Source organism: Lycium barbarum, chromosome 2, assembly GCF_019175385.1.
Source record: "Lycium barbarum isolate Lr01 chromosome 2, ASM1917538v2, whole genome shotgun sequence".
NCBI classification, from domain to species: domain Eukaryota; kingdom Viridiplantae; phylum Streptophyta; class Magnoliopsida; order Solanales; family Solanaceae; genus Lycium; species Lycium barbarum.
This window is the reverse complement of record NC_083338.1, coordinates 3353746-3425834: the sequence shown is the minus strand read 5'-3', so window position 1 is coordinate 3425834 and position 72089 is coordinate 3353746. Positions and strand designations below refer to the sequence as shown.

The 72089-nt window shown below is 34.1% G+C and overlaps 5 protein-coding genes and 2 pseudogenes across 5 annotated transcripts; 6 read left to right on the top strand and 1 right to left on the bottom strand.

Annotated features, from left to right (window-relative positions):
• Positions 1-22800: 22800 nt before the first annotated feature.
• On the bottom strand, positions 22801-25366 carry LOC132625888 (short chain aldehyde dehydrogenase 1-like). Its single transcript, XM_060340484.1, has 3 exons — positions 25208-25366; positions 24248-24507; positions 22801-23453 (listed from the first exon to the last, which is right to left on the bottom strand). Exons 1-3 carry the CDS (start codon positions 25246-25248, stop codon positions 22912-22914), a joined length of 843 nt encoding a protein of 280 aa, XP_060196467.1. The 5' UTR covers positions 25249-25366; the 3' UTR covers positions 22801-22911.
• A 4515-nt stretch (positions 25367-29881) lies between these two features.
• LOC132629227 ((+)-borneol dehydrogenase 1-like) lies at positions 29882-31568 on the top strand (annotated as a pseudogene).
• A 1435-nt stretch (positions 31569-33003) lies between these two features.
• Positions 33004-34782, top strand: LOC132629225 (short chain aldehyde dehydrogenase 1-like). The gene is made up of 2 exons (XM_060344939.1): positions 33004-33119; positions 33817-34782. The coding sequence occupies exons 1-2, from the start codon at positions 33100-33102 to the stop codon at positions 34613-34615; spliced, it is 819 nt and encodes a 272-aa protein (XP_060200922.1). The 5' UTR covers positions 33004-33099; the 3' UTR covers positions 34616-34782.
• A 2382-nt stretch (positions 34783-37164) lies between these two features.
• On the top strand, positions 37165-38796 carry LOC132629224 (short chain aldehyde dehydrogenase 1-like). Its single transcript, XM_060344938.1, has 2 exons — positions 37165-37223; positions 37819-38796. Exons 1-2 carry the CDS (start codon positions 37189-37191, stop codon positions 38615-38617), a joined length of 834 nt encoding a protein of 277 aa, XP_060200921.1. The 5' UTR covers positions 37165-37188; the 3' UTR covers positions 38618-38796.
• Positions 38797-41893: 3097 nt separating this feature from the next.
• On the top strand, positions 41894-43584 carry LOC132625886 (short chain aldehyde dehydrogenase 1-like; annotated as a pseudogene).
• Positions 43585-54839: 11255 nt separating this feature from the next.
• Positions 54840-56950, top strand: LOC132625887 (short chain aldehyde dehydrogenase 1-like). The gene is made up of 2 exons (XM_060340483.1): positions 54840-54945; positions 56269-56950. The coding sequence occupies exons 1-2, from the start codon at positions 54908-54910 to the stop codon at positions 56531-56533; spliced, it is 303 nt and encodes a 100-aa protein (XP_060196466.1). The 5' UTR covers positions 54840-54907; the 3' UTR covers positions 56534-56950.
• A 1952-nt stretch (positions 56951-58902) lies between these two features.
• LOC132625885 (IAA-amino acid hydrolase ILR1-like 3) lies at positions 58903-64765 on the top strand. The gene is made up of 5 exons (XM_060340482.1): positions 58903-59287; positions 62327-62452; positions 62874-63188; positions 63306-63434; positions 64285-64765. Exons 1-5 carry the CDS (start codon positions 58925-58927, stop codon positions 64660-64662), a joined length of 1311 nt encoding a protein of 436 aa, XP_060196465.1. The 5' UTR covers positions 58903-58924; the 3' UTR covers positions 64663-64765.
• Positions 64766-72089: the final 7324 nt, after the last annotated feature.

The following is a 72089-nucleotide window of genomic DNA, read 5'->3' as shown; positions in this document are numbered from 1 at the left end:
GGGGGAGAGGGAGTTGGGGGGTGGGGTGGAAGAGATAGTCTTAAATTGGAATTTAATTGAATTGAAGGTGGAACAGTACAATAGATAGTTGTAAATAGAAGGGCAGAAAATGTATTAATTGTTGGAAAAATCCCAAGAAAGTTTGCAGAAAAAGGAAAATTGGAGTAAATATTGCAATTACAACTAATTAGTGCATGCAGTGTAAAGGGGTGTTTGAGTGGGGGGTTTGTGGGGAAGGGGGTGTCTTTCATTCATTGCTTAAGAGAGTCGGTGTGTGAAAGGTGTATATAACCATTACTACTGTGTGTTTGTGTGTGTGAACCAATACATACAATATACATACATGTATATAATATGTATATGTACATGTACAAACATTAAGAAAAAGCCATCATAGCCTTTAAAGCCAAAACTAGATTTTCTAACAAATCCAACTACATCCTTATTAATTTCAATAGCTATCTATAATAAATTCTTGAGTTACGTATGATGGGCTTTTGTAAATATAATTAACGAAATGAATGAGAGCATTACACCACCCTTTTGAGTGATCATATTTTTATTTCTCTCATTATTATGGATTCTTTAGATCGCGGCTAATTTTTCTTTTTATTAAATTGAACGATCCAAACTTTTATAAGTTATTGCAAATGTTAGATGGTAGTATAATGTTTTGTCTGTAAGATTGATCATTATATAATCAAACACCAGACTAGAGTATAACATTGTCCGAATGGTACTTTCTCAAGGGTTATATGTGTATAATTTTTAAGCAGAATACATTAATAGGCCCTCAAACTTGGCCTTAGTTGGCAAGTATGCCTTTCAAATTTGGTATAAACTATATGTTATTATTATTATTATTATTATTATTATTATTATTATTTGGTGGGAGGAGTGTGGAAGGATACTTCTTCTTGGTTTTCATTAAAATTGACAGCTTATTAATATTAATTCATAATCAAAATATAGAACTCAAACATTAGAAGTTCAACAAATATATTAAGCCGCAATAAATAGTATTCAATACTAAACTTGAAAATTAAGTTGGGCCGATATATGTTAAATAATGCTAATAAGTTGCTCATCCTCATAACTTTGGCGGCGACATAAAAGTATTTTCATGAATTTAAAACCGTTATTTAGAAAGCCTCTATTTCTTCTTTCTCTTTCAATTTTTCTTTGCAATTCATGATAAAAAAAAATTGTCCCATTTTTTCTTTACGTAACATTGCTAACTCGTGTATATTAGCTTATTGTAATGTTTATAAAATTGATAACTAAAAATACCTACACACGAAAAGATAAGAAAAACATTGTTGCTTTCTTCTAATTTCTTGTTTAAAAGGGTTGATTTATGCAAATGTCCTTTTTTACACCATCATTCAGATTTTGTTGCTATTTTAAAAATGTCATAATACATAAATAGGCCTTCAAACTTGGTCTCAGCTGGCAAGTATGCCCTCCAATTTTGATTATGCACATGTAGGCACCTCAACTTGTATAAAGTTGAACAAGTAAACACAAATGTTGACGTGGAACTGGCGTGGCAAATAAATTTTGGAGGTGCCACATCAGTGCTACATCAGTGCCACGTGAGCATTCGTGTTTACTTGTTCAACTTTATACAAGTTGAGGTGCCTACTTATGGCTAAGTGATGCATCTCACATGTATTTTTTAATATTAAAGTGAAATAATTGTCTGGTTGGGATGTAAACACGAGGTGCACATCCACATTTTTGTTCCATCTGGTGGTTGCGAATTTCATCCGTATTTGTCTGATCCGCGATCATTAACTCCAATTTTACTTGCCCATTTAAAATATGGATAAACGAATTAGCTCTCTTAACCCGCAATAAAATAGATTGAAAGTTGGTTGAAAAAAAAACGAATCAAAACCTTGTTTCAAATTTCATCCATATTTGTCTGATCCGCCGATCATTAATTCATATTTAACTTGCCCATTTAGAATATCGATAAATGAATTAACTCTTTTTTAACCCGCAATAAAATAGATTGAAAGTTGGTTGAACAAAAACGGATCAAAGCCTTGTTTCAAATTTCACCCGTATTTGTCTAATCCATCGATCATTAACTCCTATTTAACTTGCTCATTTAGAATATGCATAAATGAATTAACTCGTTTTTAACCTGCAATAAAATAGATTGAAAGTTGGTTGAACGAAAGTTGAGCAAAACCTTATTTCAAATTTCACCCGTATTTGTTTGATCCGCCGATCATTAACTCGTATTTAACTTGCCCTTTAGAATATGGATAAATGAATTAACTCGTCTTTAACCCACAATAAATAAGATTGAAAGTTGGTTGAACAAAAAACAGATCAAAAGCTTGTTTCAAATTTCACCCGTATTTGTCTGATCGGCTGATCATTAACTCATATTTAACTTGCCCATTTACAATATGGATAAATGAATTAACTTGTTTTAACCCGCAATAAAATAGATTGAAAGTTGGTTGAACAAAAATGGATCAAAACCTTGTTTCAAATTTCACCCGTATTTGTCTGATCCGTCAATCATTAACTCGTATTTAACTTGCCCATTTAAAATATGGATAAATGAATTAACTCATTTTTAACCCGCAATAAAATAGATTGAAAGTTGGTTGAATAAAAAAGGATCAAAAGCTTGTTTCAAATTTCACCCGTACTTGTCTGATCCGCCGATCATTAACTCATATTTAACTTGCCCATTTAGAATATGGATAAATGAATTAACACGTTTTTAACCCGCAATAAAATAGATAGGAAGTTGGTTGAACAAAAATGGATAAAACTTGTTTCAAATTTCACCCGTATTTGTTTAATCCGCCGATAATAAATGAATTAACTCATTTTTAACCTGCAATAAAATAGATTGAAAGCTAGTTGAACAAAAACGGATCAAAACCTTGTTCCAAATTTCACCCATATTTGTCTGATCCGCTGATCACTAACTCAAATTTAACTTGCTCATTTAGAATATGGATACATGAATTAACTCGTTTTTAACCCGCAATAAAATAGATTGAAAGTTGTTTTTTATAAAAAGCAGATCAAAATCTTGTTTCAAATTTCACCCGTATTTTTCTAATTCGCCGATCATTAACTCGTATTTAACTTGCCCATTTAGAATATGGATAAATGAATTAACTCATTTTTAACCCGCAATAAAATAGATTGAAAGTTGGTTGAACAAAAATCGGATCAAAAGCTTGTTTCAAATTTCATCCGTATTTGTCTGATCTGCCAACCATTAACTCATATTTAACTTGCCCATTTAGAATATGGATAAATCAATTAACTCGTTTTAACCCAAAATAAAATAGATTGAAAGTTGGTTGAACAAAACGGATCAAAACCTTGTTTCAAATTTCACCAGTATTTGTCTGATCCGTCGATCATTAACTCGTATTTAATTTGACCATTTAGAATATGGATAAATGAATTAAATCGTTTTTAACGCGCAATAAAATAGATTGACAGTTGGTTGAATAAAAAGCAGATCATAATCTTGTTTCAAATTTCACCCGTATTTGTCTGAACCGCCGATCATTAACTCGTATTGAACTTGCCATTTGGAATATGGATAAATGAATTAAATAATTTTTATCGCGCAATAAAATAGATTGACAGTTGGTTGAATAAAAAGCAGATCATAATCTTGTTTCAAATTTCACCCGTATTTGTCTGATCCGCCGATCATTAACTCGTATTGAACTTGCCCATTTGGAATATGGATAAATGAATTAACTTGTTTTAACCCGCAATAAAATAGATTGAAAGTTGGTTGAACAAAAAAGGATAAAGTCTTGTTTCAAATTTCACACGTATTTGTCTAATCCGCTGATAATAAATGAATTAACTCGTTTTTAACCGACAATAAAATAGATTAAAGCTACTTGAACAAAAATGGATCAAAACCTTGTTTCAAATTTCACCCATATTTGTCTGATCCGCCGATCATTAACTCGTATTTAACTTGCCTATTTAGAATATGGATAAATGAATTAACTCGTTTTTAACCCGCAATAAAATTGATTGAAAGTTGGTTGAACAAAAATGGATCAAGTTCTTGTTTCAAATTTCACCCGTATTTGTCTGATCCACCGATCATTAACTCGTATTCAACTTGCCCATTTGGAATATGGATAAATGAATTAACTCATTTTTAACCCGTAATAAAATAGATTGCAAGTTGGTTGAACAAAAAACGGATCAAAATCTTGTTTCAAATTTCACCCATATTTGTCTGATCCGTCGATCATTAACTCATATTTAACTTGCCCATTTAGAATATGGATAAATGAATTAATTCGTTTTTAACCTGCAATAAAATAGATTGAAAGTTGGTTGAACAAAAACGGATCAAAACTTTGTTTCAAATTTCACCCATATTTGTCTGATCCGCCGATCATTAACTCGTATTTTACTTGCCCATTTAGATTATGGATAAATGAATTAACTCATTTTTAACGAGCAATAAAATAGAGTAAAGTTGGTTGAACGAAAACAGATCAACCTTGTTTCAAATTTCACCTGTATTTTTCTGATGCGCAGATCATTAACTCATATTTAACTTTCCCATTTAGAATATGAATAATTGAATTAACTCCTTTTTAACCCGCAATAAAATAGATTGAAGGTTGGTTGGAACAAAAACGGATCAAACCTCGTTTTAGAAAAGTAGAGAGTTGTATGTGGTGGGTTGGGGTGTACATGAGCGGATCCAGTGTAATGGATGTGGGTTCCCGGGAACCCACACCCGATAGCCGAACCCTGTATTTATATTGGGAGTCTGTTAATTATATAACAAATTGCTAGTTGGTAATCCATTACTGAAAGAAGTTGTTGGCTCAACGGCAACGAAGGAACCTTGATTCAGCGCTCATGTTCTTGACGTAGGATCAATTCCCCTTGGAGTCTTTTTGTCCGAATTTGCATATTAGTTCATTTTACTAGGAACCCACAAGCTTAAAATCCTGAATCCATTGTTTCATTCATGCACATAGTCAAGTTATAAACTCAAGTATGACTAATATTCAGAAGCTCAATATTCTAAATGAAATTAATGGTCATGACAAAGCATTAAGTTTTTTCCCACCTAAAAATTTATCACCTTCTGTTATATCGTCTAGAAATTTAATTGATGATATACATCGGTTTTCTTATCCAATTTTTTGTTTCTAATTCCTCACCTCATCAAGGTCATATATGTCTTCACAATTTCTGGATTTTTATTAATAAATGTAGGAGAATGCGTCGTTTGTATTAAAGGCTAGTGGAGGTTGGGAGCTAAATTGTGCAATAACCTCTCCATGGGAAATGTATACAAGTAATGTTAAAGCTTACGCAATTGATAGTCAAACAACAAATAAGTTGCATATTTTTCAATTTTTGAAAGAAATCAATGTTGCCTTAACAATGAAGTTGCATAAAAACCCATCAAACAACTTTAGAAATCTAAAATTGTCCTTCATAGAGACGTCGACTAGAAGTATAAGATTGCTGGCCTGAGAGAAAGTGGCCATTCTCGACAAAGATGGCCCAATTTCTCTTCTTTTTTTGTTTTTTGGATTTTGTCTCTCTCTCTCTTTTTATTTTTAGTTCTAGAATGCTAAAGGATGGAGGTGAAGGATGCCGAATCTCTAATTAACTTGGACACACAATTTACAATAAGCAGTTCAAATCATTTTATCAATATGAGTATCCTACATATAAAATTGTTGATTCATTTGATGTTTTGATGATTAACAAATAAAGTGTAGTTATTAATGATTCAAATGATTTATTGAGTGTATTATTAGTTGAATTAAATAATGAGATAAAGTTCAAAAATACACTCTAACTATCACTTTCTTTTGAGTTTCATACTTAAACTATCAAAAGGTTGAGAAAACTACCTAAACTATCACTATCTAGTTTGCAAAACACACCTGAATTAAATGTGTGAACTCACTTTCCAAAAGGCAAGTGAAGCTAAAATTTTCTCAAAAAAATTGTCCACATGGCATACGTAATGCTATGGTGGCACCTACATGGAAATTAAGAAATAATATTTTTTTATAAAAAAAAAACTGCATTATTTTTTTAAAAAAATCAGCATTTTTTTTTTAAAAAAAATAGCATTTTAATAAATATCAAAAAAATTAGAAAATCAGAAGAAAAAAAATGATTAAAAAAATGGAAAAGTTGTTTTTTAAAAAAAATGTGAAAACTAAATAATCAATTTTCTTTTCTTTTTTTTTAAAATAACTTTTCCATTTTAAACTATTTTTTATTATTTTCTATAATATTTGATATTTTTTTACAAATATTATTTTTCAATTTGTTTTTTAAAACAAATAGTTTTTTTTTTAAAATTTCCATATAGGAGCCATTGTGACATTATTTATCCACGTGGACAACACTTGACAACATTTTTATATAAAATGGAGAGTGTAGATCACATGCTATTCAAAAATAATTCTAGGTGCGTTTTGCAAACTAGATAGTGATAGTTTAGGTAGTTTTCTCAACCTTTTGATAGTTTATGTATGAAATTAAAAAAAAAATGATAGTTGAGGTGTGTTTTTGACCCTTATCTCTTAAATAATTTGTGTTGTTGGCTTAATGTGTATCATGTGTTGAACCAAGTTTGTAAGACGGTTCTTATTTCATTTGGAACTGGAATAGCGTGAACTAACTCCTAGTCTAACTAGAAAATTAAAAAGGAGTGTCTACGTAGCTGAATTTTATGAAAAAGTTACTTAGAAAATAATGCTATAGAAATACAAACGCGATTGGAGATAAAAATTTTAATATATTCTTACTTGTTGATCGAGAAATATTAATTTTGATTAGAACTTGTAGCGATATACCCAGTCATATGGTATAGACTATCATAAAACATTTTCACCTGTAGCAAAGTTGAATGCTACTAGATTATTTTTGTCTATTGCTTCGAATTTTACTTGAATTGGCCACTACATCAATTCGATGTAAAGACTGTTTTTTCATGAGAACCTTTTAGAAGAAGCATGAATGAATATCCATAGTGCTTTACTACCTCATAAAGTGGAGTTGTATGCAAATTGAAGAAGACACTATATAGACTGAAACAATTAGCAAGAGCATTGTTTGAACGATTTAGCTTAGCTATGAGGAGGTATGGCTTAAAAGTTAAAACAAAGCAATTCAGATCATATTTATTCCTAAATCATCAAAAAGGGATTATAACTGCTTTAATTATTTTTGTTGATGAGATGATAATCACAGGTAGGGGTGTACAAAGCAAACTGACAAACCGCACCAAACTGATAATCCGAATCAAACCGAGAAAAAAACCCGATTAGTGGTTTGATTTGACTTGGTTTGGTTTTAAAAAGAAAAACCCGAACACTATGGTTTGGTTTGGTTTTAACTAAAAAAAGTCAACCCGAATCAAACCAATCCGACATTACATTTATAAAATTTCAAACATATTTTATACATAAAAATATTTATTTATAATGTAATTTACAAATTTTTTATCTTTTAACATATTATTTCAAGCTTGGAATTAGAATTTTGAATGGTCCAATAAATTTTATAGCCAATGATATTAGTAACTCAAATAAAGCTCAATAAAAATCAAATCAATAATAATGCTAACAAAAGTAATTCATATCTAACACCGGAATGACAATAATTTTGATATCTATTCTTTAGTTTTATATTAGTTTAGAAAGTGAAAATACATAACTTAATTTTATTTTTTTCTTTAATATTTAGTCATTTAATTAATACTTATTAGTCGTATTCATTTTAGCATGACTTAGTACTTTTAGACTATGATCATTTCTACATGCCTTATAAACTAGCCGTATTAATTGTAACATGACTTAGTACTTTTAGATTTTGATCATTTTATTTTATGCAATTTCATTAGTTTTTTTCGTTGAATATTTTAGTACAATTTCATCTCTCATCTCACGTTTTGTGTTATTTTCTTAATAAATATCTTAATTAGATAGTCATATCTTACTAAGACTAAAGAAATATTTTAAGTACAAGTTATATGTTTTGTATGAAAACTTTACCGGAAAAACCCCGAAAAAATCGAGAAAACCCGAGGTTGAAAAACCCAACTTTTGTTGGTTTGGTTTGGTCTTTAAAAAATTCGAATCAACCCGGTCCATGTACACCCCTAATTATAGGAAACGACGAGGATATCTCTAATATTGTGAAAAAACATATGCAATAGAACTCGAGGACTAAAATATTTTTTTGGGAATTAAATTAGCTTGATCAAGTCAAGACATTTTTCTTTCACAACGAAAATATATGCTCTAGCATCCAAATTGTCAACCTCCCTCTAGGCTGATATGCTTAGAAAAACTAAAAAATTAGCAACTAAGAGAAACACAAATAGGAAAAGCGTTTAGAAAATTAATTAGATTAATTACCTCGCAACCAAAGGCGCAAAGTTCATACGAGCTTTATATTAACGATTATTTATACAAGGCTGTTGCAACTTGCAATATACCATTTTTTTTTTTTTAGTTTATGAACCAAATTGTAGCGGAGAAAGGTTACTAATATCAGAACCTTTGATTTGTTATTATCTATATACTATATATATAGTGAAAAGTGGTCTAAATTACTTAAGGGTGCGCATTTAGCCCAAACACCATGATCATAATAAAGTGGTCTAAATTCCTTATTACTCTATTATTCTTGGAGATTCTTACATAACAGATTTCATGGCATATGGACAACTGAGGAAGTTCATATATCATTGTTTCAACATAAACTTTTGTGACGTGGTAATATTAAAAAAGAAACTTACAACTTTATGCTACATCATGTGCCAGAATTTATCACATTTTTCATGATTTGATTCAATTTTTGTTGATGCTATATGTGTACTTACAAGTTCATTGACTTGACACACAATTCTCTTAATAATTTAAACGGGATACTACATGTAAATGCACGTATATAGAAACTCGTTTGCATCAAACTATATTAACATATTATGATAAGTAATTTAATGCGAAAAAAAATTATTAATCAATCATGATTAAGTGTAAGAAGTGTAAGTACAAACATGTATCACAAATATATTAATTTGAAATAAACACACAAAGCAGACAAATTTCTAGATTGATTTTCTTCAATATTATTTAGTGGTCCTAATATAAACTGGCTGAGATTATTTTTCTGAGAAATTAAGTTATAAAGCCCGTTTGGCTTAACTGAAAATAGCTGATAAGCATGAAGTGTTGAAATTCCATATATTAATCAAACTACCAACTCAGAAATTGCGAAGGGTTGCTATAATGGTCACACACAGTTTCTGTTTATGGAAACTATCAATCAATGTGGCAAACAATAGTTGACCGTGGCATTAATGGTAATATTAATGCATTCTATTTACAGAAAGAAAGCTTATTAATTTAACTACACATGATTCAAGAAATTAGAAAGAAGTTACAATTTCTAATTCTCATTATTTATAGGAGTATCTATTTTTGACTTTTAAATATTGCTTCTTAAAAGGAAAAATAATTTCCCCCCGTTAATTTTGTAAAAAAGCTCAAATAACCCCCTCAACATTGAATAATGAATATTGCTACTCTCCTATCTCAATATCTCTGCTATTAAAAAAGTGAATCGAGAAAAAAATCAACTTAATTGGTTTGGTTTAGTATATTTGAAATCGACTTAATTAATTTGATTTTTTAAGTAAAAATCGACTCAAATCAAACCGTGTTTGTACAGTAAAAGTATAATGTCTTACTTGGTAGCGTCAAGTTCCATCCATCCTTGAACTAACATAAATTTAATATATATATTAAAAATCAATTAAGTATCTTACACAAAGTCTTCACTTTAGTATGAAATTAGAATTTTTGTAAGAAAATTAAGACAAGAAGTTAGTACAGTAGTAAATTTCAATTTATAAATTGAATTATTAATTATATTTTTTATAAGTCCTAATTTAGGCTTAGAAGTGTAAAATGAATTTAAAATAGTAAAAGAAAAACATTTGCAGTCTAAAACTGAGTAAATTGTTTTATTTTTTTATATGAAGTTGAAGGGAATATAATCTTCACTGAAATTTTAGAATACAGATTTTCCTATAAATTTAATTAGATGGAATTTCTCAAAAAAGGGTTCCCAAAAACTATAGCAAAATAAAGTCCAAGAGCCACCTATTAATAATCGTAATTCATGGCGTTTTTTCTTCTTTGATTGTCCATTTTCCCTTTTCCTAGTCATAGTCAACAATAATTATTATGATCAATTTTGATTTGATTAGTAAAATATCCTTATAAGTGTTTCACGTTGAATCACAGTAAAACTTTATTCTCATTATTCAAAAAAACCAATTATGATACATGTTCATATGTCAAACATTGTTGCTCGAGATGCAATGTTCGTAACCATAATTATAAGCTTTTAATATGTTTTACTATTAATAGTTTTCACAAGAATAAAATGCTACTCTACCTAAACTATGGGTTTAATAAAGAGGACGGGCAAGTTGGAGCACGTTAAGGCTGGTTCTTAATTTAGTGGCAAAATATTTAATTCTGGACCAAAAAAATATTTAATTCCAGATAGAAAGAAAAAGAAAAAAAAAGGACAATGTTACACATATTTTCTTAAAATATTTAAAATTTTCATTTCTCACGAAGGAAGCACTTGAAAGAAATGATCGTTGACCTTTTAAATAATTTATTTTTTATATTTAATTATTTAATATTATTTCGCATTAGTACTAAGGCTGCATTTGTCCTATTGCCCAAAAATATTAAAGTCCCACTTTCCGAATTTGATCTAGATCTAAAATTTTATAATATTAACTAAAATTGGAAATTGCGGGTCAAAGTTATGTTATTCAATTTGGTTTCCATAGATGGAGGAGAAAAGTTGTATAATACATTCTTCATTTCCACGAAATGAGTATGTCGCTTTGACATTGAGCAATAAATGTTGACAAAAAATAAAACAATATATATAGCTTTTAAATTTAAACATCTAAAAAAAAATATATCCCTATTTTGTGTTGGTCTTTAATTTTTGTTCCTCGTAATAAATAATTTTTCACTGGATGTGAGTTTATATTGTCGCATCATAATATGCCACAAGTTATTCCCCTAATGACGAAAAAACTAGGGTAAATTACGTATATATACATATTAAGGAGAAATATTTACGAAATGTGACGATAGTTTTCTATTTACAAAACATAACATTACAAACCCTATAACAAACATACTATAAAAAAAAAAAAATTAAAATATATTTTTATTTTTTCGCTCCAAAATTTATGTATGAACGTTGTATGAAATGTGTATATCTCGCTCAAGGCTTAAAAAGTTCGCTCAAAATTTAGTGTATGAAAACGGCATGAAAACTGTATGATGTGTATATCTCGCTCAAGGCTTAAAAAGTTCGCTCAAAATTTAGTGTATGAAAACGGTATGAAAACTGTATGAAATGTGTATATCTCGTTCAAGGCTTTGAAAAATCACCTCAAAATTGTATGTATGAAAACGGTATCAAATTTGTATCTCGCTCAAGGCTTAGAATTTCGCTCACATTTTTGTGTGTAAAGTTCATGTTAAATTTCTCTAAAATTAATACAACTACAACAACATTGTATACAACTTTGATACAACATTCAAGACTTAAAATAGTCACTTAAATTTTTGTTTATGAAATGTGTATATCTTGCTCAAGGCTTAAAAAATTCGCTCAAATTTTGTGTATGAAAAACGTATGAAATGTGTATATCTCGATCAAGGTTTAAACATTATGCTCAAAATTTTATGTATGAGAATGGTATGAAATGTGTATATTTCGCTCAAGACTTAGAATTTTATTCACATTTTGTGTATGAAAAACTATATTAAAAATTTCGCTTACACATACACATTTCATACATTTTTCATACAGCTTCCATACACAAAAATTTGAGGTAATTTTTTAAGCCTTTGAGCCAAAAAATATATATATATTTTAAAAATAAAATTTTAAAAAAATTTTTTTTTTTTAAGTTTAAAATATTTTTTTTTAAATAAAATTTTTTTTAAAAAAAAAATTATTTTCTGAAATAAAATTAAAAAACGAAAAATATATGAAAATCCGTCATATTTCGTAAAATATCGTTATATTTTGTAAATAAGGAAAACTATCGTCACGTTTCGTAAATATTTCTCCTTAACATGTATATATATACATAGTTTTCCCAAAAAACTATAGGTCGATTGCTAAAGGACGAAAACTAAAGACCATCCATTTGAAGGACAAAAATTAAAGACCATCCATTTGAAGGACAAAAATTAAAGACCAGCCTATTTGAAGGGAAATTTGTGCAATTTTTTCTTTTGAAGCACCCATAAGATCTGAGAGTGGCCCAAAATTCTGTTATACTAACATTTTGGGGAAATTCACATATAAACGATTTTGTGATCATCATTTAAGCCATGGTCTAAGTTCATAATTTATTTATTTTTTGGTAAATATAGCTACTTCATAAACAACTTTAAACATACAGGAATGAAATTACGAAAATTCGCATCCAAATATATAAATTGTCTAAAATTTGAAATATTGTTGTGTAAGCAAATTCCGACACGTGTCTGAAGTTTAGCTTGCCAAAGCTAAACTTCAGACGCATACTTTTGACATATGTGTCTGAAGTTTGTCCTACCAAAGCCAAACTTCAACCATACAAATATATCTAAAGTTTGTCTTGACAAAGTCATACTTCATACATACAATTAGGGGTGTACATGAATCGGGTTGATTCAAATTTTTTAAATACTAAATCAAACCAATTTTGTCAGGTTTTTAAATTTATACACCAAACCAAACAAATAAAATTCGGGTTTTCTCAGGTTTTTCGGGTTTTTTCCCGGAGAAGTCTTCATACAAAACATATAACTTTTACTTCAAATATTTCTTTAGTCCTAGTAAGATACAAATATATAATTAAGGTGTTTCTTAAGAAATTAACACAAAATGTGAGATGAGTGATGACATTGTATTAAAATATTCAACAAAAAAGATAATAAAATCGGTTAAAATAAACATTGCTAATTAATAAGCCATAAAAAAATGACCATAATCTAAAAATATTAAGTCATGCTAAAATAAGTACGGCTAATAAGTATTAATTACATGACAAAGAAAATAAATTAAGTTATGTATTTTCACTCTCTAGACCAATTATGCAAAACTAAAGACAAAATATCCAACATTATTGTCATTCCTAGTCGTAGAATTGAATTTCTTTTGTTAGCATTAGTGTTGAGTTAGTTTTGGTTTGGACTTTCTTTGAATTACTAACATCCATGGGATATAAAACTTATTGACATTCAAAATTCTAAGTTCAAGCTTGAAATAATATGATAATATACAAAAAACTACGAAAAAATTTAAGAAATTTTTATAAATTACATTACAAATAAATACTTTTATGTATAAAATATTTTAAAAATTGAATAAATGTAATGTCGGATTGGTTTTATTCGGTTTTACTTTGTTTAGTTAAAACCAAACCAAACCAATTATGGTCGGTTTTTTTTTTCAACATCAAACCAAGTCAAACAAAACCACTAGTTGAGTTTTTTTTTTTCGGTTTATCGGTTTGGTGCGATTTGTCGGTTTACTTTGTACGCCCCTACATACAACTCCCTTTGCTTTACGATAATGCCCACTATTTTTCAATATTTTGCGTTGTGTACATCTGCATTTTTAATTGAATATTCTGTTCATGCAGATTAATAAAGGTTCTAACAGTTGAGATCATCGATTTGGTTTACCATTAACCTTTATTTCTTGGCCCATATTTGCCCTTAAATAAACAGCCCAAGCATAATCTAAAATTCAGATGACATGGCACTCCCCTGTTGGTCCTTATGTAATTCATATATATAAATTAAAATACTTATCCATTTAAGCCCATTTGATCCACCTATACCGACCCGAAAATCTGCAAACAAAAACCCCTTTTCTTTTATTCCTTGTTCTTTCTTGATCCTCAACTCAAATTGATTAATCCATTTAAAATCAACTCAACCGGCCTGTTTGACATTTTAGGTACACTAATTAATTGAACACTTTTACAACATGAATTTCGAAACTTCTATAACGCTTTAACTTTAATTACTTTTATATTTCAGCTCAACTTGATAAAACTATTACATCACTAAATAAATGAATATTTTCTTCTTTCTTCCTCTTTTCTTTTTTTTTTTTTCTTTTTTTTCTTTTGGGTTGGGGGGGGGGGGGGGTTGAATGATAATGCGTTCACGTGACAGAATCTCATGGCATGTGATGTAGTGGATCCATTTGCTCTATGCCTGATCTTAGTAATAAAGTAGTATTAATGAAAAAAATAAAATATAAAAACCATTAGTACAGCTTGTAAGTTTTTATTAATGGTGAGGCATTGAAGGACCGCATAGGAAAATGCAACCCAGACTTAATTACAGATGGGCTTGCCTTAAATTTCACATTTAATTAAAATATCACAAAAGATTTCCCGTACAATTTTAACAATCTTTTTAATGCATAAACATAAATAAACTTTGGGGGAGTAGTAGTACTCTTGAATGTTCAATTCATTGAATTCTTGCTGGGGTAATTGGTGGGCACATTTTTTAAACAGAGATGGATTCAGGATTTGAAGTCTATGGATCTTACAACGATCTAAAGTTAATATTAAAATAACTGGGTTCACAATCAGTATTAAAAAAAATGAGAATTCCGGATAGACGTTTCCGACGGAATCTATCAAAATACATAAGATATCCGTCTGCCAAATTCTACAGTTTCCAACCTGATGTCCATCAGAAATTTTCAGTTTTTAGTGAGTCAATATTTATAGAGAATAAAATTCTTAAAACATTTATAAGTCTGAGCAAAAATTTCTATATTCACGTAAACTCATAAGTTACACTGTAGATCCATCTCTAGTGGTTTTAAATGGGATCAGAAGTACATATTTCATTAATTGAAGTTATACGTGTTTAGTCAGATATTACAAGCACTAAAATCATACTTTATCAATAACTGAAGAATCAAAAGTGCTATTAACCCTAAATATTTAATAAATTTTTAATACACACATAAAATTTAAGCAAAAGCTTCTAAATTCACGAAAATCCATAAATTACGCTGTAGATCCGTCCCTGATTTTAAATGGTCTCTCTTGAATGCATCTCTCTGTTGTTGTGATGTGAATTGAATTGTAAAGAGTAGTCATTTCTCCATATATTAAGAACTCTAATCTGGAGCTATATCAGTTAATGCTTTTGAATGCAATATTGAATGAGCTGGTGGGTTGAATTCAATTAATTCTTCTTTCATCAAATGAGATCGCTATAAATTCAGTAGTTGAATTCATTTTCTGTAAATTTTAAAGCAGATGAAATTGATATGTATAAAAATTAATGCAAATCCTATAACTATATATTGTTTCAGTGTGTGAAATTTGTTTTCATAGTAGGACTAGCCATATACGGTTAACACAAACATATATCAAGAATGTAATACTACTTCACTTAAAAAATAAGAATTAACGATGGACAATTTATGTCGCTAATCAACAAAAATTGTTGCAAATTTTATTTAACGATGAATCAGTGATGAATTATCAAAAACTCGTGTAAGCTAACGAGCTATTTAGCGATAGTTGACAAGTTTGACCACGTTCCTAGCTAACTTTTTAAAAAAATAAAAAAAATAATAAACTCTCAATAATTGTATTGTCTGCTCTTTTGATTGATTAATTACACAGCGTTATCTAAAAGGTGAGAAAACTGATCATGACAAATCACTCATCAGTACTCACTAGATATAGTCAATCTTTACTCTTGGACATGATATAATAAGACTATTAAAGGACGGATATATAGAAGGTTACAAAATATATATTAACGTCATTTCTTCTTCACTATGTCTCATGTAATATACGTAATGAAAATAAACTTGCATTAGTATATCATCCTCATATAGATTTTAGTGGTACATTGTACGGCAAGTACTAGCGGAGCCACCATTTTTCGTAAAGGATCGATTGATATTTGTTCATTGGAAAGTTACGTTGTATAGACTGTAGATAGGTGTAGATGATTTTTTATTTTATTTTTTATACTTATATAGTAGGAGGATATATTTTGGCTTTGTGTTTAGTTCTTAATTTATTTCTTGATCATTTCCTTTAGTAAAATTGAAATAACATGACTCCGCACTGATCACGGGTGTTAGCTTAATTTAACAAGTCACATAAAAAACATTCAATAAATTGACTTAATACAGAGTATATGAGTTGTTCAATATCATCCCACAACAATTTGATGAAATTTTGACCGACTTTTAACCAACTTTATAAATCCTGAAGTTTTTTGTTAATAGCTTAAATGAAATTCTAAAATTTATAAGGATCGATGAATCTTATTATCTGAAGTTTTATGTAGCAGTTGATACATTTGAAAATTGGGGCAGAAATTTTACTTTTTCTGGGGGAGTTACGCATTTGGCCGCTCGGTTATTTTTTTGGACGAACAACTATTCAAGTTAATTTCATTTTTTTCTTCAAAATCCACCTAATGTTAAAAACACCCTGTTCCCCTCAAATCAGACAAAACATGATGTACCCATTGACAAATTTTAAACTTGGACTGGAAAAATGATTTTCACTCTCAATTTCTCTAAGAATATTAATTACTACTACTTTTCTGTCTTTATTTTCTTAAAACTTTTAAGTTTTATCTAACATACATGGTGTAACTTTCTGTTGTTTTCTTTTCATGGTGAAATTACAAGATCTGATACATAACTGAAAATTAAGAAACTAATTGGTTAATTATAATAAATTGATAAGAGGGGCTAATTTATCATTATAAAGCTAACTTTTTCATTCAAAATGGGAAAAAGTGAAGGGATAAAAGAAACTTTATCCTGTAAATTGTATCGTAGCTTCTTGTGTGTTGGCTTTAATGTTTTATATATATTTCTTTTTAATTTACTATTTGGCTGTACTAAACAAATGGAATTAATTTTCAACCAAGGCAAAGTGAGTTGTCATATTCAACAGTTATTCGATCCGTGATAACATTAATACGAAGTCAGTCATATACACTAGTATTTAGCAGATTTAATAAGTACTGTAGTAAATTTAACTCATACATTACAAGACTGTAGTAAATTTAGTGAATAGTTAAAATACAAGTACAATCATTTGAAAACAAATAAATATACAAGTACATTGATATAAATTCAGTCATCTGAGAAAGTCAAGAATAAATTAAAGTGAAGAAAGTGAGCAAGGTGAGCTTAATATGTCATCTCAACAACCATATAAAGCTGATGGAAGAGTGGCTTGGAGGGAAGGTGCGGAATTATTTGAAGTACATAGTTGAAAACTACCCATCTTCTGGGTCTCCTGAGAAAGTCAAGAATGAATTTGGTGTGCTGCATAATATGGAATCACATGGATACAGACAATGCGAAGCAGCCACTGACCTTAAGTCTGGACGTGTTCGAAGATGGGTAGGCTAATTTAGATGTCCAATTTAAGTCTGGACGTGTTCAAAGATTATGGGTCAAATTGAACAATTCAATAAAATTGCCAATAACCAAGAGCTCAGAAGTTTTAATGGATGAATTTAAAAGAGTTAAATTTGACCTGTTAGTTTGAGGAGTAAGTTTGAGCCAAAAACAAACCTTAAGGGTATTTTTAGACCTAAAAGGTGGATGAAAAGGTATTTTTAGACCCAAAGGTGAAAGAAGGATATTTATGAGTCTTTTTCAATAGGTTAGGGGTATTTATGAGTATTTAACAAATGTTGGGGTCCCAGTTTTCAGTTTCTTATTCTAAAAAGGAAAAAGACTCAAATATGTCATCGAACTATCGGAAATGACTCATTTATGTCACTCATCAATAGTTTGACTCATTTATGCAATCGAACTATCGTTTATGGTTATTTATGTCACTCATCAATAGTTTGACTCATTTATGCCATCGCCCGTTACCAAAATGACTCATCCATGCCATGTTCATTAACGCTGGTTTTATCATACTAGATATGACACGTGGTCTCTTCCGGTAAATACAATCCATAAGCATAAGTCCATTTCAAGACTCTCCTACATTCAACAATTTGTTGCCAAGCTTCTACAATGAATTTCAATTTAAACTCACTTAAATGGTGAAATTCACTTAGTAGATTCTTCAATCCTTTATCTCTCATCTCATTTAAATCCTCCAAGGACTTTTGTTTTGACTTCTCATTTGACATCCATCTCTCATAATAATTTGTATACCTTAGAACATTTTCCTTGGCTTCCTTTATCTCTTTTGTTTCCGCGTAACAATTACATCTACCATTACAAGTGCCCCATTTTTCTAAACAAAGCCAACAAAATTCGTACGAACACCTACAAGTCATATGCATACATCCGTTATTTTTCTCAATAGCATTCTTACACTTAGGACACTTCTTAGTGAAAGCCAAAATCCAATTCGTATTCTCATCTTCCGCGAAATTCCTAACTCTCCACTTAGATATAGTGTCTCAATCAATCGGGCGATGATTCTCATCCAAGCACTTCCAGCCCAAACCATTAGAACAATCACAAATCACATCGTAATTTCCGCTCCTTATAATATCAAGTTCAACAACACGATCACATCCTAGAGCAGGCACCACTTGATCTTCCAATTTTTTTCAACATAGGATCGAAGCAAATAATTGTAATACTTCAGTCGATCTTTCTCGGATGATAACATAATAATCATACTTTCACCTACTATAACTTTACAACATGGTTTGGGACAACGCAAATCGATACATTTAGGACCATCATTGATTGACGTGCTAATGTAACATTCCCAACATGCCTTACAAAAAGGATGTTTACAAGGCGCAAAAGTAACCTTATCAGGAGAATATTCCTCAAAACATATCCCACAATTCACTTTTCTCAAAGGGTTCTCGTTTTCTTTCTGTTCTGAGACCGAGACAGAGTTATTATTTTCTGATAACATACCTATAGACTCACGAACTTTGAGTTCGTTAGCGAACCATTCTTCATGGGCTCTTTGGATATCCCAATTATAGTGGCAAAGAAGTGATAAAGAAACGTCTCGTGGGACCAAAATAATCGTTGTAAGTTTTCGAGATATCTTCTTTCATGAGTTGACGAATATCTATATCCGTCAAGATTCTATAATTTTTCTATTCGTGAGAGTCCTCTATGAGTTCATCAATGGAGTAGCCAACACTGCAAACTTTCTCCTCTTCATCTGATTCCGTATCATAAATATCATGATCACAATCCATTAGGGGAAATTGATTGTGAAACTAGAAATTAAGAGGAAGAGATAATAATCGTAAAATAATAATAAACCCTAGATACGCCCTACTACACTACTTTTATAAGAGGCAAAACAGAAAACCTAAGCCTACCAGAATTAGTAGAAGTTTCTTTTTCGCAAAACAGAGAACCTAAACCTAGCAGAAGTAGAAGCTCTTTTAATAATAATAATAATAATAATATTATTTATGTAATATTTAGTTTGTTATTTTTAAAATTGAATAAAGTGAGTTGGAGCCTGGAGGTTCTTGAGTCAAACCTTTCTATATATAGCAGTCTCATACTCTCATTTGCCCAAATCTTTTTTGCCAGTTATATATCAATTGGTTGTTGTACACAAATCTACGTGGTGGTTTCATGTCGGTTACACTGAGGCTCTCCCAACTTAAAATGTTTTACTCATGTTGTTTATATACTCATGTTCATGTTCAGCCTACAAATACAATTTCAGTTTCAGTTTTATTACTCCATGTGTCATGCTTATTTCATTCAGTTGTTTTACATACCAGTACAATTCGAATGTACTAACGTCCCCTTTATTATCTCGGGGGCCTGCATTTCACGATGCAGATTTACAAGACGACGAATCAGCATGCTATGAGTCAGCACGTATCAGCTTTTGGTGAGCCTCATTCTATTCGGGGTGTTATCTTTATTTACATTATTTCAGTTGTGCTTTAAAGGTATGTCGGGGGCCTTGTCCCGGTAAATAGTTTAGTTTTCAGACTTATGTCAGAGGATTCATAGACTAGTTAGTTATGCCATGTCAGATGTTCAGAGTCGTATAGCCTTTTTGGCTCAGTATTTATCATGTTTATTCAGACTATTTCACATTATGACATTATGATATTTTTAGACTTATAACTTATGGTCCCACGCTTTACTTAACTTATACATGTACATAGTTTATTCCGCATCAGTTCATGCCCATGTTGATTCAGCAAGCCATGTGGTTCGCTTGGCCACATGCAGTCAGGCACCGAGTGTCGTGTTACGCCCAGACCATGGTTCAGGGCGTGACATAAGGCTCCTGGCTTGGAATCTCCGGCTACTCCTACGCAGGGGAACATACTCAGCCCTCTTGATCCAACACCCACCACTAAATAATATCAACACTAGTAATAGAGTTTCGAAAAAAAAATTGGCGATGCTAATAGAGTTCCGAAAAGCAGTTTAAGTTTTTAACTTTTTAGAATGCAATACAAAGGTTGATTTTTTTGTTTATAGTACTAAATTAAGGATAAGTGGTAAAACATGCAAAATGTATATAGTTTGTTTCTGGAATGTTATGCCACTAGTTCTATTAAAATGTTCCTTGGTAGGTTCAAGGAGAAGAGTAGAATACCAGATTGCCAACCAAAGTTTCCAGGGAAAACAGATTCTGTTAAATTTAAAAGAAATAAATTTGTTCATTACCTCAAAGTATCTTTTGTTTTGGTCGGATTGCTCTTCATGAAGCATGTCTTCTTACACATGATAATATTAGAAGAAGATTGTTTAGCTATGTAATCTGTGTTATTTGTGTAAAGAACAATTGAAAGTTATTACCACTCATTACTACATTGTTCAGGAAGAAATGACTTGTGGACCATACTTTTATAATCTGCTTTCTGCAGCTGCCCTAAAGCCAAAAAAGACATCAAGAAAATTTGGAATACCTTTTCCTGTTGCATTTGTGGTAACTTGTGGTTAGATAGGAATCATAGGAACTTTGAAGGAGTTTTCAATTCTCAAATTTAAATGGTTAATGTATTCCACTTTTCTGTGGATGGAACTCTACATGGTTAGTGTCATGAATTTTCTGTCCTACATTCATTTTAAGCCATCATGGTTGTATTTTACACAAGATGCTATTGTTTTTTCTAATTATATATATGCCTTAGAAATTTGGAAATTATAATAAAAATCTCTCAATTCCCTCCCACTGTCATCATTCTCGCAGACTTGTATTAAAACAATATCTAGAGGTTGGCGATGGGAAAGAGACTGTCCTTTTACTGGCCATTGTTAGCAAGTATAAATAGTTATACTTTATGTAACATATATAGTTATATACATTATAAATTATGCCTATAAAACAACTCGGGCATAGCCACTAGTTTTCAGCGTTCTGTGCATCTTCTCTCGTTTCTCTTATTTTCTGACTTGTTATCGGAGCTAAGAGAAGTCCTTAGTTCGAATCTGTTCGCCATTAAATACAGTTTTTTCATCTGGTTAGTCCAAGAAAAGTAATCAGGCATGCATCAGCGAAGGCGCATTTTTAATGTGACTAAGTACGCATTGTTAATATGACTAAGTAAAAGTGTCCTATAATAATGCTTTAAATTAATTTGTTTTGGGCCAACCCCACTTTGTTTTTCTTTGTCATAATGTTTTTCTTTGTTTGACAGGGGATAAGAGGTCTACTGATTCCGATGTTGGTGCGAAAGCTACGCAGTGAACTTGCCATCTCTTTGAGCTATTCTCAGTCTTCTACTGTGGTGGCTCTTGTTAAGACCAGTGTTATTATATGTGTTTTAGTAAGACAAGTGAAAACGTGCTGTGACGCGGTCTTTTAATCTCGTACTTATTATGAGAAATGTAACGTTATTTGTGTTACTACTAACACTGGAAATAGTATTCTGATGTTATTATTCTTGTTATGTTTGATGATGAATGCTTTATTAAGAGTAACTTATTGTTGAGAAAACCTTAGGAGCTGGTGGGTTCACTTTAATCTACATAGTGCAGTATTTGGTTTAATTTTTATTCTAATTGGTGTTCAAGATTCAACATTCTCTTGTTCATGATGGTCCTCAAGTACATTTTGCATTTTGCATCCACTTGGAACATGACATCGATGTTAGGGCAGGTTTTCCCCTGTAAGAAGCAGTGTTGTTAAAGAGGCGTGCTTTAAGAGCGCTTAAGCCCTGAAGCGAGATGCAAAACATGTTGAGCGCTCGCTTCACTTAGTGGGTGCTTCAGTGAGTCATTAAGGCTCCAAGGTATACTTTTCCTTGCCAATGAGCGTAATCTTGAAGAGGCGGCACATAATTGGTATTTTACTTTATCTAGATTATACATACATATTTGAACTTTTTCCTTCATTTGCGCCTTTCTTCATTAAAGCGTTTTATTTGCGCTTAAAGCCTCAATGGACCTTCAAAAACTAGTAAAAAGAACTTGATGTTAGTAAATGAAAGACTAGGAATTAAATACGTACTTAATGGAGATTTTTATGATTATGGATGAAGCTCGTGATCAAATTTGGTGGCAATTGCATGAATGATCGTTTGAATTTTGGTGGGATAAATTGGTCCAAATTGGGACAATTAGCAAAATGATGAGTCATAGTTTATGACTATATGCTCATCTAATAGGGTAAGGTGGCAGATCTCTTAAAATGGAACCTTGATAAACTCAATAACAGATTGCAAGTTGATGATACTTGAAAAAGAAAAGTACATAAATCAATAACTCAATTTTTTTTTATTTGACAAGGAGACAGTGTTCAAGTTAAAAAATGCAAATCCTCAACATATTATTAGAGACAACAGAGTCTCAAAATTCTTCTTAAAAGCCACTGAGAATATCTCTAATGCACATAGCAAAAAGTGGATTAGTTTTGCTATAACCTCCATCAATCATTAAGTTCAATCCACTCACATACTTAGACTCATCACTTGCCAAATAAACAGCAGCTGCAGCAACATCCTCAGTCTCTAATTTTGCTTCCTTCAAATTAGCTGATTTCATAAGTGCTTCATCCACTTTACTCTGATCAATTCCACCAACAAAATTAGTTAACATTGGTGTAGCCACAACAGATGGTGTAATGCAATTCACTCTTATCCCATATTGTCCCAATTCCACAGACAAGTTGTTCATTAGCCCCATAACGGCGTGCTTGGACGAAGCATAAGTGTGAGGTGACATCCCGGCTACCACGGCTGTCACGCTCGCGGTGAATAGGATGACACCTTTTTTAACCGGGATCATCACGCGGGCCGCGTGCTTGGCGCCCAGGAAGGCGCCAAACACGTTGATGTCGAATACTCTTTTCAAGTTTTCTAACTCTATGGTGGTAATTCCTGGGGCCATGCTTCCTGTGATGCCTGCATTTAGGGGTGACAAAATTAGCTCATGAAAATATGATATGCCTAATCCGCACTCATTTATCAATTCAATTCATCTGAAAGGTAAAATTCACAAATAGCCACTTTTCAGTCCTAGAAATTGAAAAAATAGCCATCCTAAAGTTTCACCTAGATTGGGAACTCCATGAGAATGACTATTTTAACAAAGCAGGGCTGAAAATTGGATAGTGTGTGCTATTTCATCCATCTTAACCCACCAAAATTCAACTCAATTTAAAATTGGGTTGATTTGGGTTACTATGTAGTTAAGTTTTCCAATAAAAAATCTTGTCAAAATATTTAACTGTTAAATGCTCTCTTTCTAATAGTTAAATATTGCTCCAGTAAATAAGAAACAAAAGTTTTGTTAGTTTTGTTTGGTAATTCAACAAATTATAAGAAAACAAACAAAGAATTAAAACTTGGTTAAAGTTAGATAGAAATAGCAATCACTAGCCACTTTTCGGCCCTGTCTTTGAAGAAAGCCATTTCATGAAGTTTTTCGTTTTACTCGTAAATTTCATGACAATGTCCTAGAGCTTTACACGTGAAATTTAAAACTCCATGATAGTGGATATTGGAGGGGGGGGGGGGGGGGGGGGGGTGTTGAAAGTGATTATTTGTAAATTTATTCAAATGTAGGTGGGTTGGCAACAACCAATTGTTTACATATTAGCCTAACTAAGTGAAAGTTCGATAATGATTCATTTATTGATTTAGCTCATTTTAAGCCGTCTAAATTTAACTCGAACCACCCATTTAATGACCCTTACCTGCATTGTTGTACATAATGTCGATCTTCCCATGCTTTGACACTGCAACGTCAATAGCCTCCTCAACTTGTTTTTCGTTGGTGACATCGCAATGGACGTACGAGATGTGTTCTGTGCCGATTTCATTGCAGAGTGAAAGGCCAACATCATCTTGAACATCAAGAATTACAACTTTAGCCCCATTCTTGACAAAGAATTTTGCAGTGGTAGCACCAATTCCACTTGCACCTCCAGTGATGACTGCTACTTTACCATCTAGCCTAAAAGTTTAAAAAGTAGCAAAATCAATTAAGAAAAAAAAAACTGAGGATTTCTGGAAAAGAAATTGAATTATATTAAATCACTTAGTTGTTTTAAATTTTTCCCTCCATTCTAGTTTGTTAAACACTATTTTTTTATTAGTTTGTTTTACAAAAAAAAAAAAAAAAAAAGAAGATGCTGCATACTATATTTCCGTGATCAAAAGCTTTTGTAGTTACATAAATGTTATCATATATTTAACACCACAGTTTTAAAAGTGTTTGGCAGGTGTTTGGACATGTATTGGTGGATATTTTAAAAAATATAGCATTTGAAGTTAAGTTAAAAAAGGTATTTAGAAGTTAAAATAGTGTTTGGACATGAAAACACAACTGTTATGAAAACTTGAGAAACTCCTAAAACCCATTTTTAAATTTCAAATTCTAAGTTTCAAGTTTAAAATTGAAATAACAACCAATTTATTAAACAAACACTTATTTAACATAACCTTCAAATTGTATTTCAAATTTTTTTATATAAGTAAAATGGGGCCTACTCCAACCTTACAGATCTTTCGTTCTTTCTTAAATTTCGTAACGAGTTAAATTATGCCAAACAAATTGAAACAGAGGAATATGTGTTCTTTTTTCTTCACAAAAAAAGGACTTAAAGAAGAATAATTTGAAGAAATGATTAGAGTTCTAAGTGATCATTAAATACCTTTTAGCTGATGAAGAGACTGAACTGCTGTTGCTGGCCATCTTTAATCACAAGATTTAAGAATTAATGACTTCACAAAATATTTCTCTGAATCTTTGGTATGTGTTGAGTTTGTTGTCTTAGTTCCCAGCTTGGTTAAGCTTTATATACAGTGTGAGAGAGCACCTTTTTGAGAATGAAGAAAAAATTTCTAATTACTAAATTCTAAAAAAATTAGAAAAATTGGTTAGATTAGAGAGTATAGGAGTTATTATTTGACTACTGACTATGAGCTGAAAGTCCATTTGGTCTTTCTTGGCTGCTATATTTTTCTTTTCTTTCTCAAGCAGCATTTCTCCTCTTTCTTTTATTTAAAATTAATGGCACATCACATATAAGGTCAACATAGGCAGCCATTTGACAATTACTATTATTATGACTAGTATTATCTTATTGGTTTTTCACCTGGTGTCCTCGATTTCTATTGGGATTCCGATTAAGTTAATTTGCATAGTAAGGTCCATTAATGGAAAATATGATCCTTACTATGATTTCTTTATACTCAAGATTCCAATTTGGGACTTCTTTTTTACTAATTGATGGAAAGATCATAACTATCTCACCACATTTTTTGATGGTCGCTGCTGATAGTTTTTACTTTAGGGCTTGAACTAATTTTCAGTTTGAAAATAATAAGTACACGTACCTGTGGCTTTTGGTTGACTACTTGACTTAGACTAACAGTCGGTTTAATTTGGAAAATTGGGTTCTACTTCTAATGATATTCTTTTGTTTTTGCCTTTGTCTAGGTATTTTAAGTAAAATAGCTTTTAGGCACCTTTTTTTTGTGTTTGGGTAAGATAAAATTATTTTTCAGCACTTGTTTTTAAGTCAAAAGTTATAAGTTAAAATTCCTAACTTATGACTTTTCACAAACATGCTCTAAAACATCTCGTTTTCTTTGAATAAAATAATGCACAATAACAATGATTTGTAAGATTTTCCAGAAGTGAATTCAAAATTTAGAGTCCGTGAGCTCATAATAAGTGTGATATCATTATATGTATTAAAAATTATTATTCTTTTATATGTTTATATAATTTGAGTTGAAAGCAATATATTAAGTATTCTGCAGAGCACCTTTCTATTGAACTTATATTATCTGGATTACCAGAGGACCATGTTGACAATAAATAAAGTTTGAATATCCATCATATCCTTCTTTGATGAATAGGGTAAATACGTGGGAAACCTTTCTTAAAATAATTTTAGACATTTTCTTTTCTTAATTGATAGACTTACTTTGATTTCCTTGATTACTTCTAAAATAAAAGGTTTAGAGAATCTAATTGTTGTAAATTATCAATAGGAGTAAAAAGAATCATGAATTGAACTTAAGATAGCTAAACATAATGTTATTATATTAAGAATTCTTTTTTATTAATGGTAATTAAGGATCGGAGAGCATTGAGATTCGACGGATAAAGCCACTCAAAGAGCGCGGGTAATAACTAAGCAGCCACTCTAAATAACCTATGCAATTATAAATAGTATTCACAAAAGAAAATTATAGTTTAAAAAACATATCTGCCATGAAATGCACGTGTTAACGATAATCCACCCTATTCTAACCATAAATTTCAAATTTGAATCAGCCTCTGTCTGTCCAATTATTTTTACAAACTAGCCATAAGTCCAATTTTGTTAGCTACTCTATGTATTTGATCTGTAAATGATGACCTATATCAAATGATATGGCACGTCAAGTAAAACAAAATGAGTCCATTCGATCATACCACATGCTAAATGATGTGGTATGCAACTAGTCAAATCAAAAGGCCAATAAAAATGCATCACGTTTACAAGTGATATATCCTGACCAATCAAGTGTTACTATAAAAAAAAATGGGGTAATTTGTGGAGGTTGAAAGTTGTAATTCAAGGAGGTTTTAGCCTCTTCTAGCAACTAGCGGAGGCTAAAACCTTCGCGAAATGCAACTTTCAACCTGGACAAATTACCCCCCCACCCCCCCCCCCCCCCCCCTTTTTTTTTTGTTTTTTGTGTGTGACCTTGTTATCTAATCTGATCTGTGGTTCAAGTCAATCAGTCAAATCAAAGCAAAGAAGTTTATCTTCATCACAGCTCCCTTTCTCCACAACTATAAATAGGGTCCTCATAACCTAGTAGAGGAGCTAGAATTCACACCAAAAAGTAAGAGAGAGCTCTGATCAATTACTGCAGATTTCTCTACAAGCGATAAACATTTCAAGGAATCAAGTTCAAGTTCAAATTCAAGATCAAACATTCAAGTTCACGCTCAAGATTTAAGGAGATCATTTGTTCGTGCTAGTTGAATTTAAGATTATCGTTTGTGGAAATAATATAAACTCAAGATAAAGATAATATAAACTCAAGATAAAGATGTTCAAGCCCTTGACCTAAACTCAAGAATATAAATCAAGATTAAGCTTAAAGCCCTTGAATTCAAATACAAATTAATGTTAAATCCATCAAATTCAATATCAAAATAAGAAAACCCTAATTAAATTTATTTCAAAAGAGAAAAAGCAATGGAATTAATTTTAAAACGCGACAAATGCTTTGTTGCTTCTCCTCCTCGTCGTCGTTCTTCTTAGTTATTGTGTAACAAACTTTCACCATAAATAACTTGCATCCAATGTTCAACCGTCAGTGGCAGTTTCCTTACTAGCAAGTAAATCTTCCCATACTCCACTCTTGCTTTTTCAAATCATCTCAAAAGGATTCAAATGGATTTAGGAGAAATTGTATGACGGAAGCTCCACAAATAATGGAATAAATAGAGAAAAACTTTAGTAGGATTACTTAGAAGGGGTTTTAGTTTATCGATTAAACTAACTTCAGACTTGGGCTAAGCCGATTTCAGATATTTGGATTTGAAGTTAAGCTTGGCGGTCTCTAACTTTAGATTCAGATGCTGAAGTTTGGAATTTCAGACCCCTGATTTTCAACTTTAATCTCATATATTTGAATTTAATTCTGAAGCGACAAGACGTTAATTACTTTATAATTTTTAAGTATATCTTGTATATCGATCCTCGAAGCAACTATATGTGCATGTGCCCCCGTCCCTGAAATGAAATCATGCGTGCAAAAACATGAGGAGAGATCCAGGAAAAGCAGGACAATTTAGTTAGGTTAGCCTAGCAACTATTTCAGTTCTATAAATTACCCGCACATACCCACATTACTTTTGTACCCCCAGAAAAAATTAAAAATATTTACCCGAGATATCCTCCAATTATGATACCAACATGGTATATAAATCTACTGAGATGGTATCATAGAAGATGCTTCAGTCCTTGTCTTAGTCCTCCATGATACCATCATGGTATATAGATATACCGAGACGGTATTATGAATGATCTATGTTCATTTATTAAAAATGACACACTTTTCTCGAAAAAAAAAAACCTCTATGATACCATCGTCTTATATACATATACCGTGATGGTCCTTCAATGGGACACTCCTTAGGACCATGGTACCTTCATAGTATATAAATATATTGAGATGCTATCATGGAGGACTGTTTCAGTTCTTCTCTTAGTCCTCCATGATACCGTCATGATATATAAATATATTGTGATGGTATCACGGAGAGGAAGGGGTTTGGCCGAGGGATATGTCGGGTAAATATTTCCAGCCGGTGGGGTAGAAGTGAAAATAGTTTGGGAGGGGGCATGAGCGGGTAAATATTTTGTATTTTGGGGGCAATAAGTGATGTTTTCCCTAAATTTTATCACATGGTCCACTATAAACATTGGGTGCGAAAACTATTTATCATACCATATATAGCTCCGACTTTATTCTTTACCCTTTTTTTTTTATTTGATTCATCATCAATCAAATTCCAGTCCATCTTACAGCTTTTCCCATCACCATAGCCATCATAAGTTTCTTTAGTTGCTTTTCTTTACTTGAATGATTTAATACGGCTTAAGTTTTATTCATTGACAGTATAAACTTTCAAATTGTTTAAAGGCTGACCGCATATAACTGTGTATATGTGACGGTAACTTAACTGGAGAATAATATAAATAATTTACTACAACTAGTTAACTACACTGAATACGGTGAATTTTTTACAACTTATCTTGTAATAAATAAGGCATAATACAGAAATATGCCCTCAAACTTGGCCTCAGCTGGCAAGTATGCCCTTCAACTTTGGGTGTGCACAAGTAGACACCTCAACTTGTATAAAGTTAAACACGTAAACACAAGTGCTAATGTGACACATGAATTTTGGAGGTGTCTAGATGATCATTTTTTAATTTGGAGTGTTCAACTGACAAAGTGGAGGCCAGTTGAGATGCTTACTTGTGCACACCCAAAATTGGAGGGCATACGTGCCAGATGAGGTCAAGTTTGAGGGCTTGTTTAATTTATACCATAAATAAAATAGAGGAAGTGTCAAACAAAAGATTTAAATTGACTCAAATCTAAAACGTTCAAAAGTATTTGTCCAATTTGTCTTTAATTCATCACATGGAGGTATACTTCAAGAACGTAACTAGCTAGCTAGCAGATTCAATTACGCCTCCTTCTACACTATAAGGTCTAAAATAGCTACGTCATATTGTGTAAAGGAAAGTTTGGCAGCAAATAAATAAACGGTGCTTAACTTATTTCCCATTATTGCCTTATAAATACTCGATACCAGAAGTTATTATATCATCACAAGGATACAAAGGCATCTAAAAGACTAAAAGCAAAATGGATGAGAGTTCATGTGTATCTGCTCCAAAGAGAAGGTTAAAAAATGTTTCTTTCATCCCTTTTTTTTTGGTGTTAAAATAGTCTAGTATTTTTGTTACTATCATTTACTCTAGCTTCGTTTTTGTTCTCTTTTTTCACATTAACATTCTTGGTAGTCCTTTTTATGCTATCTCTAAATTCATTTTTTCTTTGTTGTTTTTCTTGTTATTATCAGTTCTTTTGTTATTCTCTTATTAGTTTGAAGTCTTTGCAGTTTGTCGTATCAAGAATATGATGGACGTGCAAGTATTTCATCTTTGAGTTAAACTAGGCTTGGCGTGTGAACATACCTTTCCTAGAATCTTCGTGTTGAGGACTAATTGAGTAATTAAAATGTGCTAGCTCTTTCCAACCGTTTAATAATTTTTAGATGAGATGAGATGATCATATACTTCAAAATGATATCAGTGCAGATAAAGATCGGGCTCAAATCACAAAATAATGCTTTATTGGAACTTCTTTTGTGTAAAGGTTCATATAATTAAAGGTAACAACTATGATAATAAGTGAAACCAGTGCTCTGAAAAAATAGGCAAGTAACCTTGATCTAAACCACTGTTAAGTCTAGTCATGTAAAAATACATGTGCACTATTTGTGTCAATGCATGTAAGTTAAATCTCAAAAGCCGTTTTTTTAGGTTGGAAGGCAAGGTGGCTATTATCACCGGTGGTGCAAGTGGTATTGGAGCAACTACGGTCCGTGTCTTCGTTGAGAATGGTGCAAAAGTCGTCATTGCGGATATTCAAGATCCACAGGGTGAAGAAATTGCAACCAAGCTAGGTGAAAACGCCCATTACATTCATTGTGATATCTCCATGGAAAATGACGTGAAAAATTTGATCAACGCTACAATTTCAAAATTCGGTCATCTTGACATAATGTATAACAATGCTGGCATCTACTCACCTCATAAAAAGCATTTTGGACACGGAAACCGTTGAGCTAGAGCGTAAAATTGCAGTGAATTTAATCGGATCGTTTTTGGGAGCCAAATACGCAGCCCAAGTAATGGTACCACGTAAAAAAGGGTGCATTTTGTTCACAACAAGTTGTTCCACAGAAGTGGCTGGACTTGCATCACACACTTATGTTGCATCAAAATATGGAGTTGTGGGAATGTGCAAGAATTTGGCTGCTGAATTAGGTTTACATGGGATAAGAGTGAATTGCATTTCACCTTTTGCTATATTGTCAAGTAATAAAGTTGATAATGAAATTGAAGCAAGATATGAAGCAATGATAGGTGCTATAGGGAATTTAAAAGGAATTCCCCATAACAAAGAAGATGTTGCAAATGCTGCTGTTTTTCTTGCTAGTGATGAAGGGAAGTACTTTAAGTGGGCATAATCTTGTTATTGATGGAGGATTTAGTGTTGTAAACCCTAGCTTTCTCAAGATTACAGGACAATATCAATGAGTCATGTCGGAAATGTGATAATTAAGAAATAAAGCAAAATTAAAAGGCTTGAGGCGTGATATTATTCATTTTCTCAAGCAATTGCTTATTTTATTTAGGTATCAGATGATGCTCTTTTGGGGTACCTCTTGCAATCATTTGCATTTCAATATTTCAAACTATATAATAATGAGAACGCTTTGTAAAGGGATATCAACAACTTTGACTTAAACTATATTCATTAATTCTTTATGTTACTACTCCTTATCTTAGTATAAGTATTATTTCCATTTTTTGTTATACTACTTATGATAATTACACTCTTAGCAAACATGGGTGTCAAATGGGTCGGGTCAGCCCAAATTAGGGGTTGGGCTGGACACAATTTTTGGCCCGGAAGACTGGGATAATACTGCCCCTGTTAGTGGCCCAGCCCAATTTTTAGTTAAATTTTTAAGAAAATGACAAATCAAAATTTAAAGCGGTAAGTATGTCAGTAATCATTTCTGAATCATAGACATAAAAGTAATCTGGTAATTGGAAAAGACTAGTAGTAAGTGATTGAAACACTGAACGACTATAACTGACAATTTATGCGACTTCTTACTTCTTCTTCTTCTTCTTCTTCTTTTTTTTTTTTTTTTTTTTTTTTTTTTGAGAAATTTTAACAAGGGGCTTTGTCTGAATCAATTTCGAGAAAAATCAAATTTTTTCCCCCAAAATTGGTATAAAAAAAAAGATTAGTTCATTTTTATAAAATTTCAGATTGAAAAAATAAAGTTCAAGATCGAAATATCTATCATATTGCTGATGTAATACCAATTTCAGTATGTGAAAAAAAAAAAAAAAAAAAGGTGGTCCAGTCTACCTTAGTCTGAGTTTTTTTTTTGGGCCTCCAAATTTTTCTCCCAAAGACCCGCTCTAACCTGGCTGATCAATTTATGTGATGTACTTTGATTCGGCATGAAGTTTAAAAAATAATAAATTATTTTTGAAACTTGTGATCTAAAACAAGTTATAAATTTTGTATAACTATAAATTATCTCATTAAGAATAAAATGAAATGTTTAAAATTATATTATTCCTAGATATATATATCATTACTTTTTGGGATAAAACTAAAAAAGTTTTTCACACAGTATATCTCTATTACGTGCTTTTCCTGCATCTCTATTTAAGGGCCCGTTTGGCCATAAGAATTATTCACTTTTTTTCAGAATTTTTTTTCACTTTTTTTTGGAATCAACGTTTGGCTATAAAAATTCCAAATACAACTTGAAGTTATATTCCGGAATTTCAAAAACAAGAAAAGTTATTTTTCAAGAAAATTCACTTTTTTCACAACCAAAATAACTACTTTCAACCAAAAACTATAATTTCAAAAACTATAGCCAAACACAACTCTAACTTCAATTCCAAATTCAAAAAAAGAGTTTTTTTTTTTTTTTTTTGGTTTCTATGGCCAAACGCCTACTAAATGTTAGGAAAGGTATCTACGTACATACCCATGCATGATGCACGTTAGTCTAATATTTTAAAGGATTTAATTACATACCACTTATTTGCTAATTAAAAAGTGAACTTCCAACCGGACGTTCACAATTTAATAGTGGCACAAATAATTATATAAGGACCATTGACCAGTACTAGTACAGTGGTACCTTTCACTAACAAATAATCGTCCTCATTTTCAAGCACTGAAAAGCCCAATTTTCATGGCCTCCAATGCTAAAAGGTACGTTTTATTTCCCAATCTTTCTCCACTTTCTTTTCTCTAACTTTTTTCTTTGATTTGTGATTTGTTGATGTGGGTCTTCTTTAATTTCTTGAAAAATTATTATTTTGGTACAAGATCTCATTTTTTCCTTACTTTTCTTGATATTGTTTTTTTTAGTTTGCTTAATTAGTTTAGTAGAATTGGTACTGAAATATTTCCTGCTAGAATACCCTAACATTCAGAGTAAATCCCACTTGGTCATATCAGATTTAGGATATGAAGTCTTCCACTTGAAATTCGATAAAATAACAATCAAAACCATAGTCTATCTTAAAGACCGTTGTGCACCCATCTCCTTGGTATCCTAGATCCATTAGTGCCACTCGGCAGAAACGGAGATAAGATTTGAAACTTATGAGCGGGATTTTAATTCTTTGAAGTAACTGAGTTCTAAACTAATAATTTGACACATTCAATATATTCTTAAGACAAATATAGTGTATAAATCAAAACTACTAGGTTCGGCCCTTCTGCTGGGTACCTACTACCTATCATGAGTACACGTATGGGATAACTCTCTCGATCAAGACTTAACATATGGAAAGAGATCACCTAGTATTTTTATTATTTTTTTACAGAGAGTTGACCCTTATTGTTGCTCTAATGATCAACTTAAGCAACATGTTATGAAATCACATATGTTCAAATGTATCAGGCTAGAAGGAAAAGTTGCCATCATAACAGGTGGTGCTAGCGGAATTGGCGAAGCAACGGCAAGACTATTCATCAAACATGGTGCAAAAGTAGTGATTGCAGACATTCAAGACGATCTTGGCCTATCCATCATTAAAGAAATAGGCGAAGATGATGCTGTCTCCTACGTGCATTGCGATGTCAAAGTGGAAAAAGACGTCGAAAATGCAGTGGACACGGCAGTTTCCAAGTATGGTAAACTCGACATAATGTTCAGCAATGCTGGAGTTCCAGAGGAACTCGATTCCACCATCCTGAAAGTCGACTACGAAATTCTTAAAAGCATATTCGACGTGAACGTCTTTGGGGCATTAATGTGTGCCAAACACGCGGCTCGTGTAATGATTCCAGCCAAGAAAGGAAGCATTATTTTCACTTCGAGTGTCGCCTCTGTCACGTGTGGTGGTGGTGTGCACACGTATTTGGCATCGAAGCACGCCGTAGTGGGGCTCTCCAAGAATTTGGGTGTTGAATTGGGACAACATGGAATTAGAGTGAATTGTGTTTCACCATTTTGTGTGCCAACTCCAATGCTAAGGAATGGTCTTGGAATTAAGGAGAAGGAAAAGGTTGAGGAATTTGTGTGTGAAACTGCAAACCTAAAAGGGACAATCTTGGAAGCTGAGGATGTTGCAGAAGCAGCATTGCATCTTGCTAGTGATGAATCCAAATATATAAGTGGAATGAATCTTGTGATTGATGGTGGATATAGTACTACTAATGTTGCTCTCAAAGAAGGCGTTAAGACGTTGAGTTCTTAGCTAATATTTGTTTTGATTGTTATTGAAATTTTATTGTATTTTTAAATCCATAGAGTAAGCAAAGATAATTGCAGGAATTAGATCTTTGGTAGCTAAATTGTTGGGTGTACTATGAAGTTGTACTTGAATTCTTGATCAATTTGGATAAATAAGAAAGAAATGTTACTCTCAAAGAAGGCATTAGGACATTGAGAACAATGTTTGTTTTGATTGTTATTGAAATTTTATTATATTGTTAAATCCATATAGTAAGCAAAGATAAGTGGAGGAATTAACTCTTTGATAACTAAATTATTGGTTGTACTATGAACTTATGAAGTTATACTTGAATTCTTGGTCAATTGAATAAATAAGAAAGAAATGGGTGAACATAATCTTTTACAATTTAAATTAAAAACTGACCTTGCAAATATTTTTTATACAACAAAATAAAGATCGCTCGTAAAAAATTAAAAATAAATTTAAAAATATCTACGAAACCAAATGCCCCATTAATAAGAGGCATATGCCATAACTGAAGTCAATATCCTTCATAAATAAAAACAAGGGTTGTGGTGGAGTGACAAGTGCTCCTTCATTTTTAACCATAGGTCTTGGTTCGAGACCCCTCATATACGGAGTCTCCGTTAATAAGAAACATCCTCCCCCCCAAATACTGGATTTCCCAACGCGAATCCAGATTTTATCGGGCCCAATATGGATACCGGACACTGAGTGAGAAAAAAAATCCTTCATAATAAGTGGAGTTCTTTTGCCTTTCAATTCCTTTGTATCCTTGCAATTTGCTAATTTTTTGCATGTAAAAAAAATCCTTCATAATAACTTTGTAGATTTCCGTCGCTTCCCCGATGCAAATATAACTAAGTGGCGTTTGACTCTCAAGATACAATGAACCACTCAGGACCTTCTAAGAAGTTCCGGAGAATCTTTTTAATCTCTTGACTGTTTTTGTAGGAACTCAAGATAAGAAATAAAACGGACTCTTGAAGAGAATGAAATGATAAAAAGCCTAAACATTTAGATTTGCTAATAATTATTTTCTGCAATGGGATAGGTATTTATAGAAAGTGAAACACACTTTTTCAAGAATGAATGTACCCAAAGATTGAGTGACACTTTTTCACAATGAATAAGTGTGTCTTTTAAAGAATGAATTATACCTTTTCACAATATATTGTGTCTTTTAAATAACCTGTTTTAAATTTTGAATCACTCTTAAAATAATTTCAATAAGTACTGGACAGAAACTTAATTACCGGAGGGAATCTAATTGTGAAGAACAAGGAAATGTATATGTATATCTGTTGGACGGTGCACGTAGTCTAATATTTTAATGAATTTAATTACACTTTTTTCTAATTTTAAAATTCAGCATCCAACTGGACGTTAACAATTTAATAGTGGCACAGGTAATTAATAAGACCCATTGACCCGTATTAAAAGTTAGGGGTGGACGTTCGGTTTTTCGGTTCGGTTTTATCAAACTTCGATTTGGCTATTTCGGGTTCAGTTTTTTGAAGGTGGACACCGAACACCGAACCAAACTAGTTCGGTTCGGTTCTTTCGGTTTCGGTTTTTTAAAGTTTGGTTCGGTTCTTTCGGTTTCGGTTTTTTAAAGTTCGGCTCGGTTCGGTTTTTTCAATTCGGTTTTTTTATATGATATTAGAAGTGATTCTCTTGACACTAATTCATATTCTCAAAAGCAATAAAACATAAAACTAATAAATTGAAATCAAAATCAAACAAACAGGATATACAAGAATAGAAAACTATAGCCATGATATAGGATTACTAGGTGTTATATACATACCGTAAGAATAATTAAGAAAATACATAAAGGATATACATTAATCCTAAAGATACATCCTCGTTGCCTTCCTTAATAACATATTTGATTTTCTCAACTGAAGTAGAAAATTAGGGATACAAATGCAAAAGAGGGCTTGTTACAATTGGGTTTTTTTGGCTTTAAACTTAATGGGCCTGGACTATTTTAATTTTTTTGGTTAATGTATTAAATTTCGATGTGTTTCGGTTTTTCGGTTCGGTTTTATCAAACTTTGGTTCGGCTATTTCGGTTTTGGTTTTTTGAAGGTGAACACCAAACACCGAACCAAACTAGTTCGGTTCAGTTCGATTTTTCGGTTTTCGGTATTTATGCCCAACCCTACTAAAAGTACCATTCACTAACAAATACTCTATCCGATTCAAAATAAGTGTCCACTTAACCTTTTCATTTTGGCTCAAAATAATTATCCATTTATAAAATCAAGAAGAAATTAACTTTATTTTTCATATTTGTCCCTATTTACTCAAGGCAAATAAGCAAGAGTCTTATCAATTAAGAATAATTTAGTCAAAATACCTATTATCTTTTGGGCGTAGTTGCAGTCGTAACGGGCGGAGCTAGTAGAATTGACGAAGCATTAATTAGTTAAAAGTCAACTTCATTCAAGTGGACGTTAACAATTTGATAGTGACACAAATAATTAGGCCTATATATATATACTAAAAACAATTCACTAATTAACAAAAGTTTCTTCCTCATTTTCAAGCACTTGAAGCTGAATTCCATGGCCTCCATCTCCTCCATTGCTAAAAGCCAAAGGTACCTTTATTTTGTTTATGTTTTCTTTAATGTTGGGCTTCTCTTTATTCTCCAATATGAATCTCCCATTGTAATTGTATACCTCTGAGGATATAGCAAGCGAATTCAAGATCTAAAGTCAATGAGCTTAGGATGATACGATCTTATTATATAACAACAAAAACATACCCAGTGTAATTTTACAAGTGGAGTCTGGAGAGGGTAGGATACATCCTTACCCCTACCTTTATGAGGCCTTATTATATGTATACATTTAAATCTTTTTTTACATATGTATACTCTCATCGTTCAATTTATGTGGTGGTGTTTTACTAGACACGAAATTTAAGGGGCAAAAAAAAAAAAACTTTTGGAACTTATGTCTTAAAATAAAATATAGATATTTGTGTGGCTAGAACTCATCTCATTAAAAATAAAATAGAAAGTGTAGAGTTATATTTCTAAATCATGATGTTTTGTTTGGATAACTAAAAAAATACGTGACACAAATTGGGAGGAAGGGAGTACATGGTTCAGGTTGAAAGCAATGAGTTCAATATGATCCACTCTAAATAACCTCTAAAGTTCACCTGTATTTTTTCTTTAATTGTATCAGGCTCGAAGGAAAAGTAGCCATCATAACAGGGGGCGCTAGTGGAATTGGTGAAGCTGCGACAAGACTTTTCATCAAACATGGTGCAAAAGTAGTGATTGCGGACGTCCAAGACGATCTTGGCCAATCCATCATTGAAGAAATAGGCGAAAATGGAGTTGCTTCCTACACACACTGCGATGTGAAAGTTGAAAAAGATGTCGAAAATGCAGTGAACATGGCAGTTTCCAACTACGGCAAACTTGACATTATGTTCAGTAATGCTGGAATTCCAGGGAAATTAGTTTCCACCATCCTGAAATCCGACTACGAGGATTTCAAAAGCGTATTCGACGTGAACGTCTTCGGGGCATTAATGTGTGCCAAACACGCGGCTCGTGTGATGATTCCAGCCAAAAAAGGCAGCATAATTTTCACTTCTAGCGTCGCCTCGGTCACCTATGGCGATGTGTCGCACACGTATTCGGCATCGAAGCACGCGATAGTGGGGCTAGCCAAGAATTTGGGTGTTGAATTGGGACAACATGGAATTAGAGTGAATTGTGTTTCACCATTTGGTGTGGGAACTCCTACGTTGAGGAGTTGTCTAGGAATTAAGGAGAAGGAAAAGGTTGAGGAATTTGTGTCTGAAATTGCAAACCTTAAAGGGACAATCTTGGAGGCTGAGGATGTTGCAGAAGCAGCATTGTACCTTGCTAGTGATGAATCCAAATATATAAGTGGGATGAATCTTGTGATTGATGGTGGATATAGTACTACTAATATTGCTCTCAAAGAAGGCATTATGAGGTTGCGTTCTTGAATGAATAAAATTTCGTTTAGACCAAAAGTTTGGGACTTTTAGTCTTTACACATCTTGTTTGGATGGTTTTTAGTTGTTACTTGTTCCCCATTGTATTGTATTGTCACTTTAGGTGGTTGTTACTTGTTAATGCCACTTGTGGCCTTCAGTTATATATTAAGCGTATTAATTTTGCACTGACCTGAAATGTGTATTTTGATTCCTCTGTTTGTGAATAGTCACAAATATCATGAGTATTAACCGTTCTATCATTTAATTACTCATATGTCATGTTACGTTGGTATTGCTACTCCATATTTGAGGGTAATATACTTCTAAAAATCTATATCTATATTTATATCTATATTATATTAAAAGCATGAACTCCCTAACTTGAAAGTTAAATTACCTAAATACCCCTCCTATTAATCTAAATAACTAATTTAATATTTTAATTAAAATAAAAAAGGAAAACCTAAATGTTTCTTCGAAAAGTTGCCACCGTTTGTTTCATTAATGTAAAGTTATTTGTTGGAGGGTCTCCCTTGATTAGTTGCACATTTAATTGTGAAAGTGTACTAATGAAGCACGGACATATGCACTTGGATTAATTTTTTGTATTATTATTTTGCTTGATAATACATTCGTTTTGTGAAAGGTTTCTGTTGGAATATCACATGCTTAGTTGTGTTGGCGCTTTGATATATTCATCATATGTATATAAGTGGAGGTTAGACCTATACACGAATAAATGACAGAAGAGGAAACCAGGAGGTCTGATGCATCGGAGCGAAATGATATTTGAACTTCAAGGTTAGTCACCATACAATCTAATTCTGTATTTTATGCATTATCTTGCATCTCACATATTTTTTTCCGACGCTTGGAATACTTTTTCGTCCCGTAGTCTTTTACCTGTCTATTTTATTCTGAGGAGATTACAAAAGTTAGTTTGCATCAATTTTACATTTGGTACTTAGTTGAAAATCTTACAAACGAGAAATGCGAACTACAACCAAAGCAAGAGACAGGGAAATAGATGAAGTAGGTATTAGTCTTAAGATAACATTTTAAAACTATATATAATATGTATGTGTATAATTGCCAAAATATACGCGTTTGGTAGATGAACTCAAAATCGCTTAATATCATGAGAAGAACACCAATTATATTTATATAGGTAGATACGATTTATGAGTACATTACTTTTAATATTACGATGTATAACTAAGAAATTAATTGAAAAGAGTATCAACCTTATGGTTCTTCATATAAAATATAACTGACATAGCATTCAAAACTTGATTTTTATTCTTATCTTCATCATTTTGATGAATAATATTATTCAATTAAAAAGACATCAACACAATCTAGAGGCAAGCCTTGATTTAACACATAGGAGTTCATGATTCTAGCCCTTTTAAATTATTGGGTTGTAAATTAATAATTTCATCATATTAAATAAATTTTTAAGGCAAATAAAGTGTTTGAATCAGGGTTATTGTCTCTAGCTCTGCCCTTGATTGCAATTCATAATATGGGTATGAGTCAATTTTATGTTATTATCTGTTTAAACAACGAGTGGAATAGTCTAGGTTGTGAACCTCGCGCAGGCACTATTTTATAATAAAAAACAATAGTTACAAGTTTTTAAGAATAAAAGAATTTAAATAGTTGAAATAAATGACGTGCTATTCGAATTTGTGGAAAAGATAACCATTTTTCCTTTAACAACCAAAATCAATCTATTAATTATGCTTCAATTCTATACTAATTGAAATTGACTACATAAAATAACATAACCTTCATATCTGCTCATTTTAGAGGTCATTATAATTTGGCTATTTTTAGATTGACAATTAACTTACCTAACCTTCCATTTTTGCAGGTTTGACCCGCGTACGTTTTTAAAACACACTTAGGCGAGCTGACTTTGAAAAACAAGCTTTTTGGATGTTGTTTGGAAGTTAAAGTTCCTTTGTCGGTTTATGAGTATGCCTCTAAAGGGAACTCTTCACGAGCGCATTCACAATCAATATAGAGGAGCGTCTTGCTTATCTTGTGGTTTGAGAAACACAATAATAATCCACATCACAAAAACTTGTAATTTATTGTCATGTACAATTATTTACATAAATATTTATTTTAATAATATTAATATTATGTTATAATATCGTATATTACAAAATTCGGTATACACGTGCGACACACATGTAGAGAAACTAATAGCTTAAATGTGGCAATTTCCTACATAGAAGAAACAAAGAACACACATTTTAACTATTGAAGCTTACATATGTTGAGTCATATATCACAAGTCAATCTGGCGAGGGTGGAATCCTGAAATGTCCATAACCAAATGTTGGATCAATTTTGGGTAAATTTATTCTAAAATCTTTAAAACCTTTGGAGATTCAACTCTTCTCCATTTCTTTTTTTTCCCTCAAGTTTCTACTTTGATTGGCGCTCGTTCAGAGAAGACCATATTAAGAAAGAGTAACAAGCTAAACATATTTTTCTGTTCTATTTACTTATCACTTTTGTTAAAGATAGTTATTTCAATTTACATGCGGCTTTAAAAATTCCAGAAAATATTAATTAATTAATTATAATATTGAGATACGAAAGAATAAATAAGGACAATTTACTCACTTTATTATTAATGTTTTAAAAAATATGCAATAGATTAAATTGACAAGTAAATAGGATCAAATAGAGTATCTTAGCATCAGTGCAGACAGAGGAGAAGTTGACCTAAACATGTAATTTCTTTAAAATATAATTTATTTGTTCGATATAATCATTTTCTTTTCTCATCCCAGTGTCATGTATTTATTCTGGGGCCACGATTAATCTAGATTCACACTGCGTAAAATTTATTAAAAGGGAAAATGCTTTCTGTAAGGATTTTTTTCATTCTCGGAGCTCGAATCCAAAACCTATAATTTAGATGAATATGAATATCAATGGTCTAAACTAATTTATTTAATTTATATTGGACGACCTTGACTCTTTTATAATTACTCAAATATTATTGCGAATAACAAGCAAATGTTAGGAAAGGTACCTACAATCTTCATAGCTGTGCGCGATGCATCATGCATACAAATCTAATGTATTAAAGTATTTAAACTATTGGCCAAAAAATAAAAAAAATTAATTAACTTCTTTACTACTCCAACTAATCCTGTCAACTTTCAAGTGGACGTTAAAAATTCAACAGTGTGGCACAAAGAGTAAGACCCCCAAATACAATTCACTAACAAAAATATTTTCCTCATTATCAAACACTTGAAGATGAACTCCATGGCCTCCATCTCCTCCATTGCCAAAAGGTACCTTTATTTTCTTAGATTTTCCTTAATGTTGGGCTCCTTTCCTATATGATTGTGCCATGATTGTTCAATTGTATACCTTTGAGTACTAGAGAGTTCATCGTAAATGAATCCAAGATCCAGAATTAATGAACTTAAGATGAGTGTGATCTTATTGTACATACACATTTACATGTCTTTTTATATATGTATATATTTTACCTTAGTCTCAATTTAGGTGTTGGTGTTTTATTGTGCAAACACATTAAGATAGAAAAACAAACTTTTAATAGTTTTGGTCTTAAAACAAGTCATACACATTTGTATGGTTATAAATTAACTCATGAAGAGTGAAATAAGAAGTTTAAATTTAAATTATTTCGAAATAAGGAAGTACGATGTTCTTTTTTGAACTAAATAAAAAGGAAAGTATACCACATAAAATAGGATGAAGGGAGTTCATAGCTCTAATCAAAAGTAATGAGTTCAATTGAACCTACGTAACTTGCCTTAGATTTGCCTCTAAAGTTCACTCTTATTATTGCTTTGATTGTTCAATTGTATCAGGCTTGAAGGAAAAGTAGCCGTCATAACGGGTGGTGCTAGTGGAATTGGTGAAGCTGCTGCAAGACTTTTCATCAAACATGGTGCAAAAGTAGTGATTGTGGACATCCAGGATGATCTTGGCCAATCCATCATTGAAGAAATAGGCAAAAAGGGAGTTGCTTCCTACATACCCTCCGATGTGAAAGTGGAAAAAAGACGTCGAAAATGCAGTAGACATGGTAGTTTCCAAGTACATTATGTTCAGTAATGCTGGAATTCTAGGGAAATTCGATTCCACCAGCCTGAAATCCGAATATGAAAATTTCAAAAGCGTATTTGACGTGAACGTCTTTGGGGCATTAATGTGTGCCAAACACGCGACCCGTGTGATGATTCCAGCCAAGAAAGGTAGCATTATCTTCACTTCTAGTGTCGCCTCGGTCACCTATGGCGATGCCACGCACACGTATTTGGCATCGAAGCACGCGATCGTGGGGCTAGCCAAGAATTTAGGTGTTGAATTGGGACAACATGGAATTAGAGTGAATTGTGTTTCACCATTTGGTGTGGGGACTCCAATGTTAAGGACTTGTTCGGGAATTAAGGAAAAGGAAAAGATTGAGGAATTTGTGTCTGAAATTGGAAACATGAAAGGGACAATCTTGGAGGCTGAGGATGTTGCAGAAGCAGCATTATACCTTCCCAGTGATGAATCAAAGTACATGAGTGGGACTAACCTTGTGATTGATGGTGGATATATTGCTGCTAATATTGCTGTCAAACAAGGTATTAGGAAGATAGCAGTCTTAGATGAGTGATTTTCCTTTTTAGATTAGTTTTTTTTTTTTTTCATTCTGTGTAAATTTTATCCTTTGAGTAATCGTTTCTCCATTTATCTATACAATTGTAATTTAGAATATATTACTCTTTGATCTTATCTTGGACTGGCACCCCTTTTTGATTCGTCAAGTTTATCTCATTTAAAAGTTGAGCTAATATGTAGTTCAAATTGACTCATGAGAAATCATGTCAAAACCTAAAAATATTTGTGAATAAACTTTGAGTATATTAGGGAGTTATCATAAGCGAATTCAAGATCTAGAATTAATAAGTTTAGGATGAGTGTGATCTTAATATATACACATATTTAAGTCTCTTTTAACATATGTATACTTTCTTAGTCTCAATTTATGTGATGATATTTGACTCGGCAATGAGTTTAAAAAAAAAAAAACTTTTGAAAGTTATGATCTAAAACAAGTCATAGACATATGTGTGGCTATAAATCATCTCGTTAAGCGTAAAATAAGAAGTTTAAAATTAAATTAACTCCAACTAAGAATTCATGACGACATTTTTGTTGGAGCAAGCTAAAAAGGAAAGTGTGGTAATTAGATAAATTGGGACGCGAAGAGTATATAGTTCAAGTCAAAAGCAATAAGTTCAATTGATCCTACAGAACCTGCCCTAAATCTGCCTCTCAAGTTCACCCTTATTATTTCTTTTATTGCACAATTATCCGGCTAGAGAGAAAAGTTGCAATCATAACGGGTGGCGCTAGTGGAATTGGTGAAACAACGACAAAACTTTTCATCAAACATGGTGCAAAAATAGTGATTGCGATCGTCCAAGACGATCACGACCAATCCCTCATTGAAGAAATAGGCAAAGAGGAACATATTTGCTATATACACTACGACATGAAAGAGGAAAAATATGTCGAAAATGTTGTGGACATGGCAGTTTGCCTCTGCTCCCACTCATTCGGGATAGCCAGAAATAACATACGCTCCTTTTGGAATCGGATAACGAATTCTCTAAGCAATTCATCATCACCTTGAGAAATCTTAAATATATCCGCCTTCCTTGCAGACACCTTCTTCGCCCTGACGTGAGCTTTAATAAAGGCATCAGCAAGCATTACGAAAGAATGAATTGAATGTTCTGGAAGCAACAAATACCAAGTCATTGCCCTTTTTGACAAGGTTTCACCAAACTTCTTGAGCAGAATAGACTCAATTTCATCCGGTTGCATATCGTTTCCTTTAATAGCACATGTGTATGAGGTCACGTGCTCTTGAGGATCAGTAGTCCAATTGTATTTGGGCAGCTCCGATATCTTAAACCTCTTTGGAAAGAGTTTAGGTGTTGCGCTTGGCGGTTATGGCAGTTGTACATATCTTTTCGAATTTGGACCTTTTAACACTGGCGGGGTTCTCGGAATCTGATTTATCCGGGAATTGAATGCCTTGAAATCTTTTTCACTCCGATCCAGCCGTTTGTTCAATTCTTTCTCATTTCATTTTTCTCCAACCGGTTAGAAAGAGCCTCCAAGTACTGCATAACCTCAGGTGCCGCAACATTACCTCAGGCTTCACCACTGCTTTCTCCATGTGTTGCCTCCACATTAGGCGGGTCAACATTGTTTTTCCCTGCTTGCAAGTCTGCAATGGCTTTTTGCTGTTTTTCCAGCAACTCCAATATTTTTGCTATTCCCGGATCTGCTTTTCCAACCACTTCTTCTTTATGATAGTCGCTGTTGACACCCAATTTTGTCCCTCTTTTATTTAATTTACTCGGGTTTCTAAATTTTCTGACGAGCTAAATACTTTATTTTTCACAATATTTTATTGCCACTACTATTAATATCACTACTTTTATTTTCAACATTACGAGCATTACTTTACCACAAATTTTAAATGATTCGTCATCATTTCATTTTTTCGGGTTTGAACTCGTTAAATTAATTACAGAACAACACTTTGTTAAATCCTTATCTTTCACATATTAATTATTAATTGTCTTCATATAGTATATATTGTACTAGTTGTTAAATTAGAAGCCTAAGAATAATTAAAATAGAGGATGAAGGGTCAACAATTTCAGCCAAATAAATGGCCCAAATTATCAGCCCATACTCTAATTAATTCAACCAACCCACATTATTCCCTACCCAAAACAATTCAGCCCACATTATTTCCCTACCCAGCCCATTACCTAATTCTACCCGGCGGCCCACTACAATTAAAACCCCTAATCTCTCTTCCTCTTTCATTTCCCTTTTCCTTCTCTTCTACACCTAACCCTAGCCGCCCCCCTCTCTTTCTCTTTCTTTTCCCTCTTCTTTGTCATCTTCTCCATCTCTCTACCCTACCCTCTCTCTCCCGCTCCTCTCACGCTCTCTTCCACTTACCCTTGTCCCCCACGCCTATCTCTTCCATATTCCCTGTCGTCTCCACTCTCCCCTGTCCCCCGCACCTCTCTCTCATACGCTCCTCCCTCTCTTTTCTTAAACCAAACGAAGCCCTATAAATCTGTGGCGAATTGAATCTTGAAAGGGGGGCTCGACACGTTCATATCTTTTTTTCACTACTCTAAATCTGGACTTTGTTCGAATTCTGTTCTGTTTCAATTCTTTGGCAGCCACTTTAACCATTCCTAATTATTTTACATTTTTTCAATCACTATACTTGGGAACGCCCATTTGAAAATTAAGTCGTTTTACTCTTTCGGCTTGTTACTTTAAGATCGAGTGTAGATCGGAGACCTCGACGCCCTGTTCACTGCACACGAGAAAGGTCGGTGCAACCCTCCCCTTTTCCATTTTTTAGCTTCGATTTAATTCTGATTTGTATTTATGATCCCTTGTTTGCGTATGTGATTTTTTTCTGTGTTTAATTCAGTTACCTAATGTCCCTTACTTGATTTTCTTGCTCAAGCGTTTAATATTTTCCTACTGTTTTCCTTATAAATCACGTGGTTATGTTTATTTTCAGTATTGTTTGTTCCTTAAAGTGGGTTTTTGGGCAACTGTGTGTTAAAGTTTAGGATAATTAAATTTAGTTTTCCCTTAACGCTAGGAAGATTAGCTGAAATGTAGTCCTCTGTCTTAGCATTACTGTATGTGTTTGTGATTCTGAATTTCGTTTGAAATTAGGTCTGGTTGGTTTAGATTCAATAAAAGAATCTGTTCTTTTTTTTGTTAAAATATCCATGACTCGCATCCTTGCATGTCTACACCTGGTCATTCCTGTCTATACGCAAAATCATGAAAACAGATTATGTGATACAATTTCCATGTGAAGAATATGCATTTATGGGTCCAAATATTTCCTTAGAGGTCAAGAGCTGAATATGAACTTATGGATGCTCTTTGATTCTTTAGAACAGTTTCTTTGATAACACATAGTTTGTTTAGATCATGTGAATTAGGCTGCTGAATGCTGGCCTATTTGTCTGCAGCCTTCAACTTCTTCACTTGTAAAATAAAAATGAGTGTTTAGACAGTTATTCTTCGTTTCATTGTTGTAGTAAAGAACGTAACGAATTTGTGTCTTGAGTTTTCTTTATTCCTTACAATAAGAGTGTTTATGAATCTTGCAAAAGGTACATGTTTCTAGTGTGGTCTAATATGTGTGTGGGGCTGTTTTATAGGAAATTAAGTTTGTTTTCTGTGTGATCATCAGGTTAGATCAAAATAAATAAAGTCATGTGATGTTCCCTAAAATTCAAAAAAAAACAAACAAAGATAAATGACTATTCTGGTTTTAGCATTTATGCAAGTAGGATATATCCTGTGTTCCATACTCGCTTATTCTGTTTGTCTGACTTTCAGCTGCTTCACTGGTATTTATGATTTCAATTTACAGACTACTTTGCTATTTTATTCCTAGTTATTTTCTTTATGACTATTTTGATGTTGATTTCATCTCTTGTCCCTGTTATCAACAGTTTTCTGATCTTGTCTTCTCTGTTGAACCCAAAACTCTTGTCAATGTGCTGCTAGATTTATAATGCTGCCTGATGTGTTTGTTTGATATAAAAAAATACTGTAGTGGGAAGTGTAGTACATCTTGTGTTTTTTTTTTTCAGCAGAAAAACATTAATTTTGCATTTAAAGAACCAAGATAAGTTGTACTTCTCTTTGATGCATCGCATGATTTTGGTTTGGCTATGTTATTACTAATTTTCTTGTTGGGTTCTCCATAGGCAGTTAGAAAGGATAGACTAGTTATATCTGTTGCATTATATAATGGCTACTTGCTAGGGTATCTCATGGTTGCGAAACTTTGTTTGAACACCGCTGGACTTTCTGCAAACTACGTTGCTGGTGTACTTTAGCCATTTTTTTCGCTTTACTTATGGTCATGAATTGCTATAGTTTTAGCTACCTTGTTGCTGCATTTGAGTCTCCCTCGTTGCTACCCTTTTAGTTGAATTAATTTGCTACTGTTTTGAGCATTTTTATGGGTTATCTGCGGCACTTTAAGGCTGCCAGTGGCTGCACGTTTCAGCCAAAGCATTGCTGTGTCTTGTGGCTGCAAGATGTGGCACTTTTGAGACAATATCAAGAGCAAAATACTTGCTGCTATGGCTACTACACTCTAGGCAGATTAGGACCAAGTAACTGCTGTATTCAGGCAGATTTTATGTTGCATTTTTGACCAAACAGTCGCTGCATATTTAGGAACATTATCTACTGCATTTGAGGCCAAACATTGTTATGGTCTGGGCTAAAATTTGCTGCGACTTTCTTTATGTCTACTATCAATATGTGTATTTGGAAGTTTTAACATCATATATGTTTTTGCTTTATTTAACAGTTACGTACGACTCTAATCCTTATTATATTTTCCTTTTACATGTACACATTGGAGCAAACGGAGTCTTAATTCGGAACTCACTCAAAACGGAGTTTCAAATTGAGACTCGACATTAATACATTATCCGTGCATGGAGTCAACACGCTCTTTATTCCTCAATTTCATCCACAGCAAGAAAACAATGAAATTCGCTTGAGGCTCGCCTACGGCAATTCCCTTTTCCTTTTTTTTCCGCTTATTATTTTGTCTGAATATGTGTTTCTAATGATTTCTTTGGGTGTGTGTTTGATGCTCTTAGTACATGATATAATGGCTTAATATTAGCGTGCAATTAACTTTAAAGGTATAATTAAACTAATCGATGCATGAGTGAAGAAAGAGCAGCATAAGCCATTTTCTCTGATCTTAGATTTCAGTCCTAGTTTTGTTTCACGAGGCGAAATTTGACTGATCCAAATTAGTGTTACCATTTGCATTAATGTATTTTTAGAATTAAGGCAGTAGTGCTGTGCACGCACTAATACTTTTTTCTTAAATAAACTTTATCAAGTAGTGGTTGACATTTGAACTAATAAAGAACGAAACTGTCATTTTCATGATGATCGTGTTTCCATCACAGGTTGGCTAATCCTTAGTTATGTCATTAACAAATTTTTTTAGTAGCTATTCCAACTGGGCAGCCCCACAGATCGTTGAATATGTGAACTACAGTTTGACTAAGGATGGAATAACATCCACCCGTTTGATTAATCCTTATAAAAATAGTTTCAACATTTTACCTAATGACAGGTCTAATTAATTGAATGAGTTGTATTTACTTTCAAACCAGGTCCTCGAAAGAACCTATCTAGCTCAACAAGAGTCTGATAATCTGCTTGAGATTACAGATGTGGTGGACTACTTCATTCTTCAACTTCTCTAAATTTCCTTTCGGCTTCTAATTTCCTTCAACTTTTCTAAATTTCCCCTTTTTAGTTCACTTACAACTAAATACTGTTATGCAAATTATTATTTTTCTTCTACAAAGTCCTATTTTAAACAACATTTTTATATATCTATCTATAACTTTAGCAATACTTACAAAGCTATTTTCTTCTCTATAATATTATACTTACACTTAGCCTAATTAAATTTGAGTCCGGTCGGATTAACCATTATTAATGGAATTTAGAGGATGCCTAATACCTTCCCTCTAGGTTAGTTTGAACCCTTACCTCGAATCTTTCGGTTTCGTAGACTTTAAAATAAATCAACTTTAGATAATTACTTCAATAACTTTAGGTGCCCTAATTCACCTTAAATAATTAGGTGGCGACTCCTTAAAACAAAAAAACAGGAATCACCAATATGTTGTACTTCTAATTTAACCCGGTTAAAATGGGGTATGACAGCTTGGCGACTCCGCTGGGGACTCTAATATGTTGATATAATCGTTTACATTTGTTGGACAACTTGTTTGACTTTATTCGATGAATTATTTGATACATGACTTACTTGACTTTACGTGATCATGACTTACCTAGACATATGTTAATGAGACTAACATCATTTGCACTTTATGTTTCTTTCATTTTTATTCCCAAGAGAGTTGATTCGTGTTGACACTCGATGGCCGACCATCCTTACCTCACAAGGTCAAAGACGTCATCGTTACCTGAACGTAGTTGGGTTGTTCAAGAAAATGAAATTACTATGTCTGATCCGGCTGCATCTATTTCAACTGGTGTGGAAAACATCGTGATCCCTAGTGATCCCCCCGAGACTTCTGAACATAGCACTACCATTCAACATGATGAACATATCGCCCGCCTGACTCAAGAGATTGAGGATCTACGTGGAGAGCTAAATCGGGTTAGAAACATGACCAACTTATCTGTTACACTCCAAAGTCCACCTCCTGGACCTAGGAACGTCGCACCAAACCCGCCTCATTTTCCATCACTTGAATCTCCAGTTCTTGAACATTTTCCTCCCCGAAATAATGCACCTACCAACAACAACTTACTTCCAATCACCCTCGCAAATCCACCAAATCCATCATCCGTCTATACCCCTCCACAAAGTCAACCACCCACCTACACTACCTATGCTACTCCTAATCCATTACCCGTTAACCCAACAAATCAATCGCTAGATCACACTCCTTATATTCCTTTATCCACCAACACTAATCCACCACCTACAACTACTCTAAACCCACCAAACCAAGCCATTACATACTTTAACCATCCACAACAGCCTTTCTACCCTTACCACTATGCTGAGCTCTACCAAGCTCCATTAACTCCTTACCCTGTCTACAACGCCCAAGCAAATTACTACTAAGCCCGAGCACCTCCACATCAAAACCCACGTCCATACCAATCTGTTCAAGCTCCCACTTACCAAAATCGACCACATACCACACATAAAGCCCGTCCAAACCCTGTCACCAAAAACACTCGTAATTACACTCGGTTCATTGAACCATTGGCTCAATTGTTTGAAAGAATGAAAGCAGCAGGCGTAATACAACCGATTGAAGGAAAAATTCCCGATCTTATCCCAAAATGGTTTGATGGTTTCAAGCGTTGTGCATACCATTCTGGAGTTGCTGGGCACGCCACTGAAGATTGCTATGGGCTCAAAAACAAAATCGAAGCTTTGATTAAGGAAGGAGTAGTCCAGCTCGCTGAAGCTAAACCCAATGTGGTCAATAATCCTTTACCCGCTCACGAAGATGCCAAGATTTGAAAGAATCCAGTGTGTCAATTGGAAGGGTGGAAAGGGACATGTCATCAACTTTTGTCGCTCCCATGGGAACAATCCAAACACAGACACACATGAAGATTACTGCTACAACTACTCACAACACCAAGGCACTGACAATACGGGGTGCCGGACCAGGAGAGACTCTGAAGAATTGGACTTATACTCCGTCTTTGATGCGCCGGTAGTCTTGGTAGACTGAACATGTAGTGAACTTTTATTTTTAAAGGCTTGAATCATGCTCAAAACTTTTGTTGCTTTGCTTCATCTTTTGGATTGCAAATCTATGAATGCATTTCTGATTTTCCTTAATCATCTACTATTATTATTTTCTACTATAATTATCAAATCCGTCAATTCTACGATTGTGACATGAAATGAACGAATAGACAACATACATCTCGAGAGAGTAACAAATAAAAACAAGAGGACGAGAAAAATATATTTTTTTCGGTTCTATTTACTTACAACTTTTGTTAAAAATAGTTAATCGAAATTTCACGCGGCTTTAAAAACTCAAGAAAGAATTAATTAATTAAAATTTTATCGTACTACTTTAATGAATTAGTGTTCTAGATATAGTAAGAAGATTTGAGATGCGAAAGAATAAATAAGAATAAAAAAATATGCAATAGATTAAATTGACAAAGTAAATAGGATCAGAAAGAAGAAGAAACTAGGCATCGGCTAACTAGTTGAGAACAAATGAAGAATTTGATAGGTGCTAAGGAAGATGAGATTTGCTGAAGGATTTACAGATATGATTTGGAGACTGATAGCTAATAATTGATATTCCATACTAATTAATGGTCAGGTTCATGGATTTTTCCAACAAAGGAGAAGTTGACTTAAGCAACATTTAATAATCCCTTTAAAAGATTAGGTTCCACTGCATTCGTGCACACTTACGTAGAATTTTTTTTAATTATCATTTAACTTGTTCTTCATATAATCATTTCCTATCTTGTGTCATGTATTTGTTTTGGAGTCACGACTATGTAAAATTCATTAAAAGAGAAAGTGTTCTTTATAAGAATTTCTTTCATTCGCAAGACTCGAATTTGAAGTCTTCTTAAAATAAATTTAAATAGAAATGGTAAGTGTTTAGGAATTTAAGATCAAAGTTAGCAAGTGTTTCCAATTATGCTCTTAACATTAAAGAAGTAGTCCTCTATAATACTAATGATCAATTCTAAAAAAAAAAACCTAATAAATAGGAGTAAATTAGCAAACTATACCTTGTATTTATTGATTTCCTTAATGAGCGTGAAAAAAGCTAAAACAACACTTATTTTGAGACTGAGGAAGTAATAATTACTCAACCATTTATTGGTGATCATGATTGATAGCGGATACCTAATTGTGAAGAACAAGCAAATGTTATGAAATGTATCTAAAATTCTACTCCTCCGTCCATATTACTTGGCCATATTACTAAAATATATGTCCCAAATTACTTGTTCATACCAAGATAGAATTAATTAAATATTTACCATATTACCCTTATATTGAAAATAGTCAATATTGATTAAAATGTATTTATTGGAGAGAGATAGGGGTAAAGTAGTAAAATACATCTTTTATTTATAATTTCTTAAGTGGCGTACAAAAAGAAAAATGGCCAAATAATATGGGATGGAGGGAGTACATGGCTGTGCACGATGCACGCAATGTAATATATTGAAGTGAACTTGCAAGTGGTCGTTAATTAACAATTTGATAGTGTGGCGCAAAGAATAAGAACCACAAATACAACACTTCACTTCACTATCAAAAATATCGTTTCCTCATTTTCAGACACTTGAAGATGAATTCCATGGCCTCCATAAGCTCCTCCATTGCTAAAAGCTACCTTGATGTTGGCCTCATATTGTCCCATTGTAATTGTTCAATTGTATACTTTTGAGTATATTCGGGAGTTATCATAAGTGAATTCAAGATCTAGAATTAATAAGTTTAGGATGAATGTGATCTAGAACAAGAACAAGGATACGTGACTGTTTTAGGGCTTAAAAAAAGCCACGTTTATAATTGTACATTGAAAGCCACATTTCATATGGAATTGTGCAATGATGAAATTGCCCTTAAATCTGAATTTTATGCCATTTATTGGTACTCATGATTGACAGCCGAAATTACTCAACCATTTATTGGTACTCATGATTGACAGCCGAGACCTTAATGTGAAGAAGAAGCAAATGTTAGGAAACATTTCTAAAATTCTACATGGCTGTGCACGATGAACGCAATGAATATATTGAAGGATTTAGAGTCCGTTTGGCTTAGCTTATAAGTTAGCTTTTTTGAGTGTTTGGCTGGACAACTTATAAGCCATTTTGTGTTTAAAATAAGCTAAAAAAATAAGTTGACCCGTTTGACTTAGCTTAAAAAAAACTTTTTTTTTTGCGCGGATTGCCCTTTATTTGGGGTGGGCTTTAATTTTTGCCCTTTCAATTGGTGGTCTTTAAATTTTACCCCTCGCCTAACACACCAAGGTTGTGGGTTCGAACACGACCTCAGTTAAAAATAAAAATCGCAAGGCAGATTTTTGCAAATCTGCCCAGCGAAGAATTTGTGTGGCAGAATTTCTGCCTTAAGGCTGAATTTACATGGGCAGAAATTCTACCTTAAGGGCAGAATTTAAAGACCACCATTTGAGGGGTAAATATTAAAGACCACCCCCAGCGAAGGGCAATCCTGCAAATTAGCTTACAAGCTGTTTTTTTAAGCCCATCCAAACAGGCTTTAATAACATATTTACTAGGGAAAAAAACGTAACTATACAAAAATATAAAAATATTTACAAAATGTTAGCAGAATTATTTAGTTAACATTTAGTAGCAGTTGGAATTATATACCATATCAAATTACTCTCCATTAAAAGTATTCGTCTACACGAGCACTAACAAACCAACTGATTTCTTCCTATTTTCTTGCTCAAAAGATATCTCCTGATCTCACGACACCTTCCTCTCCATTCTGGTAAACCAACTTTTGCTAATTATATGTGGTATGCTTCAGATATAAAAAACTTATATGATACATATACTATAAATAAATATTTTATTTAATTAAACAGAATCACAAAAAGTGCTCTCGATATAACAAATTTATCCCATGAATGTACAATTGTAACCTTTATATCCATAAATTTCTACTAGAAATCTAACAATAATTTGAATTTGTCATATACTATATTTATATCATAAAATACGTGGTATATTTTAGGTATAAAAAATTTATACCATCAAAATATATGGTATATTTTAGATATAAAAGTTTTAAACCATGTATACATTACATATATAAATTTATATATAACAAAAAAAAAAAAACTACTTTCGATATAACAAATTTATACCATGAATATATTCCAATAAATCTATAAAAGAAATATAACAATAATTCGACTTTGCCATGCTTTAACATCTTTCCAAGACTTTATTAGTACCACATAAATATATCCTTAAGAAGAGAGAGAATTAAAAATGATGGGGTGATAAAGATAAATAATATGAGAATAAATGTAGTCCCTCATTTAGTGGATAGATTTTAATGTGAACCCTTAGTTTAGTGGGATAAGTGATTGCACGTAAATATACCATTAAAGTAATAAGATGTGCTATATTTGAAGAGTTTTAAAAGTTATGCTAATTATGCTTGTGAGTTTAGAAGTGTGACAAATGATGTTATTTTCTCTATTTACTACTCCCTCTGTTCACTTTTACTTGTCCTTTATTTCAAAAATAGATTTTCATTTTTGCTCGTCAATTTTTGCATATCAAGATAAAACAACTTTTTTCTTCCTGATTTACCTATAGTATTAAATACTCACTTCAAATCATTTTTTCAAATCTAATAAAAATATGCACCAATTAATATGGGTAAATTGGTAAATTATGCGCTTCATTTAATTATTTTTTTAAACAGTGTGAAAAGTCTAAAGTGGATAAGTAAAAGTGACGGAGTGAGTATAATTAAAATCAACTTCCATGTGGACGTTAATTAACAATTTGATAGTGACACAAAGAATAATAAGAACCATAAATAAAATACTTCACTATCAAAAGTATATCATCCTCATTTTCAAACGCTTGAAGATGAACTCCATGGCCTCCATCTCCTCCATTGCTAGAAGGTACGTTTATATTTTGCTGAATGTTGTGCTCCGTTCAAATACGATTGTCCCTTTGTGATTGTTCAAATGTATACCTTTGAGTATATTAGGGAGTTATCATAAGTGAATTCAAGATCTAGAATCGATAAGTTTAGGATGAGTGTGATCTTACTATGTACACATACTTAAGAGCCCATTTGGATTGGCTTATAAGTTGCCGATAAGCTGTTTTCAGCTTTTTTGAGTGCTTGACTGGCCAGCTTAAAGTCATTTTGTGCTTAAAATAAGCCCAAAAAATTAAGTTGCCCCGTTTGTCTTAGCTTATCTAAAGCAGCTTATAAGCTGAAAACAGCTTATAATAAGCCAAAAAAAAAATAAGTTGGACTACCCCAACTTATTTTTTTTTGGCTTATAAGTTGTTTCCAGCTTATAAGCTGTTTTTTTTTTTAAGCCCATCCAAACAGGCTCTAAATCTCTTTTTACATATGTATACTTTCTCAGTTATATGACGATGTTTGACTCGCACTGAGTTTAAAAAAGTAAGCAAGAAAAACTTTTGAAAGTTGTACTCATAGACATGTGTAGCTATAAATCATCTCGCTAAGGGTAACATAGAAGCTTAAAGTTGAATTATTTCCAACTAAGAATGTATGACATTTTTGTTGGGACGGACCAAAAAAGAAAGTGTGTTATATAAATTGGGACACAAAAAGTATATAGTCCAATTAGTCGAAAGCAATACTGAACCTACAGAACGTGCCCTAAAACCGCCTACGAAGTTCGCCCTTATTATTTCCTTTATTTTGTTATCTTTTCCTCGACGCATGTTGGGCTCATACTGTCCCATTGTAATTGTTCGATTGTTCCTTTGTGATTGTTCAAATGTATACCTTTGATTATATTAGGAAGTTATCATAAGCAAATTCAAGATCTAGAATTATAAGTTTAGGATGAGTGTGATCTTTAATCTATACACATATTTAAATCTCCTTTTATATATTTATACTTCCTTAGTCTCATTTTATCTGACGTTATTTGACTCGGCATCGAGTTTAAAAAAAAAAAAACTTTTAAAAGTTGTGGTCTAAAACAAGTCATAGAAATTTGTGTGGCTATAAATTGTCTCATTAAGTGTAAAATGAGAAGTTTAAAGTTAAATTATTTCCGGCTAAGGATGTATTGGAACAAACTAAAAAGGAAAGTGTGTTAATCAGATAAATTGGGACACAAAGGGTATATAGTTCAAGTTGAAAGCAATGAGTTCAATACAAACCTACGTAATCCTCTCTAAATCCGCCTCTAAAGTTCGCCCTTACTATTGCTTTAATTGTTCGATTGTGTCAGGCTCGAAGGAAAAGTATCCATCATAACAGGTGGCGCTAGTGGAACTGGTGAAGCTGCGGCAAGACTTTTCATCAAAAATGGTGCAAAAGTAGTGATTGCGGATGTCCAAGACAATCCTGGCCAATCCGTTGTTGAAGAAATAGGCGAAAAGGGAGATGTTCTCTACATACACTGCGATGTGAAAGTGGAAAAAGACGTCGAAAATGCAGTAGACATGGCAGTTTCCAAGTACGGCAAGCTTGATATTATGTTCAGTAATGCTTGATATATGAACTCCAATGTTGAGGAATTGGCTTGGAATAAGGAGAAGGAAAAGGTTGAGCAATTTGTGTGTGAAACTGCAAACCTAAAAGGGACAATCTTGGAAGCTGAGGATGTTGCAGAAGCAGCATTGTATCTTGCTAGTGGTGAATCCAAATATATAAGTGGAATGAATCTTGTGATTGATGGTGGATATAGTACTACTAATATTGCTTTCAAGGAAGGCATTATGAGGTTGCGTTCTTGAATTAGATTGAATAATAAGTAACGTTTTGAGAAAAAATTATAAAGAAAAAAAAAAAAAAAAGACATGAGATTTCGTTCTGGTTAATTGTTCTAAATCTTTATATGTAAGTTCTATATATCCTTTGAATGAATGTTTCTCCATTTACTTATATAATGATATTTTTAGAGTATATTATCTTTGATCTTATCTTAGACGAGTAGATCAAATTAATACGCGATCTCTTTCACCATGTGCCCCTTAATTGCAAATTCTTTTTACACTAAGTGTATATGCCACTCATACAAGATAATTGTACGTGTATGCAATTGTGTGACATCAAACAATCCTCCTTTCATCGAGTTAAACTTGGTATTTTCTTCGAGGAAATGGTATTTTCTTCGAGGAAATCTAACACAACTAGTAACGATTGATGCTTTGCACTAAATCTCTTAGGAAAGAATGGAACAAAAATATCATCTTGTCAAGAATATACGCAGGATAGAACTCAAGTACTTTTCCATAGAGAAACCTAATAGGGACTGATTGTGTTTATTAGTGAAATTTGCAAATACCGAAAGGATTGTGCATTTTTGTAGTACTCCATAACTTTTTGCTCGTTTCTTAGTTCCTACTTCCTAGTATTTGTTTCACATATAGTGTACTGAATTCTTATAAGAGAAAAATGTCAAAATAGGTCCTTTGTGTTTGAGTGTAAGTTCAAAATAGTCCCTTAAATGCGCATTAAACAAGTTTTAGTCCTTTAAGTTTTCCAAAAATTAACACTTTATTCTTTATCAGATATTTAACAATTCATGTTCGTTAAATTTGACGAAAACAATGAAATCTTTTTTAGCTATACACGCCAATAAAGTCCGATCAAATTAAAAAAACATGCGACACAAATTACTACACTAGACACTAACGGCTCGTTTGGTATAACGGATAAGGATAAATAATCCCGGGGATTCTATTAGAGATGAATTTATCTCACGTTTGGTTGAGATAAAATAATGGTATAACTAATCCCGTGATTAGTTATTTCGGGATTGTAGTGTTATTTTATCCCTGTGGGAGGGTGGAATAACTAATCCCAGGATAAGTTATCCGGGGATAACTTGTTTCCAACAAAACGACCCCTAAAGGTTATTAACAAATAGTAAAAATTACACCTTAAAAAGTTGCATTAAAATCTAAAAATAAATAAAAAATGACAGAAACTACAAAAATTGTACCTTTAAATGTGAGTTCCCGTTAGTTTCCTTTCTTTTCACGGTTCTTGTCAAACCTAACACAATATGGTAAATATTTTGACGGCGACTAAATATATTAACGTTGGCAAACTTAAAGGACTAAAATAGTTTAAGTCATACTTAAAATGACTATTTTTGAACGAAGACTCAAACATAAAGGACCATTTTTTTCATTTTCTCCTCCAATAGGAGTAATCATGAACGACCAGTCCCAAGAACCTTTCACGTATTTGTTTCCATTGATGGGTTCGTTTTGCATATTGACAGTTGCATGGGACTGTCGGGTCGGGTCGGGTCGGGTCGGAAACCATGGTTTGGTTTGAGAACTGACCTGGATGCAAAAATTTGTATCAACTGATTGAGCTCTTATTATTATTACTTTGTTTTTTTGGTCTAATTACAACTATTGGCGGAGAAAATGACAAAAATGGTCCTTTATTTTTCAAGCTAGGTTCAAAATAGTCTACTAAAGTATGAATTGAACAACTTTAGTCTTTTAAGTTTGCCAAACATTAACATTTTTAGTCCTGTCAAATATTTATTTGACGAAAATTATTATTAAAAAAAAAAAGTTAGCGAGAACTCACGGTACAATTTTTGTAGTTTCAGTTATATTTGACTTATTTTAGAGACTAGTTCAACTTTTTGAGGTGTAATTTTTACTACTTCTTATTTATCTTTTTAATGCCTAGAGTAGTTATTTATGTTGCATATTTTTGCATTTGATGAGACTTTCGTGGTTTTTTATTGCTTTTAAAAAAACGTTTCAATATTTCCGTCAAATCTAACGAACATAAATTATTAAATATTTGATAAAGACTAAGGGAATATTGTGAACCCATACTCAAACTTAAAGGACCATTTTTGTCATTTTCTCCTTATTATATAATGACCTTTTCACATTTTTTTGTTTCCATTGATGATGGATTCCTTTTGCACAAAAAACTTCTTCTTCATCTGCATATTAGCAGTTGTATTATTAACAAATTTCCCATACAATTCATGTGCTATAGAAACTGAGTCACTAACTGGGAACCTTCTAGAATCAGCTACACAACCAGAGTTCTTGAATTGGTTAAAAATTGTAAGGAGAAGAATCCATGCGTATCCTGAATTAGCATTCCAAGAATACAAAACGAGTCAACTCGTTAGAGATGAGTTGGACTCACTTGGAATTAAGTATGTTTCGCCAGTTGCCAAAACGGGTCTGGTTGGAACAATCGGGTCGGGTCGGAAACCGTGGTTCGGGTTGAGAGCTGACATGGATGCTCTCCCTATTCAGGTCTCTATTCTCTATGACTTTTAATAGTTTTCTTGAAATTGGGGGGGGGGGGGGGGGGGGGGGGCAAGTTTGCAAGATTTTGTATGAAATGATTGTGATTTATAAGTGTACTGTGTATTTATGTATAAGTTTTGCTCATCTTGTTTCATTTGTTAGTGTAATTTGCGGGGTAGAGAGAGAGACTGTTTTCGATAGACCCTTGACTCAATGATTGTGATTTATAAGTGTAGTGTATATTTATATATAAGTTTTTCTCATTTCGTAGTTCCTATTGTTTCACTTAGAGCCTGTTTGGATGAGTTTATGCCTATAAGCTGTTTGCAGCTTATAAGCTAAAAACAAATAAGTTGGGTAGTCTAACTTATTTTTTTTGGCTTATAAGCTGTTTTCAGCTTATAAACTGCTTTAGATAAGGTAAGTCAAATGGGCTTAATTATTTTTTTGAGCTTATTTTAAGCACAAAATGACTTTAAGCTGGCCAGCCAAACACTCAAAAAAACTGAAAACAGCTTATAAGCAACTTATAAGCCAATCCAAACGGGCTCTTATAGTGTAGTGAGGTTTTGTTTTTTCCCCAAAACGAAAGCTTAATACTAATAAAATAAAATAAAAAATAAAAAAAACACAAGCTTAAATATTAAACATTTTTATTAGTGCAAAAATGGTGTTCAGTTAGTTCTTTAACATCAACATAGAAAAGTTTAGTGAAAAAGAAAGGCTATTGGAATTACTCCCTCTGTCCCAATTTATGTGGCAAACTTTCTTTTTTAGTTAGTCCCGAAAAGATGTCACCTTTCTATATTTAGAAATGATTTTATTGGCATTTCAAGAATACAAAATGAGTCGACTCGTTAGAGATGAGTTGGACTGGCTTGGGATTGAGTATGTGTGGTTAGTTGCCAAAACGGGTTTGGTTGGGACTGTCGGGTCGGGTGGGAAACCGTGGTTTGGGTTGATAGCTGATATGGATGTTCTCCCTTTACAGGTCTCTCTTTTTATCACTTTCTTAATTCTCTAGTCTCAAAGTTTAGTTTTTTGTAGACCCTTTTCTAATTTTGTTCTTTTGGAGGAGTTTTATTGGAGTTGGGGTGGCAATTATGCAAAATATTTGTTGCAGATATAGTGTAGTGATCTTTTTTGGTACAAAAGCTTAATCATTTAGTATTTTTATTAGTGCAATCAGGGTTTTTTTTTTTCGTTTTTAATTAGTCCTTGAACATCAACTTAGAATAATTTAGTGAAAAGGAATGGCTTTTGAAATGATAAGTTTAATGTTTTAATCATGTGTAATGTATGCTCTCCCTTTGCAGGTCTCTCTTCTCAATCAACTTTCTTGATTCTTTTGTTTCCGATTTGCAGTTCCTTTTCAAATTTTTGTTCTTTCGGAGTTGGGATGCCAATTGCTATGCAAACTTGTGTCAATTGATTGTGATTTATGAGTGACATTTTTGGGAATATTGAGAGGAAGTCTGATTTAGTTTTGGTTATTCTTTTGCATTTATGTGTAATTTTTGCTCGTTTCTCAATTCCTATTTGTTCTATATATAGTGTAGTGAATTTTTCTTTTCAAACACAAATGCTTTTTAGTTAAACAATTTTATCGGAGCAAAAAAGGTGTTTTTTCGTTTTCAATTAGTCTTTTAACATCAACTTAGACTAATTATGTGAAAAGGAACGTCTTTTGGAATGATAAGTTTTAAGTGTTCTTGAGCCTACACCGGCTTGGAGAATAGAATTGGTTTTCCTTGCTGTTCTGTGATATAGAGTTGTGGCATACTGTGCTTCATAGAACATGTAGTTTTATTAATTAAATGTAATGTAGTGATTAAAGAGGTGAAAATCAGTCTCCTTTGATACCAGGTGAGTGATTTTTAGTCACTCTATGGTTTGAATTTGGAAGGTCTAGCAATTATGAAATCCTACTTAAGATTTGTAGGTTAACTGTCCACCAAGGTTGGGAAAAGAAATCACTTAGTGATTTTTGCCTCCGCTGTGATTTGAACCTGTGTTGGTGGGAGGTAGCAAGTAGCCCGTGGAAAGCTAGCCCGGACATCAAGGTTATCAAAAAAGATTTTGAAGTTAAGTAATGAAGAATTCTTACCTGCAACATGCTTAAAGAACCTTTTTGAGTCCACTCTAGCATCTAATTTGTAAGCGCAAGTCAAACCTAGTCGTGGCGATTTCCCTGAACACCAACGTACTGTATCAGTTACATTGTGTCTGACAGCTTATAGCTTCTAGCAGGGTACGGGGAAGGGCCGCACCCCAAGGGGTGTGATGCACCCCAAGCTTATAGCTTCTGTAGCTTGAAATTACCCTTACTTGAAAGTATTGTCATAAGTTATTGCTTAGTTGGATCGCTGCTTGTTACTTGTTTGCACATCATTTATTTTGGTTTTCTGAAATTAATCCCTATGTAGTGAGTCCATGCATTATCACTTATAATGGCTTTGTTGTACTCGACGCCTCTTTTGAAGCCAATATAACACGTTCACATTGTAAACTGCCAAGTTTAGGCAACTTAAGGTTTATATGATGACTTAGTTTCTGTATGAAGATTTCACCTCCACAGTGCCAGTGTCTGTTCTTTCATACTTTTGGCTCAGATAGATAACGAGATATCCATGCAAGTCAGATGCTTTTTAGAAAATGGTAAGCAGATATAATGCAGAGAAATCGGTTCAGGTGTAGGATACATATCCAAAAGTTTTCGCAACTCAATTATAGATGATGGAATCATCAAGAATTTTGACCTTTTCGATCCCTGTCTGTAACTCACTAGAGGCCAGTGAGTTGAGAAGAAGTTCATATTTCTGAGTACAAAATATGCATCTGATGTTCTCAAAACATCAGTATTTCTCAAGTTTCCCATGTGACCCAGCCTTCAACTTTAATTGGAGAAGGAAAAAGAAAGATCATCAAAAGCACTCTCATTTCTGTCATTTACTTTCTCAGTCTGCTCTTTGTCGAATTCTTTGTGCTAGTAGAAAGAATTCTTCTTTGATGAGTGGAATAAATGAATCAGTGATTAATTTGAAGGAATTGGTAGATTTGGAGTACAAAAGCAAGATCGATGGCAAAATGCATGCATGTGGCCATGATGCTCATGTCACCATGCTGCTTGGAGCAGCTAGATTGCTTCAAAATAGAAGGGACAAGTTGAAGGTAGGAAGAATCATTATTGTTTTTATAAACTAACTTTGTAGCCTGTATGGCCAAGCTTCTAAAAAGTGCTTTTCAAAAAAGTAATTCTAGTGAGAAGCAGTTTGTGTTTGTCTAATTAATTTAATTTGAAAAGCACTTTTGAGCAAAAAGTAGTGTTTTACCAGGCTTTTAAAAAGTTTCTTCCAAGTGTATTTTCTCAAAAGTGCTTTTCGAAAAAGCACTTTTGGGAGAAACTACTTTTTCCAGCTTCTGCCTCTACTCAAAAGCTCTTTTTTTCTCCTAAAAGCTTGGCCAAATGCCTCAACTTTGGAAAGAAAAAAAAAAGGAAAAAAAAAAACACTTTTGACCTTGAAGAACCCTTGTCCTGTCTTGGTCTAAATTCAATAAGTTGATCTGGGTAATGTTGCATTCTGAACTGAAGGGCACGGTTAAGCTCGTCTTCCAGCCTGCAGAAGAAGGCTGTGCGGGCGCCTCCCATATGTTAGAAGAAGGAGCATTAGATGGGGTTAAAGCAATATTTGGCATGCACGTCTCTCCATATTTGCCCACTGGTATCATCGGTTCAAGACCTGGTCCTATTATGGCTGGTGCAGGAAGGTTTACAGCAATAATGCAAGGGAAAGGCGGACATGCAGCATTACCACATAATACTAGGGATCCAGTTCTTGCTGTTTCAATGGCAGTTCTTGCACTCCAGCAACTTGTTTCTCGAGAAACTGATCCTCTGGAGTCCCGGGTATGTGTCGCTCTGATTCCAAACAGCTAAGTAATGATTTTACTTCTTTGTTCAGAATCCTGAATTCCATGAAGCAGGGTGTAAGTTTTGTTTCTGCTTATGTGCAATTACATGCAGGTTGTCTCTGTTGCATTCGTAGATGGTGGTGAGGCTGGAAATGTAATCCCTGACAGCGTAAAGTTTGGGGGAACATTTCGGTTCATGACATCTGAGGGCCATTCCTATCTTAAGCAAAGAATTAAAGAGGTATGAGTTTTGCTGATACTAAGTCAACTGCTCCCTCAAGCTTTGGATGATCATAGATCTTTGCCTGTTTGGCAAGCTTCTCCAAGGCCAAAAGTGCTTTTTTTCAAAGTTGTGGTGTTTAACCGAACTTTTAGGAGAAGAAAAAGTGCTTTTGAGTAGAAGCAGAAGTTGTTTTTGAGAAGCTGAACAAAGTAGCTTCTCCCCGAAAGTACTTTTTTGAGAAAATACACTTAAAAAGCACTTTTTAAAGCTTGGACAAACAGTAATTGCTGCTCACAAGTGCTTTTCAAATTGATAAGTCAAACACACATTTCTTTTCCCCAAAAGCACTTTCTCGAAATGCACTTTTCAAAATAAGCTGATTTTAGAGGCTTGGCCAAACGGGCTATTGAATCTTCCTTGAGCTTTTTTAGCAACTGTATCTTTGATAATGTCGTCTGAAATATCCGGACATAGAAGTTAAACAGATCATTTTCTACAACCTGTGCTTTAATTTTTCAGAAATATTCAACATTGCTCATAACGTGTCAGTTTTCTACTCGTATCTTCTTTAAACAATAAGCATTGGTTTAGGAGCAGGGGCGGAGCCACAGTATAAGTTACTGGGTTCAACCGGTTTAGGAGCAGGGGCGGAGCCACAGTATAAGTTATGGGTTCGGTTGAACCTAGTAACTTTGGCTCAAAGCCTCAAAACCCTGTACTTGTGTTAAAAATTCATTCTAATATGTGGAGTTAATCTATTTAGAACACAGTAAGCAAAACGAATTGTAGTTCAGAACCCATAAACTAAAAATCCTGACTCCACCTCTGTTTGGATCAGTAACTATAAATATACTTACTGCTCGTGTAGATCATCGAGATACAAGCAGCCGTACATCAATGTTCTGCCACTGTTGATTTTGCGGAGGACTTAATGAGGCCATATCCACCAACTGTAAACGATCCCACTATCTACGAGCACGCTAAAAAGGTTGGAGAAAACTTGCTCGGTGAGCAAAATGTGCTGTATGCTCCAGTTACGATGGGGGCGGAGGACTTCAGCTTTTATTCCCAAAAGATGTCAGCTGCATTTTTTAGCATCGGTGCACAAAATAAAACGGCTGCGTCTGGTGGTGTTAAAGGTTTGCACTCCCCCTACTTCACTCTTGATGAAGATGTTCTACCAATAGGAGCAGCCCTCCATGCTGCTGTTGCCATCTCTTACTTTGACACACATGTTCAGACATAGTAGAATAGCATTTTGGGATTGAAAAATCATCTTGTTTGTAAATGAAAAACATTGTGATTTGACTTCTTTGTTAGTAAAAAAGCATACATGCATTTTTTGCTTATGACCGAGAAATTCGTATGGAGCCAACTCTGTAGGCCGGTTGTAGCCTTTGAAACTCTAGGATGATGCGCTTGCCTCTGAACTCTTCTCCACTTAAAGTACTGACTTAGAGCACTTGGCGCAATACACGTCCTTCGACCTTTGTCATTGAGCTTTACAGAAAAAACATACATGTCAGGGATCTTGCACCATTAGAATAATTCACGGATTTGAGATAGTTTTATTGTTCTTTCATTTTTTTTTCTTTTGTAAATTATTTAAGTTCAAGCAAAATGAATGAATCAACTAAGCTAAAACTAGTGTTCTTTTATCTATTTAAGCAGAAAAGGAAACGACATAATTCAACGCACTGCCCCTTTTTTGTATATATATTTTTTATTTTCTCTTCAAACCCCTGGCTCCTAGTCCTTGTAAATTATACTATCAGTTTAAGCTCAAAATATTTTAATCCAAATTTATTACATCAGGTAAATGATATTCAAAGGTTAATTTCACGGGAGCATGATTGCCATTTGCTACTAATCGAGTTGCGAATAGTTAGTTACTTGATCTGATTAGTTGATACCTCAAGGCAACATTAAGAACCAAAATGGAGTCACAAAACTTTAATTACTGAATTGCTTCCCTACTGGGCATCTAAGGATCGAACATTGTTTCGGTACAGGCCGCTAGAGCTGTACCAAATTGAGGCCAACTCGGATATGTGATTATCGAAATATAATTGTTGGAGGATGTTCTTTGTCGTAGACTCGCAGAGTCTTGGAAAAAGAAATTCAAATAACTTACTGTTTATCCCGAATTACTGGTAACAATTAGATTTGTATGTGGTGAAATAGAATATGTGGATGAACTTTAATCTTTTAAGTTGGTATGAAATGACTATGGATGTGTATATGATTATATTTATATATATATGTGCATAAGTAATATATCGTAAATGATATGTGCCAAATATGCTTAAATAAAGAAGATGGATTAGATCAGTTGTGGATGAATAATACAAATTCGGACCAGAATTACTTTGAAGTGAGCTTTTATATTTCAGATGGTTACAATATTGTGATATAAGAAAAAAGCTAACCTAAAAAAGGGGAGGGTTGCCCTCTGTTTATAGGTATTCCTCATGGGCCTTTAATACAATTCAAAAAGCCTTTATGAATAAACCTTAGAAAGGATAAGGCTGATCCGTTGTCAGCGCGAATAGCGGAATGGTTTTATGACGCGTGGCAGCCTCACAACTGGATACCCGGACCAATGGACACACTTATTTTGTCCCGGGTCAGCTGTATCTGGTACAACACCCCCGGTGTGGAGCAAGATTGAACATGCTCGTGCCCATTTGGACCTGTCTTTGGCTCCGTCTCATCCGTCATACATTGACCCGGTTTTTACCGTATACAGATAGTCCCCACACTTTCTGGATCAGAGTTTCACCGAAGTGACGGGAAGTGGAAGAGTCTCAAACTGGTGGTCTCATAAGTCCATTCTTATCTTAAAAATAGGTGGGAACCGCAACGTCACGTCCTTCTGACTTCGGCCACGTGTCCCATTCCGAATGACCAACTTCGGAAATCGCCTCAATCCACGTCGCTTCAAATCACGTCTCATTAATTCTCGAACACGTGCCATATCTTGATTGGTTGGCCTCGGTAACCGTCACGGTAAATTGTCTATATAAGAGTTACAGTCGCATTTTTACCTATCACTTTTCACTTTCAACTTCTCTGATCTTCGATTCCTTAGTTAATATTGAGCTTGTTCACTCTTCGAATCTTCATCTTTTTCTGAACCGTAACCTTCATATCTTCGACCGAAATTTCAATCCTTCAAACCTTCAAGCTCATTCCTTCATCTTCGCCTTCAAATTTTCATCTCGATCTTCAAATCTTCTTCAAACCTTCAAATCTTTATACCAACTTCTTCATAACTTCATTATTGACAGAGATGTAACTAACACCGACTCCGCCTCTCAGAACGTACCCTCAGATTCTTCTCCGGGTGCCGAACCTGCTTCCAACCCCGAAGGTAAAGTTGTTCTGGAGCCTACTGCCATAGATATAATACCGGCCAAACCCAATTTCAACCATAAATTTGCAGTAAAAAAAGGTAGTACAAGTGGTGGATAGGGGTTACGATGTGAGACGGTACCCCTCATCAATTACAGAGGATCGCCTTCATCGGGTTCGGACCGAGTGCAGATGGGACAAACGTCCGGTACAGGTGTTTGCCCCCGGTAATGACGAATCCATCACCGATCAAAAAGAGGGGTTTCTGTACGTTTATACGTACCCGTTCACACTCAAGCTCGACCCCCCCTATTGATCCGGTTATTCTTGAGATGTGCCGAACATATAATGTGTGCTTAGCCCAAATTGGGCTGATCATCTGGAGGATCGTGGCCTGCCTCCGTCTGTTGGCAAATAATGCCAAAAAGGAGTTCACGTTGGCACACCTTATTCGGCTGTATTGTCCGAGGGTCTTCCGTGGGGGTGTGATAAAGACCGCCAAATGAGGCTGAAACCCGATCTTTTCCAACCTCAACGAGGATAGAGACCGAGGGTGGTTGGAACGTTATGTCCGGGTGAGGACCGCAGACATCATCCCACTGGAGTATATGCCTTTTCAGAAAAATGGAATAACAAACGTAAGTTCCTCAAACGTGTTTCCTCAGCATGCGTTCAAGTTTTTTTTTTCTTCACTTTGTTCAATATTTCAGCCTAGGTATGGATCCCTACCGCTGTCCGGAACTTCCCCGAGTGGGTTGAGGTGATCATTAGCCAACACCTACATGGCGATCGGACATGGGCAGATCTATCTCGTGGCCGGTGGGTTGCACAGAACCACGGTATTTTATTTGACACTCATCGCATCCTTTCGTTTTCTTTTTTTCTTTTTATAACTCTTTTGATGCCCAGGCTTACCCAAAGGATCTGTGGAGCCGCGACCCGCACCAACGGATGAGCCTGCGACACCGGGCTCAGATTTTGATATGTACGGATCATCCCGGTTTATTGCTGCAGTTGAAAAGAGGCAAAGAAGACCCTCGACCAAGGATCAAAAGAAAAAGAAGAGGTCGAGGGGTGATGTTCGAAGCCTAAGGGATGAACCTAAGCCTAACATTGTCGTTCGAAGAGTTGTGGCGAGTCCCTCCGTGGCTGCCATTGCTGAGGAAGAAACCACCATTCCAACCCTAACCATAGGTGGGGAAGACGAGATTTGTTTTCCTCTATTAATTGAGTACCTAGAAGCTCCAATTCCACTAAGGTTCGTTGAATTTATTGACATTTCAGGTGATACTTCACCCGAAGAGGAACTTTTGGTGAAAAAACCTAGAAGGTTCGGTCCAACCTCGGACACCGAAGCTGTTCAAAGAGCTGAAACTGTCCCCGAAGTTGAAGTTATTGCGGCTGCCGGTCCATCGCCCAATACCGACCAAGCTACTGCAGCTGAGGTGCCTGCAACTACCGATACTGCTGGAGTCGTTCCTATCTCTCCCCCTGCTCCTTCTTCGAGGTCGGATAACCTCGATGACATGCTCGCCGGTACCCCTCCTGCTACGGGGGAAGCTGTTGGGTTTGGTCACCTCTGTATCTCTCGGGCCACGAGGATTGCCAGTCGGTCCATTAAAACAGGTGCGAGGTCCAAACTTGTTGATATTTTCCCAGCCCCGAGTGTAGAACCGAGGAGGACTAGGTCGGCCGTGGTCATCGTCCCCAAGGACTGCAGCTTTTTATCCCGTCCTGTAGGGGTTACTAGTTATCTAAGACCTCTTGTTTCAGATTCGGACAAGGAAAAAATAGAGGGACTTCCTTCGTCGTGCCTTATAAACGAGGGTATACATACTGGCAATCGGGTAAATTTTCTTACGCATTTTTCTATAGTCTCAATGTGCGATCCTCTGTCTTCGTTAACCAATTTCCTAACTAGGTTTGTTTCTCTCTCTGCAGAGTGTTGTGCTCGTAAATGAAGGTTTTATCCGAGCCCAACATGAAATTGATAACTTAAAGGCATAGCTGGATGCTCAGGGCTAGGAGACCGAGAAATTCAAACTCCCTTTGCAAGAGAAAGAGGACCAACTGAGCCGGGCCATTGTTCCCCCCAACCTTCAATCCGAGCTCGAAGTAGCCAAGGCTGATAACCTCTGTTTAAAGGCCGAGCTTGCTGAGGTAGTTGAAAAGAACCGTCTTCTCAAAGGGGATAACATCAACCTCGGCCGTGATAATGCCAATTTTGCTACGAGGCTCGGTGAATTTGAGGCTATTATTGCCCAGCTACGAGGCGAACTTAACTCGATCAAGGTTGATGCCGAGAAAGCGGTAGAAAGAATTCACCAGCTCGAAGCCGAGAGAGCCATCGAGAAGGAGAAGCTGAGGATAATAGAGGAGAAAGCCGAGACTAGAGCTCGGATCAGTGATGAACTTAAGAGTAAGCTGGAGGAGGCTACTGCGGCCAATGATCTTCTTTAGACCGAGCTTGAATCCGTCAACCAGGTTCGGATCACTATAATTGACATGAAGTCCGAATTGGAGGAGAACCTGAAAAAAGCTGAGGCAAATCTGGAAGAATCTCTTAAAGATATAGGGGTTACCGAGTCTCATACTACGCTTTTGATCGAGTATGAATGTTGGGAATCCCGGCGGATTACCCTCGAGCAAGTATAAAGGGGTTTGGGGGACATCAAGGCCCGGATACTTGAAGCCAAAGCTATCGAAGATAAAGCCAAGAAAGCCCTTAATGCCAGCTCCGATGACGACTCCGAGAAGACCGCTTCTGAGAATTCTGGCTCCAACCATACTGGGTAGACTGGGGCCTATACGAGCCTTCATTTTGTTTTTGTTTTTGATTGTGTAAAAATCTAAGCGTAAAGACTCTGTTTATATATGAAATGCGTATTTCCTTTTTGGCCGTTGTTTTCTTCAATTTTTGATCCGAGTATATCTTACGATACTTGCCTTAAACGTTTGTTTTGTAAGGAATAATCAAGGCTCGGAACTGAGCTTTTTCGTCCGAGTTGAGCCTATTTTAACTCATTGGTTATTGGCCTTATTTCGCTCGATTTGTTTTTGATCGAGGATTTTATCGAATGATTTGCCCGCGGGGCTTATTTATGCTTTGTGAATTCAGATGTCTCCGAATCACCTCAGGCATTTTGGGTCGAGGCCTTTTAATTATTTAAACCTTTTCCGACCGTTTGTTTGCTTGTAATGGATTAGGTTCGGATACCTGAACCCCTACCCTTTTGTCAATCTTATAACGTCAGTCCCCATTCAACCTTTTCCGACCGTTTGTTTGCTTGTAATGGATTAGGTTCGGATACCTGAATCCCTACCCTTTTGTCAATCTTATAACGGCAGTCCCCATTCAAGGGTGTTAAAATATTTTGGGCTCTGTTCAATGTGACCTCGTTGCCTTTGCCGAATTTTGAAATAGTCCCCAGTATAGGGTAATTAATAAAAGGACATATCCAAGACGTATTTTTTCATAACGCTACTTCATATTGCAAATGTTTCTACACAATCTAAGGATTTCATCCGACTCCTTCCGTTCTTGCCGTAGCAAATACTGGCCGGACACGATTCACTTATCGTTTGTTCCTTACATTGAAGCCTAATACAAAATGTTCGGGTTTATACAGAAATAAGAAACATAAATTTCAAAGACCACTTCGAAGTAGACCTTGTTTCTTCGTTTCTTCATTTGTTTTGGTGAGCTGAACTCTTTTTCTAGCCTCGATGTGGGCATGATAGTTCCCTAGTGTTTGTTCGTGAAGTATGAACGGGGAAACACTATCCAGTCCCCAGTGAATGACAGGTCTTCGTATTTCGAACACTCTGCCCCGTTTTCATAAGGTAACACATCGTACTTGTTGCCTCGTTAAAAACCTCGTAGGAAAACCCACTTCGGGACAAAACCGACCTAAGAAAAAAAGTGCAACACGTGTTTTCAGACCTAACTCTAACCCTTCGGGACTATCTCAATATTACTTTTGTAAAAAGGGTAGGTTAATTTAAGAATGATCACGAGAGTTAACGGCCCATACCTTAGCAATAGTACTTCTTTAAATGAGCCACGTTCGAGTTGTTGCGCAGCCATTGTCCGTCTATGGTTTCCATCTGGTTCGACCCTTTGCCCATTACTCCGATTATCTTGTATAGTCCTTTCCAATTCGAACCCAATTTCCCATCATCGGGATTCTTGGTATTTAAGGTAACTTTTCGAAGTATCAAGTCCCCAACTTGAAAATGTCGAAGATTGGCCCTCCAATTGTAGTACCTTTCCATTTGATGTTTTTGAGCCGCTAAACGGACCAGCGCATTTTCACATAGTTCGTTCGCTAGGTCAAGTTTTACGGCCATAGCCTCCTCGTTTGATCCGTCGGTGGCGTATCGAAACCGTAGGCTTGGTTCACCAACTTCACAGGAATTAGAGCTTTAGCCCCGTAGACTAACGAGAATGGTGTCTCTCCAGTGCTCAACTTTGACGTTGTTCTGTAAGCCCATAATACCTCTGGCAGCACTTTCCTCCATTTGTGTTTTGACGTTTCAAGTCACTTCCTTAGATTTTGGATTATGATTTTGTTCGTGGATTCCACCTATCCATTTGCACTCGGGTGATATGGAGTCGACACTATCTTCTTGATCTTCAACCCCTCGAGGAAGTTATTGACCTTGTTGCCAACGAACTGAGGGCCATTATCACAGGTTATTTCGGCAGGAATGCCAAAACGATAAATAATACGGTCCCATATGAAGTCAATAACCTTCTTTTCTCTAATCTTTTCAAAAGCCTGCGCTTCAACCCGTTTTGAGAAATAGTTAGTCATACACAAAATGAAACGAGCCTTACCTGAGGCCCATGGCAGAGGACCGATGATATCCATTCCCTATTTCATGAATGGCCAAGGAGATAGCACCGGGTGCAGCAACTCCCCGGGCTGATGAATCATCGGGGCGTGCCTTTGGCAACCATCGCATTTCCGGACGAATTTTTGTGAATCCTCCTCCAGTCGGTTCTAGTAATAACCTGCTCTGATAATTTTCCAGATCAAGGCTTCCGCACCAGAGTGATTACCGCAGGTACCTTCGTGGATTTCTCTCATCACATAATCTGTTTCTCCGGGGCCCAAACATTTAGCCAAAGGTCCAAAGAAAGACCGGCGATACAATTGACCGTCTACCAAGTAGAGTCGAACTGCTTTGGCTCCGTGCGATCGTGATTCCTTTGGGTCGCTCGGGAGCTTCCCATTTAGTAAGTAGTCAATGTATTTGTTGCGTCAATCCCACGTTAGGCCCATCGTGTTTATCTCAGCCTGACCGCTTTCCACT

What these genes read in the sequence shown, in the direction of transcription:
- LOC132625888 (XM_060340484.1), bottom strand. Translation starts at nt 25,248, where the DNA reads ATGGCCAGCAACAGCAGTTCAGTCTCTTCATCAGCTAAAAG. An exon ending in GTCTCTTCATCAGCTAAAAG is followed by an intron (nt 24,508 to 25,207) that starts GTATTTAATGAT and finishes TTAAACTTTTAG; the next exon opens with GCTAGATGGTAAAGTAGCAG. An exon ending in CATTATGTACAACAATGCAG is followed by an intron (nt 23,454 to 24,247) that starts GTAAGGGTCATT and finishes CCCTAAATGCAG; the next exon opens with GCATCACAGGAAGCATGGCC.
- LOC132629225 (XM_060344939.1), top strand. Translation starts at nt 33,100, where the DNA reads ATGGCCTCCAATGCTAAAAG. An exon ending in ATGGCCTCCAATGCTAAAAG is followed by an intron (nt 33,120 to 33,816) that starts GTACGTTTTATT and finishes CAAATGTATCAG; the next exon opens with GCTAGAAGGAAAAGTTGCCA.
- LOC132629224 (XM_060344938.1), top strand. Translation starts at nt 37,189, where the DNA reads ATGGCCTCCATCTCCTCCATTGCTAAAAGCCAAAG. An exon ending in TCCATTGCTAAAAGCCAAAG is followed by an intron (nt 37,224 to 37,818) that starts GTACCTTTATTT and finishes TAATTGTATCAG; the next exon opens with GCTCGAAGGAAAAGTAGCCA.
- LOC132625887 (XM_060340483.1), top strand. Translation starts at nt 54,908, where the DNA reads ATGAACTCCATGGCCTCCATCTCCTCCATTGCTAGAAG. An exon ending in ATCTCCTCCATTGCTAGAAG is followed by an intron (nt 54,946 to 56,268) that starts GTACGTTTATAT and finishes CGATTGTGTCAG; the next exon opens with GCTCGAAGGAAAAGTATCCA.
- LOC132625885 (XM_060340482.1), top strand. Translation starts at nt 58,925, where the DNA reads ATGATGGATTCCTTTTGCACAAAAAACTTCTTCTTCATCTGCATATTA. An exon ending in CTGATCCTCTGGAGTCCCGG is followed by an intron (nt 63,189 to 63,305) that starts GTATGTGTCGCT and finishes AATTACATGCAG; the next exon opens with GTTGTCTCTGTTGCATTCGT. An exon ending in TTAAGCAAAGAATTAAAGAG is followed by an intron (nt 63,435 to 64,284) that starts GTATGAGTTTTG and finishes CTGCTCGTGTAG; the next exon opens with ATCATCGAGATACAAGCAGC.